Source organism: Lithobates pipiens, unplaced genomic scaffold, assembly GCF_037356315.1.
Source record: "Lithobates pipiens isolate NorthernLeopardFrog02 unplaced genomic scaffold, aLitPip1_a1.2 Scaffold_8, whole genome shotgun sequence".
In the NCBI taxonomy this organism is placed as follows: domain Eukaryota; kingdom Metazoa; phylum Chordata; class Amphibia; order Anura; family Ranidae; genus Lithobates; species Lithobates pipiens.
The window spans coordinates 125025942-125098030 of NW_027507903.1; the positions used below are offsets into that span (position 1 = coordinate 125025942).

General features: G+C 44.2%; 1 protein-coding gene across 1 annotated transcript; it reads left to right on the top strand.

Annotated features, from left to right (window-relative positions):
• The first annotated feature begins 5855 nt into the window (after positions 1 to 5855).
• On the top strand, positions 5856 to 55185 carry LOC143963861 (neuronal acetylcholine receptor subunit alpha-3-like). The gene is made up of 6 exons (XM_077473599.1): positions 5856 to 6047; positions 15202 to 15341; positions 18785 to 18829; positions 35591 to 35700; positions 46107 to 47112; positions 53385 to 55185. The coding sequence occupies exons 1-6, from the start codon at positions 5963 to 5965 to the stop codon at positions 53505 to 53507; spliced, it is 1509 nt and encodes a 502-aa protein (XP_077329725.1). The 5' UTR covers positions 5856 to 5962; the 3' UTR covers positions 53508 to 55185.
• Positions 55186 to 72089: the final 16904 nt, after the last annotated feature.

Consider the following 72089-nt stretch of genomic DNA (forward strand, 5'->3'; position numbering starts at 1 on the left):
TGTGTTGTCCTTGACTATTGTTTAAATTGGTTTGATGTTCCAAAACACTTAAGTGTGACAAACATGCAAAGGAACAGGAAATGAGGAAGGGGGCAAACACTTTTTCACACCACTGTATATATTACAAAATACAGTATATGCAGCGCCTATCAAATAAATAAATTTTGTAATACATAAATTTAATATAAAAGTCCTTAATAAAAATTAAAAAAACATGTGTTTTAAATATAAAAACATCCATGATAAATCAGTTCATTAAGGTGCAACAAATCATCCACAAATATATAAATAGTGAAAACAATGTGACATTCAAGTCCTGGATCTGCAAACAGTGGAAATTGGGCATTGCGGATCCAGGATTTGGATGTCATATTCAGTGGCGTATTCTGGGTATGGCACGTATGGCAAATGCCATGGGCGCCATATGAAGGAGGCGCTCATGAGTGGCTGGGCAGCAAGGCCATGACTTACCAGGGTCTCTTATTCCCAGGGCTGGATTAACAAAGGGGCTGTAGCTCCTGGCCCCTACCATATTATCAGGCAAATACAGAGATTCTACACACAATTACCGGCCGGTCGCCAGCCACTACATTGCCTTTCAGTCTCGCCAGACAGCCGAATTATAGGCCCAAGACAGTGAGCCAGCCCACCTCGGTGGCGGCTATATACATTGCCTTGCAGAGAACGCTGCGCTGCATAGCCTCTGTACTAGTGCACTGAGGCTGAGCGTGCTCCTCCCTTGACGTCCCAGGTGGCTTGATCTCATCCAGAGGCCGGCCCGAGAGACTGGTGGGAAAGGAGTGTGGGCAGCGCCGCTGCAAGCAAGGAGGAGGAAGCACCATAGAAGTACAAGAACAAGTAAGCTCTGCCTCTGCATGGAGCTAGGGAAGTCAGGTAGATAAGTGCAGCTCAGTGTACTGGCTGAAGTGGGTTAACTGTTTGGGAGGGAGGGTGGGCGGGGGCTGTCAGTGCCTCCTAGGCCTATGACTACCAGTGCTCATTAGTTAGTGCTCATTAGTTCAGCTCATCAGCACCAGTGTCACCTATCAGTGAAGCAATTCCTAATCTATAATACATGCTATACATATAAGCATAGATTAGAAATTCCTGAAAACATATGCTGCTTTTATAGCCATTCATTTGAGTTAGTGCCTAAGAGCATCCTGTGCTTTAGGCTTTTTATGTGTATGTGTTGTGTGTGTTTTTTTTTTTAAGCAGTTGAGAATTGGGAAATCAGTGCTGTGTGCATTATGCAGCTATACATACCTAATGTTTTGAAGGATTAACATTTTAATTATCAATTAATGGATGTCTCTAATAGGTTGTAAGAGCAGTATTCTCCACATACGGTACCAGGTGAGCCATGTGCACTCTTGTGGGCTCCATCTTGGGTGGTAGATCTGTCCTACAGGCATTTCCAGACCACTACTCATCACAATTCCCTAGGTTCCAGCATCAGTCCCTCAAGACAATCATAGGACACATTCATGGTCACACCCTGGAGACTGTCCTGCTGTGAATTCTGTGTCCTTGGATGCTGCTTTGTACGGGCCATGCATATGGTTTTTCGCAAACCACAGCTCCCGGAAAAGATGCCCCTTTCAAAGGGGGTTTCCAGCCATTTGTGTTGCACTTTCTATACACAGCGATTATATGTACACATGCTTGCTCCTGAAGAGTGGATAAAATTCCATGAAACGCGTCAAGATTTGTACCTATCAAGTTTAAACTTATCATGTGTTTTTATTATCTCTTAAATTATATATGAATTTTGTGCATATTTTGGTATTTATTCATAAAACGAATGGGAAGTTAGGAGGTGTTATACCCACAATCCTTCCCTATGGAAAAGTGTCATTCATGCTTTTATGTATGTATATAGATTAAATATTGTGATAATAGTCAGTACTATGTATTATTATTCAAATCTGACACATAACAATTTAAAGTCCCACTCTGCTCCTTTTCTCCTTTTTTATACAAATAGGGATGGAGGCATGACTAAGTCCCTGCCTCATTCAAAGTCCCAAAAATTTACTTTTTTCATGTTATATAAAGGGGAGTTTCCAGGAAGCAGATACAGAACTGAGCCACATAACCTTATATACACTGGAGCTGATGCTGATGTTGCTACTGTATTTTACCCAGACCAGAAGAAAAGACTATTAGGCAAGCATTATTATGTTTCTAATAGTTTAACTTCAGCTACCCACAGCTTCTTGAATGTGTATCTGACTCCTTGTGACAGACATTCTTGATGAGATTTACTAAAACTGGTGCACACAGAATCTGTTGCAGCTGTGCATAGTAACCAATCAGCTTCTAGTTTTTTTTTTTTTACAAAGCTTAATTGAACAAGTTGAAGTTGGAAGCTGATTGGTTACTAAGCACAGCTGCACCAGATTCTGTGTGCACGGGTTTTAGTAAATCTCCCCCACAGTATCTCACAGTGTCTCTGTCCTATTGTTATAATCTCAAATGCACAGTGCCACATAGCTAGGTCTGTGCTACTGTACGTGTATAGTGGTCACCTTTCAGTATATTAGTAGGTGAACCTGTTTATTGCAATATTATTATTTTTATAATATAGGATTTATATAGGATACATATATATATATATATATATATATATATACATTCCCACATGTTCCAGCTTTGACAGCTGGGAAAAAACAAAGAGAAGTGCAGGTGCTGCTTTAACAAATCGGCTACACCAAATGGCATGGTACTACGTATTGCGTTTCCTAAATGCATTGGGGTGGCATTAACAAATAATGGCACCTGTGCATCCAGCAATGGCAGCGCGTTCTCATGCAGTGTGGGAAATGTGTCTTTCCTGCACCTTGTGGTGTGAACGGGTCCTGAGATATTAATATTTATGTTTCTTCTAGCCAACAGTAGGAGGTTTATTGTCCCTTGTGCATGCTTGGGAGAGTGTAAATATTTGGAGATGGGCATTTCACCTCTCTCTACGGCCAGGTGGTAGCCTGAGGAAAGTGCATGTGATGTGAGCTGTTTTCAGGCCTGCCTCCCTGATGAGGCCTATATATGACTGTGTCTGGAACTGTCCTTGTTTGGATGCAGGATGGAGTCCCAGTTGGTGCTGGTTGACTCTACTGAAGAAGATCTGGGCAAAGGGTGGGGGTTTTAGTTGGCACTATGTATAATGACGCTCCTGAAGAGAAGACATGGTTTGTATTGGAGACTGATGATATTTCTAAGAAGGTACATGTTGTTGATTTCAGCTTAACCACTTCAGCTTCAGAAGATTTACTCTCCCTCCACGACCAGGTCTTTTTTTGCAATACTGCACAGAGTTACTTTGACTGAAAATTGTGCATTTGAACAATGCTGTACCCAAATAAAAAGTATGTCTTTTTTCCCCCAGATAGAGATTTTTTTGTGGTATTTGATCATTTCTGCGTTTTTTATTTTTTGCACTGTAAACAAAAAAACAACAATTTTGAAAAAAAACAAGGTTTTTTACTTTCTGCTATAAAACATACCCAATAAAATTTAAAAAAAAATCTAATCTGTTCATCAATTTAGGCCAATATGTATTCTGCCACATATTTTTGGTAAAAAAAAATCCCAATAAGCGTACTTTGATTGGTTTACACCAAGGTTATAGCATCTAGAAGATATGGGTTATATTTATGTAATTATTTTTTTTTTTTTACTAATAAGGGTGGCAATCAGCAACTGCAATATCGCGGTGGACAAATAGGACACTAACTGACACTTTTTTGGGAACCAGTGACACTAATACAGTGATCAGCGCTAAAAAATATGCACTGTCACTGTACTAATGACACTGGCTGGGAAGAGTTAACTGTGTGCCTAGCCTTTGTTCATGTACAGCGTGTGAGGTGCTTTTACTAGGGAAGACATGGATTCTTGTCCCTGCTTTGCAGGAATACAGGATCTACGCCTTCTCTACTGACAGAACGACAATCTGCCTGGTTTACATAGGCAGACTTCCATTCTGTCTCTGTCTTGGATGATCAGCTGGTGTCGGAGGACATCAAGTCTGCGGTACCCGCTGATCGGCTCCTGCGTTGTATTATTACAGTGGGAGTCCATTCGCATGTATACACAGTGGCAAATATAATTATTTGATCCCCTGCAGATTTTGTAAGTTTTTGCGAGAGACATAATTCAGGGTTAGTTATTTGAAACTGCCACATGTCAAAGGGAACTGATAAACATTTGCAGATATAAAGGGATACACATAATAATCATTAAGATTACAAAACAATATAATAAACAACAGAGACACCAAATGAAGCAAAGTTTTATACAAGGAGATATTGCACATATTTAACTTCATCTTGGAATCTACTTTACCTCTCAATATCACATTTAGTATACAGGTATGTAGCACTAACCCCCGAAGGAGCTGCTGAAATTTTCTGGGCTTACCGATTACCTCCTCCAGCTCGTACTCTTTGTCCTTGTCTAGGGGTTCCCAGGGTTGATAACCCAATAACTGTAGAGACCAACACTTGAATTCTTTGTCAGGATTTTTATTTTGCAATAAACGGTTGAACAAACTCAGTCTCTAAGTTGGGAATAGAGCGTATCAGGGTAAAGTTTAGCTCAGGTGCTTGGAACTGCTGACTTCAATAAAAGTCTCTCTCTATGAACACAGTCCAGGGAACAGACGCTTGCAACTGGACTCTTTAACTGTAGCTCTAGCTTTTCAAAGTCTCTCACGCAGACTTGGTTGGAAACTTGGAAACTTAGTTACAACTGGAAGGGTAGAAGTAGGAACTTTTATTACTGTAGCAGAATGTTTCAGCCAGACCGGCGATACTGTAAGATTTATGGATTCAAGCAATGTCCATGGCAGCTCAGCTTCCAGGCTCTTACCAAGCAGCCAGCCTTGTGTGTGGCTCTCCTACGGAAGAGTCCTCCCCTGGTCGTGCGTAGAGTTGCTGGGCCTCTCCAAAACCCGAGACGGGACCGGAACACCTTCGAATCCTCCTTCCAGTTACTGTGCCTCGAACTAGCCAGTTCTGAGGCTCGGAAATGGATGGATCTGCACCCCAAGCCATAAGGGCCCCTGGGGGCTGGTCAGGAGGACCAGGACCATGGAGTCAACAACAACTTCTGGCCCGGGACCCTGAACCATGTGACTTTGGCACCTTAAGTACCCCTTCCCAGATTACGCAGTGAGACAAACGTGCCCACTGATTGGTTCCGAGATAGAGATTGGTACCCAATGCGTCTGACCAGACTGCGTTCTATAGCCTCCCACAGGTGTACAACGCCACCCATGACCAGGCAGAACTTCTATAAAGCCCAGCCAAACTGATGCCAAAGTACAATTTAGCACAATTAGTCCCAAAACTCATTACAGTTTTGGGCAAAAACTAAATTTAAACATATAGCACGTACTCGTTAGGAGTACCGGCGCTACAGGTATAATAAGAATAAATAACACTGTATGTAAGGTGATTTTAATGTAATATAACACTTCCATCTGCCCAGACTGACAATGCTGCTGTCCAAAGGTGTCTGCGTTCCTTCTCCAGTGGAGTGGTGACACCCTAAGACAGGAAGCGCGTTACTTGCCGAATCACCAGATAAAAATAAAGAGAAAAAAAATCCTAAAAATAGAAATGCAGCCATCATATCTAAGCAGTGGTAAACTGCGAAATATTTATTTTTTTGGTTTAATACAATTTAAATTTTTACAAACATGACAATATCTTTTTAAAATAATATGACAAAGGCTGTTATAAATATTGTTTTTTAAAAATAATTCAAACCTAATTGCGTTACACATTGCATATTTGAAGCCGTTGTTTGCTGTTCATTTGTGGTTTGTTCATGCTTATACAAGGGAGAGGTTGTGCTGGGGGAGGAGGACAAAGCTGCTTTATTGCTCATAAGTTTATCAGATAGTGTAGTGCAGACCCTTGTTATACAGCATCTGCTAGTGTCTGACTACACCCCTATGGATCTGCATTTGTGTATTTTTCGTATGTTGGAGACAATGAAGTGGCTGTATGTATGCACAATAATTCTGGCATTAAGTAAGGGTGAGTAGTATCCATAATCACCATTTGTGTTCATTCTTTATAACAGGTTGTGACACACAGTGACCTGGGAAGGGGGTATTTATGCATGTATAAAAATGTGTTACATTGATTCAAGCATACATTAAAATCACCTTACATACAGTGTGATTTATTATTATTATACCTGTATACTAAATGTGATATTGAGAGGTAAAGTACATTCCAAGATGAAGTTAAATATGTGAAATATCTCCTTGTATAAAACTTTGCTTTATTTGGTGTCTCTGTTGTTTATTATATTTGTTTCGTAATCTTAATGATTATTATGTGTATCCCTTTATATCTCCAAATGTTTATCAGTACCCTTTGACATGTGACTTTTTCATATAACTAACCCTGAATTATATCTATATAATACCATTGACACTTTAGTGATAGCATGTATTTAATAATGTTATCTTTAATTACATCAAAATACTAATTTATTAATTAAACTGCATGGCGGGCACCTTTCTAAAAATTATAAACTGCTATCTTTAGGGTTTATTTTAAATATCAGAAATATGGCTATGTGTATGCATACCTGAGAAATGCAGTACTAGAAATTAGAGGGGTATTTGAATGGGCAGGTACAGTATATGCACTTATTCACTGAACGGGAAATTGTTGTGTCAGGATACCTAAATAAGCTAAAATATACCAAGAACTTTTTTTTTTAAACTGCACATTTACAATCTTCAGTATATGATATTTGCAAGTTGTGAGTTGTAATATTTACATGCATACCATTAATACTAACTACAGCTATCTGGTTTTCATAAACTGACCTGTTCTGTAATGTTCAATAAATTATGAGATGAAAACATAAATGAACATGTATTCAAGTCAATTTCATTATAGGAACAGTGTCCTTTATTCACTGGGTGTTGATCCTACATATTTTCGTGAAGTCTTTTTCAGTAGATAGAATGGAATTCAGTAATTTTAACACACTTTACAAAATGCAGTCCTTGTCTGATATGATTATGGATATTATTGAACATCTTTTTTCCAAGCAGTGATGTCTCTGCTGTGGTTTCCAAAAATAAATGCACCTTCATTAGGAATGGATAGAAAAGATTTTCAAGCGCATGTAAAATGCATCAAAATCTGCACCATCCCTAACTTATACTACCTCCTATACAGACAGGGTTAGTGAATATAAACTTGATAAATATCAAGGAGATAAAGGTTTTAGATGATCACACACCTCAGACAAGACGCAGCTCTTGCACTTTTTTCTATCTACATTTTTTTTACCCATTGAATAGTGCAATCAACCACTCCCGAAGGACCAGGAGGTAGGGCTTAAGTAAAAAAAGCTACATCTTTTCTGTATGTCCCTATAACAATGATTGGTATCCTGTTCAACGGAGTAAGGTTTAATATTTAGATTGAAAAAGGGGGCCTTATCCTTATATATTTAAATAATATTACATTGTGATGCTACATTGATTCTAACATTTACTTGGTTCTGCATCTTGCTTTTGTAAAGTTCTCTGCAAATCTTTGGCACTTAATGGGGTTGTAAAGTCAGATTTTTATCTTAATACATTCTATGCATTAAGATAAAAAACCTTCAGCCACCCTCAGCCCCCCCCCCCCCCCCCCCCAATATGTACTGGAGCGCCCTCTTTCTCCAACAATGTCCATGAGTGCTTCAGCCGGCTGGGACTCTCACTCCTGATTGGCTAGGACACAGCAGCAGTGCCATTGGCTCCTGCTGCTGGCAATCAAAGTCAGTTAGCCAATTAGAAGAGAGAGAGGGCATGGCCAAACTGGGACTCCATGTCTGAATGGCTACACAGAGCTGTGGCTTGGCTGGGGGTCCCCCATAGCAAGCTGCTTGTGATGGGGGCACTCAACAGGAGGGAGGGGCTAGGAGCACCGGAGAGGGACCTGAGAAGAGGAGGATCTGGGCTGTTCTGTGCAAAACCATTTCACAGAGCAGGTAAGTATAACATCTTTGTTATTTTTAGAGAAAAAAAAAAAGAGGCTTTACAATCAGTTTAAATAGAGGTAACAATATTATTATTATTATTATTAATAATAATATCAATATTAATAGGCAAATAAAGCTTGAAGCAGGCCTTGCATGAAGATCTTGATGACAAGGCCAGTGGACCTGCACTGTATGTGATGATATTGGCAAGAGATGGGTTGACAAGACTGGTTAGAGACCAGCTAAAAGAGTGACTTCATGGACGTTTCATCAATTGGGCTTGGCAGGGAGGAACCAAGTGGCCTTGGATTAAAGTAATATTAGTCTTGTTTTTTTAAAATAACAAACATGTTATACTTACCTGCTTTGTGCAGTGGTTTTGCACAGAGCAGCCCAGATCCTCCTCTTCTCGGGTCCCTCGCCAGCACTCCTGGCCCCTTCCTCCTGCCAAGTGCCCCCACAGCAAGCAGCTTGCTATGGGGGCACCCGAGCTGAGCTACTGCTCTGTGTGTTCATTCAGACATGGAGATGTGGCTCGGCCCCTCCACCCATTCTCCTCATTGGCTCACTGACTTTGATTGACAGCAGCAGGAGCCAATAGCACCAGCTGCTGCCCCAACCAATGAGGAGGGAGAGTTCCAGACAACCGAGCCTCTTATGCAACATCACTGGATTGAGATGGGGCTTAGGTAAGTATTCTGGAGGAAGGGCTGCTCCACACTGAATTTTTTTAAATCTTAATGCATAGAATGCCTTTGGAACCACTTCAATTATTTCAGTCATTTTTATTATTACTCTGTTATCTCACCCCTTTGAAAGAGTATTCGATTCTTTAACATCTGTGGAGGTACGGGGGCAACTTTATTGATTTTGTTACTGCCGAGACTTGGGCTTTAAAATAAGCCCTCACTGACCTCTGTAGCTGCATGAGTGGAACAATTCATCCTCAAAATTTACAGCAGAAGCAATGGTGAAAGAGACAGTGAAAACAGGTTGGAAACTGGCCAGAAGAGTGACTTCAGGGGACCAGTTACCCCAAATGGACTTGGCAAGGAGGAAGACCATGGGTCTGTGGATTAAGATAGTCCCTGGAAAGAGCATTAGAGCATTAGATTATTTTCTCGTCTGTGGGAAAGTGGGAGAATTTTAATGATTTTGTAACCAACCGGAGATAATGTAGGCTTTAAAATAACCCCTCATGTAGCTGCATGCACTGTGTATCAATTAATTCTCAAATGTTGATCTTTGGTCCTTCAGTCTTCTCTCCTTGTCGCATTGTCTTCTGGGTAATGGGGCACACGGTGTTCTGGGAACTGTGTGTTTCCTAACACAGCGCGTCCCATTCACAAAGCGATGCGCGACTCCCGCATGCACAGTAGGAAATGGGCAGTGAAGCCGCAAGTGAGGATAGCGGCGCTGGACCCTGAGAGCCAAGGGACGGGTCAGCCTCGGGCAGCCGACATTGTGGGCACCATGGAAAGGTGAGTGTTCCTATTAAAAGTCAGCAGCTACTTTTTTTTTAGCTGCTGACTTTAAAAAAAAAAATTCCCCACTGGAACACTCCTTTAAATCTCAGTTTTTGACCTACAGAGTTTTTCACTGCCTTGGGAGACTTTGTGGCAAAGTATCAGAGGGATACTCCAGTGTATGCTGAAAGTGGGTATCAGAAACTCAGGACCTTCTCTGGGAGACATCCTGTGCCTACAGAGGATGACAACTTTGAAGAGTGGCTGGATCAGGCCACGCAAGCCCTGGATGAATGGGAAATTTCTGAGATTCACAAGAAGCAGAGAATTATAGAGCACCTAAGAGGCCCTGCCTCAAAAGCTATCCGCAATCTGAAGCTCAGTAAGAAATATTGCATTGTGTTGAACTACCTGAACATTCTGCAGGATGTGTGCACTGAAAAAGCTTCCAACCTCATGTACCAGTTTGAGCATACTTACCAGAACTCAGGGGAAAAGTTATCCGACTATGTGAGGCATTTGGATAACATACTGCATCAAATCCTACTGAAGAAGGGTTTGGATCCCCAGAAAGTAGATGAGGTCTGTGCACAACAAGTCTTGTGGGGTGCTCAGACTTTGGACCCCATCACCATCCTGCTGAGAACCAGGCAAAATGGTTTCATCCTGCAGTATCCAGATCTGATCAGGAATGTGTGGGAAGAAGAGGCCATGACGCAGAACAAGAAGAAGAGTCAAAAGTCTGAATCGGTTGTTGAGGTCAGAGTGGCCAGTACAGCTGGTGACAACTCTGAGGTCGAACTTCTCAAGACTCAAGTGTCACAGCTGATAAAAGTGATGACCAAATCATTTTACCTCAAGTCTGAGATAGCCACAGAAGAAGAAGAATAACCTGAAGATGCAGGTATCCCAGATGATGGAAGTGATGAACCAATTGACAGCAAAATGTACTGAGTTGTCCAACAAGGGTGACTGTACCCCCAGACTTGCCTACTGCATCTAGCCAGAGGCCATGAATCAAGACGTCTGTCTAAACTGTGGAGGTGTAGGTCACTACTAGCAAATATGTCTTAGTCCACCAAGGAGGGCAGAAAACTGGTGTGGACCTCAACGAAGTGACCCAAGGATGGAGAGAAGATCTGGCCATTCAAGAAAAACTTTCCCTGAATCTGTAAGGGAACAATGGAGAACACCTGCAGTTTATGCCGTCTCAGTGAGCAATGCTTACCAGCCTCCAAGATGTCAATGGAAACACAATTCTTGATGCCGCCAGATGAAGGAAGCATGAGTCCATTCACACAAGCCTGCTATTCCAAATGCTTCCACCAGGCCTCCTGCCCAGTTAGTAAGCCCTTTGTCTGTAGTGCCTGTCTTGGTGGAAGGAATCTACACAAGAGCCCTTTTTGATTCAGATGCTCAGGTGACCTTTTTAACTAGAGGCTTTTACAACAGGTATATGTCATACATACCCCTGCGGAAGTTGGAAGATATAGAGATCCAGGGGATTCAAACAGAAGATTACCCCTATAATGGATATCTACGGATCAAGTTGTCGTGTGATCCATTGAGGACTGGGAAGCCTCAGGACTTTGACTCACTGGCTATTGTGTTTTCTCAGTTGCCAGGGTCCACAGGAAGTGCGCTAATCATAGGGACCAACACCAATCTGGTGGACCGACTGTTAACCCCTGCTGTCCCCAGATGTGATCCCTTACCCTCACTGCCAGAAGAAGGGTCAGAAGTATCTCCCTTTCCATAGCAGAAGTGGAAGAAACCAATCTGCAGGAGGCAGAAGTAGTTAAACAGAAAGAGGAGGCTAGTGAGCCTATCGTGCCTTAGCCAGTGGAACAAACAAAGCGAAGAATTAAGCATCCTCTCAAGAGACCAACTTGTGGGTGAGAGCACCGAAGAAGTTATTCCCCCCCCCCCCCCCCCCCCAGGGACTCTTGTATAGCCTGACCTTCTCACTGCATATTTGGTGAAAGGCAACCTTAACTCACCCCCTGGCACATCTACCTGGGCCATTCCAATTAAGGTGGCCTGTAGGCAGGACAACGTTCGTTTCTATGCTCATTGGTGGGAGATTCCTCTGCCAGGTTCTTATGCAACTGTTTGTTTTCCTGTGTACATTTACCTGTTTTTCTCTGCGTGTATTCTAAAAGCACGTACCAGGTCAAGGACTGTTACTTCCTTTGGGGAACAAAGGATCTTTGGGTAGTGAGTGTCTCACTTCATGACCCGCAATCCCACCAAGCTGGCTGGAACAATGTACACAGGCTTTCCATCTAGACTTAGGGAGAGCTGCCTGCTAGCAGCTTTAAGGGGGATTTTTCACCCCCCTACTTCTTCCTGTTTTTACTGACTGAGTAATGTAATGTGAGTTGACACACACAGAGCTGTGCATTCAGTAGCCCCTCTTGTGCCCTTATTGGTTGGAAGAGGAAAACCAATCAGGCACAGTTACAACAGCCAATAGGAGAGATTGTACTGAACTGCGGGGAGAGCAGCAATTGATTCTGGGACATGCAGTTCCCACACAAAACGGCCCCATAGACTAGTATACAGGGAGAAATACAAATCCTAGCAGGCTCTGCTGACAGGAAAGTAAAAGACTCCATCTTGTGTCCTGAGGTAAAGTTCAGTCAGCCATGAGGGAGTAAAGAGACCAGACCTGAGGGAGAGGTGCTGTCTCTCAAATCTCCCTGTGCGATTCAGGCCTCCACTGCGATTTGGGACATCCAGCCTGAGAGAGGGGGATCCCAGATGAATATCGAGGCACATCTCCACCAACAATGGACCCTTCCAGTGTGAGGGGACTGGTCGGTTTGCCATGAAAGCCTGCCTGTTCAAGGACATTCGCTTGGGCCCTGATTGCAGGATTTGGTGAGGGTATTTCTGCCCATCTGCTTTCTGCCCATCTGCAGGGAACAGAGACACTGCACTACAGAAGGTGTTACGTTAACACTGTATACAAACATCATTACTGGTACTCATCTTGCCGACACTTGTAGTACTGCAGGGATAAAGGTTAAGGCTATCCATTTCTGGGACATTGTATACAGACATCATTGCCCTCTCACCTTGTCTGTTTCACTTGATAATTTGGGCCAGTTATATTGTTTGCCCTGCTACCCAGCAGTTAAAGTGTACCAACAAAAGTGGCTAGCTGAAGGCGCCAAAGCATATCTTTTCTTCAAAAAGGACTGAAGCTGTTAGTGCCATACGGATTCACACATATTCAGGGTTCTGCGCATGCATTGGGTGTGTGGGACAGTTTATCTATTAAGTTAAATCATTGTTTGTTGACTTGAATAGGTGTGTAAAGTTGGGCCTGTGGAGTCAGGGGACAGTAGAAAGAGGCAGGACACAAAGAGTGTCATTCCTCTGCTCTCCTCCTGCCTGGACTTATAGACCCAATTTGAGTGAAGGAAACCAATCTAATTTGAAGTACCATATTGTGCTTTATTTACCATTAAAGTGTGCCTCTGCTCTTGGGGACATTCTCAGGTTTGGAATCCCCTGAATGCAGCTTCGATATAGGATTGAGAGCTATATTGCTCTTAAATCTCAGTTATTGATCTCTAGTTGATTACTTGACTATATACTGTTACTGTTTCTTATTCTTCCACAGAACAATTGCAGTAAAGACAATTTCTGTGTTTTATCATAACGTGTGTGTTTCTCATTGGCCATTGCACTTACACTATTGCCAGGTGTGCCAGAGGGGGCAAACTTAAGCAGCTTCTTCAAGGGTATCGTTACACTTGTACATTCACAGACAGGTCACAGTTATACTTTAAGATATGTAGCACCCTCCTAGTGTATGATGCTAGGCTAATTTAGTTTTTGTTTCCGTCAACAATCAAGGGAGCAGTGATTGTTTGCCCTGGTCTGTTCATGGTTTCACAGGCTGGGAGTTTGATTATGTTCCCCGTCTTTGAAAGAAGCTTCTAGAGCTGAAGGAGGAAGAATTCAAATATCCAACTCCTGGAGAGGAGTGTCAAGAATGGGGCTGGAAAGGGGATAAATAGTCTGAAGCACTGGAGATATGGGTCTCTTTCTCTCAAGAGAGTTCCAATCTTCAGGAGCTATTTCCTGAGGCAGTCTGTGGACTGTGTTGCTGTACTGTGAGTTCTCAGCTGTGGCAGAGCTGGAAGTGATCTGGAACTGACTGCAGCATTTCATCAAAGGGATCTGGGAACTGTCTTATTCACTGGATTGTGTCCAGAGGAAGTTGGAAGCTGTCCTGGGAATTTTTGAGTAATGACCCTGAAATGATTTTTAGATGACGGTGTGCTTTTGGGATATACTATAAGTGCCAGCAGTAACGTAGACTGAGCCTGCTCTCACAGGGTCTCAGATACTTCCCATTCCCTGTTCTTAGCAGTGTCCTGGACTGTGAGCTTTAAGAAGAGCGTTTTTTTTTGTACTGTGCGGTGTTCCTGACATTGCACTGGGTACCAATAACTGTGCAGTGGTGCAGGGTAACCAGATACCGAACAGACTTGCCTCATGATCCCCAGCTGTGAGGCCTCTGACTGTCCAATATTCACAGTTTCTTAAAGCGGAGGTCCAGCTGAAAAAAATGTAAAAGTCAGCAGCTACAAAAACTGTTTAATAAGCACACTTACCTGTCCAGGGTGCACGCGAGGTTGGCCACCCAAGGCCAATCTGTCCATCGGATCAGGTCCCGGCACCGCCAAATCGAACTAAGGGAAACAGTCAGTGAAGACACAAGGTTTCCCACTGCGCATGAGCGAGTCGCGTGGCGCTTTGTGAATGACCAGCTGTGTTCTGGGACACACACAGTTCCCATAACACAGCGCACCTTATTCCCCAGAAGAAAACACGAGGAAGAGAAGAATGAAGATCATCGTGGAGTAGGTAGTGGTAGATTAGGACAATCTGCCTAGCAACAGCCATTTCTGGTAAGTAAAAAAAATGTTTTTTCACATTTTTTTTTCACATTTTTAGGAGCATTTTTTGTAATTTTTTTTTAGGGTGGACCTCTGCTTTAAGGAGAAGTCTTTCCCCTAATTGCTAAGTACTAACCATTTTGGAGTATCCCATGCCTCAACCCCTCTCCTGTTACAAGCTTTACCAAAAATAAATAACAAAAAGACAACCCCTAGACCAGGGATCCTCAAACTACGGCCCTCCAGCTGTTGCGAAACTACACATCCCAGGAGGCATTGTAAAACTCTGACATTCACAGACATGACTAGGCATGATGGGAATTGTAGTTCCTGAACAACTGGAGGGCCGTAGTTTGAAGACCCCTGCCCTAGACTGTCTATCAGAGCTGAAGTGAATGGACTGTTGCTTGGGTGGCTGGTAGCCTCTATACTGTTTGGGGGAGAACCAGTTAAAACCAGTGGTGGAGATACTAACTAACCTATGTAAGGTGTCTATACTTACAGTAAATCTATACTTATTTTCAGGCTGCTCTGGTTCGGTCAGGGGAGATTACGTTACCAGACAAGAGCAGTCTGAAAATAGGTAAGTATATACATCTTTTTTATACAGCTTAGTTAGTATAGGTGTTGGGGGGGGATGAAGCGTTTTTAAGACTAGTTAAGTAATGCCTGGATTTCCTCTACTTTGTGATTTTAGCTAGTTGTAGGACAGGGCACAGTAAGGTGTTCCTACCTGCTTCCTAGCTTATTTCCTCCTATTTATATTCATTTACTGAACACTTTATAACTTTAACACTTTGTTTCATTTTCAGTGTGTGCTTGTTCTAAGGCTGAGCACGAGTTATATACAACCTTGTTTAAAAGATACAACCCATACATTCGACCAGTGGAGAACGTATCTGATCCTGTCATTGTGCAGTTTGAGGTGTCAATGTCCCAGCTTGTCAAAGTGGTGAGGATTTGATTTATGTTTTTTTTTTTATTGCTTTTGATTAAATGGGATTGAAATGTACCACCACACCTGCTGTCATGAACAGGTGTGACCAGATTGTATGGACTGCAAAGAGGAAACCAAAACGCATGTTAGTGAATAAGAATAACATTTATTTAAGATAAGTGATATAAATAAGTAAACACCCCAAATACAAATAGTGCTCAACCAAGCAACAGAAACCCACAGACAACAGATAATATATACAGCCAAAGGGAAGTACCGAAATCAAACACGTTAGCCAGGCCAGGGTCATACACAGGGGATCAGCAAATGAACAAGGGTAGGACAAGAGAGGGAGATAATGGACGGGATCAGGCTTACAAGGGGACAGGAACACAGGAGGGACAGGATCAGGATGGGATCGGATGCAGGCTCAGGGTACAGGCCAGGGCACAAGGTAGAAAGATACCAAAGCAAGCATGTGAGGGCTTGCCGGGTATTTATGGGACTGTCAGTGATTGTGCTCATGTAACACCTGAGCACGGGGAGTGTTGTCTGTTCCATACTGCCAGGATTCATCCGCTGGTGGACGTCAGTACTGCAGCCCAATGATGACATAACACCAGCAGGGAAAGACTCTCCTGGCAGTTTGGAACTGGACCTGCTGGTGGACCCCAATGCAAATTGCTCACTTGTGTTGACTGAGCATAAATTCGTCCTGAACATCGCCCGTTGGGTGAACACCTTAATTTGTGGGGCACTTAGTGGGATGTTCCCCTGTTGAGTGCCCCACAATGCACTGCGCGCAGCACAGTGCATTCTAAGCCCAGATTGGCTGAAGCAATGCACCTGACAGGCTTTGCCCAATCAGGGTACAGTGATTGGCTGGTTGTTAAAGCGGAGGTCCACCCTAAAGTGGACCTTCCGCTCATTGGAATCCTCCCCCCCTCCGGCGCCACAATTGGCACCTTTCAGGGGGGAGGGGGGTGTACAGGTATCTGCACCCACTTCCGGGATAGCTCTCTGTGGAAAGGGGCGTAGATTCTGCAGAATCTACGCCCCTTTCCGAAAGTCCCCCGCTGCCTGCTGGGAAACACACAGATCCCAGAGGCAGCGGGTCCATCCTTATTGCGTAGCGCGACTCGCGAATGCGCAGTAGGGAACCGGGAAATGAAGCCGAAAGGCTCCACTTCCTGATTCTCATAACCAAGATGGCGGCGGCAGCACCCGAGAGACGGTCGAGAGATCGGCTTCGGGTGCCGACATCGCGGCCGCGCTGGGCGGGTAAGTGTCCTTATTTTAAAAGTCAGCAGCTGCAGTATTTTTAGCTGCTGGCTTTTAAAAAAAAAAACGGCAGAACTCCCGGCGGACTCCCGCTTTAAGAAGCAAGCCGGGAAGCTGCCCGCCGCATCCTTAACAACGAATGAGTCATTAGCTGTCAACGTGCTTCAACACTGACAGCTGAATGAAAAAAGAACATTGCTGACAATAGAATTTTTTTTAAAAATGGCGTGGGGTCCCCCCCAATCCATACCAGGGCCTTTGGGTCTGGTATGGATTTTAATGGGAACTCCACACCATTTTTTTTTTTAAACAACATGGGGTCCCTCCCAAAATCTATACCAGAACCATAAAAAAAGGGGCCCTGCCCTACTCATTCACCAAAAAACGTGTCAAAAAGAAAAAAAAACACACACACACATTGTTTTTTTCAATTCGTCCCCTGATGTAGATCCATCTTCAATCACGATGGCCTCCGCACAGCTGGACCCGAAAAAAGAAAAAAAAAGGCTAACCACTGACTGCCTGCTCTGCCGTTTGACAGTTCTTAAATAGGTAAGGAGCGGGGCCACCTGGTGACGTCACCTGGTGGCACTGCCCCAATTGACATCACAGACACAGCATGCACCGATTAGTGACATCACACAGGGACGGTGCCAGGTGGCCATGCCCCTTACCTATTTAAGAACTGTTAGATGGTGGTACAAACAGATGGTGGTTAGCCTTCGTCACGGGCGGTCCTTTTTTTTTTTCCAGGTCTGGAAAAGGAATTAACAAAAAAAGTCAAAAACTGTGTGTGTTTTTATTTCTTTTTAACACATCTTTGGTGAATGGGTAGGAGTACTATGTACCCCATAGGGATGGGGGGCTGGGAACCCCACAACCACAGCCCAGGGTTGTCAGGAAAAGGCCCTTTTCCCCATCAACATGGGGACAAAGTGCTTTGGGGTGGGGAGGACAGAGCCCCCCCCACCCCAAAGCACAGGCTACATGCTCAGATAAGGATCTGTTACAGATTTTGGGGGGGAACCCACACATTTAAAAAAAATTATTTGGAGTACTGTCCCCCTTAAAATCCTTACCAGACCAAAAGGGCCAGAAATGGCTTGCAGCCGAAAAAAATCTATTTAAATGTAATTTATTTTTTTCTTTATATATGTCAGTTTTGCTGCAGCACGTTCTATACATAGTACAGATGTCCCACTTTACAGGCAGACTAAGGGGACCCCCCAGGCACTATCTTTAAAGGAATTTTTAATTTCTATGGCTAAGGGATAGGAAATCTGGGGAGGATTTTCAGAAATGCTCTGAATTATACAAGAATATTTTTAATGTTGACCATATTTGTGTGTGTCTTGGGATGGTTGTAACTATAAACTGAAAAATGAAAAACTGGAAATTGTTGTTTTCATTGACCTTGAAGACACAACAGAAATAGGAATACAATATTCACATTTAGGGACGGGAAATCCAACATTTGACACATGTCCCCATTGGAAATATTCCCTCACCTCCTGTTCCAGTTATGGCTGTAATATTTAGATTTCTTCTTACTTTCTATCCCGTTGATAGTTACAGAAAATGAAAATTATCCTCCCAATTGGGAACACAGGTAGAGAAAAAAAAACCTAGAGCAGTGACCATACTTCCCTACGCTACAAAAAACAGAAAAACCTTTTGCCTGTAGTTCTACTTTAAAGACGAATTCCAGGCATTGTATGTTTTTATATAGTTACATTGGTCCAGCTTGGTATGCTTGGCACAGGTACCATTTGCATTTTCTGAATGAATGCAAATCATTTTCTGATTGGACGAGGTGGAGAGCATGATGTCACTGTGCGCCTCTCCACCTTGCCATGTTTTACATTAATTCAGAAAATGCAAAGCATTCTGTGAATGGCATCAGACCAGCCGCTCAGAACAGGACCTGGAAGCAAGTGGAGGTCACTGGAGTAGTGTTTACTTTTAGTAGTGTTTATACCAGTGATTTCTACATTTCAGGGGCATCTGGCAGGTATGTATATATACATAGTTACACTAATCCAAGCTGCACCAATGTAACTACTGTATGTATAATATAGCCATGAATTCTTCTTTAACAATCTGTATTGTACATTAGAGCTATTGAAAACCATTGCAGTGGTATAATAGTGTAATTGTTTCTTTGTGCATGTCCACAGGATGAAGTTAATCAGATCATGGAAACGAACCTTTGGCTGAAACACGTAAGTTACAAGTAAATTTGTTTATTAAAAATACAATTTATGTCAATACAAATGTACACAACCAGTCAGAGGTGCAGACTATCATACTTGCTTCTGCCTAAGCTACAAAAAATAAATAAAAAAAGGGGGGGGGGGGGCAGGGTATCGCAATGACAGTCATTTGGAAAGAATAGCGGTTACTAATGGTAACAAAGGGAAGTTCCGGTGAATTGTCTAAACTAAACTAAAAACATATTTTATTGGCAAGCAGTAGAAAACATCAATATGCTACACTCTGCTTAGAGTACAGCTTCACGGTGTCACCCGTATTGTAACCACATCTAGATAAGGTGCTATATCAAGAGGCAGAAGACAAGGACATACATATAACAGTACATAAACTTTCAAAACAAGGGACGTCTGGACGCCTGATCATAATGCACCTTTGAGATGTCTGGAGATAATTATCGCATATACGGATCATTTGTTCAATCAGTGTGTATAATCATATAATCATATGGCATCTAGTCTGTGCATTACCCCAGGGTGGATGGAAGGATAATGGTACCTGCTCTGTCCCGGATGCTGGATGAAAATAAAAATAATGCCACAACATCCAAAAAAAGGTGAAAAAATATGTGAAAAATATAGAGGTATTGCTTTATCCATCAGGCAGAGTAACAGCTGCACTGAGGCCTCGTGGAAATATGGAAATATGCCTTTATAAATGGTTAATAAAAAGCATAATGAATGTCACTGGAATCGCATATGCCGCGTACACACGAGCGGACTGTATTGCCGCGTACACACGAGCGGACTGTATGGCATACTTAGTTCGTCATACAATCCGACGGACAGTCCGTCGTACTTTCCACTGAACGGACTTGACCACACACGGATGCACAAACAGACCGTCGAAAGCTTGTGCGATGACGTGTACAGCACGTACGACGGAACTAGAAATAGGAAGTCCAAGACACAGCAAAGCACCCTTCCGCCGTGTAAATCCTTTCTGAGCATGCGCCATTCTTAGTCCGTCGAACTAGCATACTGACGACCGTACTGTCCGCTGAAACCAAAGTACGACGGACAGAATTTCGAAAAAACCGAAATACTTAGTACGCCGGACTGCACGCTGAAAAAGTCAGCTGAAGCCCACACACGAGCGGATTGTCCGCTGAAATGTGTTTCGACAGACTAAGTACGCCATACAGTCCGCTCGTGTGTACGCGGCATTAGACATCCTGTTATTGTAATAAAGATCCCATTAAGGCAAATGGCAGAGAGTGAAAGAACTTCCTCTAACCAGAGGATCTTTAATTGATGCACTTCCAAACAAAAGAGATGTATGGCAATCAACTTATTTACTGGTTGTTAGTTCATCATTATCAGTGCAGAGTGTTTCACGTTAAAAGATGAAGTAGTATTCGCCATCTCAATGGAAGTAGTAAAAACAGTGTTTAGTCAGCTGGATACCAGCAACCAGAGACTATACAGGGAATACAGCGTGAAATGACATTGAGAGGAAGGCTGAGGCCATCAGCATGTAAGCAGTCTATTGCATGTTAATGCTGAGCATGGCTAGGGTACTTTCTCACTACAGGCGCTTCACTCCGGGTATCCTGATTCCCATATCTTCTCTGCGACTGACACTGCTTGTTATGTTGTCCCGGTATTTTGGCTTTCCAAGTCATTGATTTGGATGGCCGGCTCCCACTGAATCACTTGCAGTACGGCACTATGTGCACTTCCTTCAAAAAAGCCAACACAGACGGGGATACTGCAAGCGGCGCCATGGGTGTTGATGGCATCAACGCGTTTTGCTGTGGAAGTAGTGTAGCTTCATCTGGACATTGATTGGACGGTAACCAGCGGCCCTTATAAACAATGTTCTCTTTCCAATGGCACCGCCCATCTAAAAAACTAAAAAGGGGACATTGATGTTTGTTCATTGTCTACTGTATATTGCCTTCATTGTCCTTCCTGAGAATTTCTCATGTATTTACTTTGGTTTCTGATATCTGATGGAATGGATATGAGCAAGGGGGGTAAGGGGAAGGGATGGGGGGGGGGGGGGAGTAAAGACAAACTATATATTAATTATACAGTACAAGATAGATAAAGAAATCAATGTGGATCTACAGTAGTTAATGCATAGTGGGCATCTTCCAATGGAAGGATTGAGGCAGGAGGATAAAGTAGCACTGGAGGCAATTATGTCAATTTTCTAGGAATACCTGGAGATTCAGCTCAGTGCTGAGTCCGACTGGCATAATCGACCTCAACCTATATATCCACCATTTTTCTGCCTAAGCTAGACTACTCCCTTGATTCTTAGTACATAACTTGCTCACTTAGGTGCAAAACATTTATATCTTAGGCACATGCTATACATATTGTGTTCTGTTGGGGAGTTTTTCTTAGGTTTCATGCTCTCTAGTGAGTACAGTCCATACCAGATATGCTGCTTTAGTGCTTGTTGGGCCAATTTTATCTAAATGAAAAGAAAATTACAAGAAAACAAACAGTTGCTTTGGCAGGGGTTCAAAATATGGAAAACAAATGAAAATAAATGACTTTAGCCTCCTGAATTTGTTTTGCAGCACCACTTCACAGGCCCTTCTCTTTGGTCCCACAGACCAGCCCCCCGTACCGTTGTGCTCTTGTACGAACTCTGTACCTCTCCAAGCTTTCCCGATCTTACAGATTCATGCTGTTCTTGCCCTCAGGCTTACGGCCTCTGCCTGTTCTATCACATACTGCACCTGCACCATGCAGACATGCACACCTCTGGCTGCTTCATTGCACCCACGCAAACTACTAAGGCATTGCCCAAAAATAAATTTACAGATCTCAGTAGCTCAAGACACATGCAACCATCACCCTTTTTTTTATTCATACCCTTAATTGGTGGATTGCACAGTCCAGTAGTGTATCTGTATATAAAGCAGGCATCATAGTGCATTCAAAAAGCTTATTATCTTATTATATGTTATATTGATATGTTATAGTGATAATCATATAATTTCTGTGAAGTGTAGCCTTACAAAGGGCAATAGTGTTTATTTGTGTTGAGGGAAGTATAAGGTTTGTGTATACTTTCTTTATCTACAACTATGTTAAGAATAGTAAAAACACTGTTTCATTTTAATGTCAGGAAAATATGAAAAAAATGCAAATATTTCTTAAAGGAGAAGTACAGCCAAAACTCATTTGGCTTTACTTCTCCTGTGGATCACAGGAGTGTAGCTTGTTCTGCCCTCCTGTGACCCGTTTTCAACACGCAGACGGCTGAAGCTCGCTGTAAGCTGACGTCACAGAGTCGGTCCAGGCTCGGGCAAGATTGCGACAATGAAGTCAGGATCCACCCACATGCCTGCATCGGCACCCAGCTCAGCCTCTCAGAGAGCCGCTGAGAGCTGGAGCCGCCTGCTCCGCATATCCAATAAAATCACATTTCTTCATAAATTTAGGCCAAAATGTATTCTGCTGGTGCAGGGGGTGCTCCAGTGTGAATGTCCCAAGAGGCATACAGGTACACCGCCTGGTCTACACCCAGATAGCAAGCAATTGTGCTGCAAGTTTGAAAATTACTTGCTAAGCTATTGCTAGACTTGCCAGGCTTCACAAATTTGTTACACAATTGCAGGAAGTCTGCATTGCATGACTCCAGATCAACATTCTTTGCAAACATTCTGAAAGTCTGCTGCAAGTTCTGTCTCAGTTATGTTGTGCAATAGTCATGCCCCCACAGGGATCACTGTGGCTGAATTTTTCATCCTGTAGACTTGCAGAGTTCTTGCTGTAGACTCACCACTGCAACTTTTCTCTTTCTTGAGACTTGGCATGCAAATTTGCTACGAATTGGAAAAGTGTTAACTAGAACGTATGCTTCAAGTGCTCTGCAAGTATACAACATGCCAAGGTGTTAGGGTGATTGGAGAAGGGTAATATCCTGGTCTCCCAGCCATCATTTGTAAACTGCACTGGTAGACATGTTCCCATGCAGCAGTTTTTGGATTGTATTAAAACAGGAGGCATTCGGCATGGCACTGCACAGGTTAATGCATGATGTCTGTCTGTAGCCTGAGAACTGACACTTTCTTTCTCAGTCTAGTGCTGGTACAGGTAAGAGATACACAGTAATTAGATATGACAGATACAAGCAGAGAGAGCATTCAGTGAGATACTCCATGCAGCACATTTGAGTGAGAGGAATTAGTCCTGGCCCTAAAAATACGTTGAATACTGTCCCCTGTCGGATAGTGTCCGCCCTCTACTGTGCTTGCGCAGTATGGAGGACAATGGAGATGTCAAAAGTCTCCGAAGATGAACGGCGACTGCGCACTTAATAGTACCTTCTGCCCTGAGTCCAGGTTTAAGCCCCACCATCCACGTGGACATAGAATTAGAATAAAAATTTGCCGAGCATAGCGAGGCCGTGCCCGAAGCATGGCAAGCAAAGCGTGGCGATCGAAGCTAGCCTGCGAGAGGGGTCCTGTTACTAAGTGCTGTTTTACATCTTCTATGTCCACTTGGATGGTGGGGCTTGAACCTGGCCTCGGAGCAGAAGGTACTATTAAGTGCACAGGCGCCGTTCATCTTCTGAGGCTTTCGGCATCTCTTTGTCCTCCGTATTGCGCAAGAGCTGCGCCTGCGCAGTACAAGGCAGATACTATTCAATGGGGGGGCACTTTTCATCAGAACACCAGTGACCAGCTTCAAAGTGAAAGTGATGCGACAGTTCCATAGCTGCTGATCACTTTCACACAGCCGGCAGCCGGCAATGCAGCGCCCCCTCCCGCCCCCATCCTCCTGTGGTTCGCCAGCTGGGGGAGAGAGATTGCAGTGAAATCCATGCCTCGATCCCACTTGAAAACAGTGAAGCCGGAAGTGATGTCACTTCTGGTTTCAGATGCACCATTTCCTAGCCAGCACAGCAAGGGGACACACCTGAGCAATCCGGTCTGTGCTTGGTTAGATGACATGAAGGCCAGGGGAAACATTGGGGCCTATTAGACCCCAATGTCTCCATAAAGAGTATCTTTCGTCTGCCTAATGCTATCACATAGGGGTTTATTAACCCCTTGTGATAGCAATCAAGTAAAATAAATCTAAAAAATAAAAGATTTTTTTTTTAAAAATAATAGAATTATAGATAAATGTAGTAAAATCATTTAAAAACATTGCCGAAAACCCCCATAGCCTCACACACCTGCGCAAGTAAATGTGACCCCAGGGTGTTCACGTGCCTGTAAACAGCAGTCGTACCATACATGTGACATATGGCCGCGAATGTCAGAGTGATAACAATAATTCTACCATAAGAGCTACTAGCTAACTATAAACTTATGAGCTGTAAAGTCTTCCACTGCATCACCTATGGGGATTTATGGGCACCATTGTTTTTGGCGATATTGTGGGCGCACACCATTTTTTTTTTTTTTTTACTTTCAAAATATTTTATTTTCAGAATAAAACAAAAGGAAAATGACATAGGCCTGCATGGCCAACAGATGACTTGATACAGCACATATACAAAGCAGAGTAAAACAATTTCTCAATACAACCTTATTAACAATTGTGCTTAATCTACCCACCTATGGCTACAGGAGAACCACTAAAACTACCCTAGCTAGTACTCAGTCAAGGGAGCTTCTGCCGAGATACCAGGTCAAGGCTACTCCAAGGTAACAAAAAAAGGAAAAGAAAATTGGACAAAAAAAAGCAGATGAAACCCAACAAAGGGATTTCCGCGATACTATAAGAGCACTGTCTAAGGTAGGAGCGAGATACCGTGGTGCCTGCTGTAAATACCTGCCAGCGAGGCAGAGGAAGAACCTCAGCGGCCCCTGAGTCACTCGGCACCCCTCACGGGATCAAGCTGTGCCGAGTGAGGGACCCGACCAGGGAACCCCCTGCTCCCGAGAGACCACCCCTCCCGCCCCTATTATCGCCCGTAGAAACCCTCCTGTTATGTCTGCTTCAACTTATGTTTAACTTGAGGTCAACCGTCGGCCATCTGGGCCATGAATGAAAGGAAAGAAGAGATAGAAAAGAAGAAGGGGTAGAGAGAGTGAGAGAGGGAAGGGTGAGGGACCCAGTAGAGTAAAACCAAAAGTATATAGGACCATGTTATCTGCCCGATAACCATCGTTCTTGACCATACTGCAAGTGCTCATCACCCCAAAGGGGTGTGTGTCAGGGAGGTGCCCATATGAAGGGCCCAAGGTTCCCAAATCATATCAAATTTGGAGCGGGTATCGGAGAGTATACTAGACAGTTTTTCTTGGGCCATTATCCATGAGATCTTTCTCTGAGCGGACTTAACAGAGACGGAGGGTTGTTTCCAAGCTTTTGCGATGGTGAGTTTGGCCCCTATTAGGATAAAATGTATAAATTTCCTAGTATGCCTGAGGGTCTTGGGAATTGGTTCATTAAGGAGAGCAATGGTAGGGGACCTGGGGACACGGCACCCGGCGAACCCATCAATAATTTTGAAGATTTTACTCCAAAAGGGGCGTAACCTGGGGCCCTCCCACCAGATATGGATCAGAGGGCCTGTGAGGTGACAGCCTCTATAGCACAGCGGGTCTACCGAGGGGTATATGTTGGCCAACCTGACTGGAGTGTAGTACCATCGCAGGATGACTTTTAAACTAGTCTCTGCAAGAGACGTGTTTAGGATCCCTTTGTAAGATGTAAAGACCGCCGTGTGCCAGGACCCCAGGTCCCAATTAAACTGCAATTCTTCCTCCCATTTTTCCATAATCGAAAGATTTAGATTTTGGCTGCGTCAGTGAAGAATAAATGCTAGAGATACCTCCCGTCTGCTCCGGGCCTTGTCCACACCAAATCTCATAATCTGTGAAGCTAGGAGGGAGCGGTTTTTCGGTCCAAATGGAGTGTAGGAAGTGAGAAATTTGATGAAGTGTTTGAGTGGGAAGGGGCCTGTCCTAGAGAAGAAATGCCCAATCCGGTACAGCCCTTTGTCCAGCCACCATTTAAATGCTGATATATTTTTACCCGGAGGGAAGGCCGGGTTATTGAACAGGTGTGCTAGTGGGGTAACAGGAGATGAGATGGAGCACAAATTGCGTGTCCTGTCCCAGAGGGCTAGAGAGTGTGATAGGGTGGGCGCTAATATTTGGGGCCTCTCTTTTGGGGATGACCACATTAGAAATTCCAAAGTGCGGCGTGGAGTCGCTTGTCTCTCTATCCCTACCCAGTCCGGTTTTTCAAACTTTGAGTAAATTATCGAGATCTGAGATAACCTGGCCGCAACTAAATAGTGTTGGAGATTGGGAAGACCGAGTCCTCCTTTCTTCCTATGATGATATAAAATGCTTTGGGGTATCCTGTATCCCTTCTTGCCCCAGACGAACTGAAGTATCTTACTCTGAAACGACTTTATGTGTCTTCTGATGATTGAAATGGGCAGGGAACGAAATAAGTATAGAAGTCTGGGCAGGAGGGTCATTTTGAAAGAGTTAATCTTTCCTAACAATGAGAGATTGTGACTGGCCCATGTGTTGAGATCTGTGGATAGCTTTTTGAACATAGGGGGATAATTGGTTTTGTAAAGGGATTTAATTTTAGGCGTTAAGTATACCCCCAGATATTTGATGGCTGTGTCATTCCATTCGAAGGGAAAGGATTGGCGCAGCTGGGCAACCGTTTGCGGAGGGAGAGAAATGTTCATAGCAAGGGATTTGTTATAGTTCACTAGCAACCCAGAGATCTTAGAGAATTCTCCAAGGGTGTGAAGAAGATTCGGAAGGGAGGTGATGGGGGAGGTGAGGAATAAAAGGATATCATCCGCGTATAACCCACATTTATGTATTTGAGACCCACAGTTCACACCCTTTATATTTTGGTTTTCCCTCAGAGCGACAGCTAGTGTTTCGATTGCCAGGGCAAATATCAGCGGGGAGAGAGGGCAACCCTGTCTGGTCCCTCTTGCAATCTGTATAGGCTCTGAGTAATGGCCCTGACGCCTAATCCTGGCTTGGGGGGTGGAATAGAGGGATTTGATCAGCCCCTGGAATCTATCTCCGAATCCCCACCTTTCCAAGAGCGACAGGAGGTAGCTCCAAGAAACCGAGTCGAAGGCTTTTTTTAAGTCCAACGATAGGAACATGCCCTCTTGTTTAGGCCCACCGTCCCAATTAGATTGTAGGATAGAAATGATATCAATGGCCCTTTTGATTTGGTCTGGCCCTTGCCTACCAGGTATGAATCCCACTTGATTTTTATTGACATATAGGGATATGAAGGAAGCCAGTCTGTTCGCTAGCATTTTAGTTAGGATTTTAAGGTCACAATTAATAAGAGAAATCGGACGATAATTGTCCACTATTTCCGGGTTCTTGTCTGGTTTGGGGATCACGGAGATAAAAGCTGAGTTCAGGAGCGGGTCAAGCGGATCCCCCTTTGTCTTGGAGTTACAAAATTTGGCCAGGTGCGGGGCTAAAGTGTTTGAAAAAGTTTTATAGTAGGGGTTGGGTAACCCATCTAGACCAGGGGCTGAATTGCATTTTAATCCCTTTATAGTGTCAAGTACTTCCTCTTCCAAGAAGGGGGCTTCAATAATGTCCCTGTGTTCTTTGGAAATACGTGGGATGGGTAGTTTGTCTAGAAAGGAGTTGATGGCCTCCTTATGGTTAGACGAGGGCGCTGAATAGAGGTTCGAGTAAAAGGATTGGAAGGCCTCCAGAATTTTCACTGGATTGGATGATAGGCCTGACCCTGGGATTCTTATACGGGGCATATTGTGAGATCTTGGTCTGGGGGTCAGTTTGGAGGCGAGCATAGTGCCAATTTTATCTTTCTGAGTGTAGTATTTATTTCCACTCCATCTGATGCTTTTTTCTGCCCGGGTCGTGAGGGCCAGGTTAAGTTCCAATTTTATTTTATCTATTTGGGGGATGTTTTCTCTCAGGGGGTTTCTCTTATGTTTTGCTCTCAGAGCTGCATATTCCTTCTCTAGTCTATCGATGTCGGCGGATTTTTCTTTTTTCAATTGTGTGGCCAATCTTATGAATTCTCCCCTAATAAAAGCCTTGGGGCGCACACCATTTTAAGACATGCAGTATTTGGTATCTATTTACTGAAAGCAACCTCATCTTTTATATTTTATTATATTTTTTGCTAAAAATTTGCATTTAATAAACAGTTGTGCAAATATCATGTGAAACTAAAATTTGCAACTATCAACTTTGTATTCAACAGGACCTCTACTTTCATAAAATATATAATGTTCTTGAGGTTTAACCACTTACGGACCAACCGCCGCAGTTTTACGGTGGCTGTTTGAAGGAGGATATCATTGTTATGGCAGCAGCTAGCTGCCATAACCGCAGTATCCTCGTCTGCAGCGGGCGGTCCGCTACAAGATAAATGGGGTATCTGCGGCGGATTCGTCACAAGATCACTTTTATCGGTGGCAGGAGAGGGCACCCCCTCCCGCCGCAATCCGGTGCCCTCTGCCGGAGCCGTCGGCAGCAGCAGAGGCGATCGCGTCCTGTGTTCTGTCAGGTATGGAGACGAGTGAGGGGAAGATGGCCCCCGCCCGTCTCCATACAATTGCTAGGCAGAAGCGATGTCAAAATGTCACTTCGGCCCACAGCTCTTAAAGGGTCAATTTATCTAAATAATTTTTTTAAATTACAATTTTTTTTATTGCATTTTAGTCTAAATATGAGATCTGAGGAAATTTTGACCCCAGATCTCATATTTAAGAGGTTTTTAAAACAGTGTAAAAATAAAAAATAAAAGGTAAAATAAATAATAATAAAAAAATGTTTTAAACGCTCCCCGTCCCAACGAGCTCAAAAAAACATGCAACCTGTAGAATTTTTTTAATGTCGCCTATGGAGATTTTTAAGGGTAAAAGTTTGTCGCCATTCCACGAGTGGGCGCAATTTTGAAGCATGATATGTTGGGTATCAATTTACTCGGTGTAACATTGTCTTTCACAATATAAAAAAAAATTGGGCTAATTTTACTGTTGTCTTATTTTTTTTTTCAAAAAAGTGTTTTTTTTTCCCCAAAAAAGTATGCTTGTAAGACCGCTGCGCAAATATGGTGTGAAAAAAAGTATTGCAATGACCACCATTTTATTCTCTAGGGTGTTAGAAAAAAAACAATATATAATGTTTGGGGGTTCTAAGTACTTTTCCAGCAAAAAAAAATATAAATGTTTTAAACATGTAAACATCAAAATCTCAAAACGAGGCTGGTCCTTAAGTCAAAAATTACAATTTTCTACATGTATGTGAAAAATAAAAAACACTTCTTTTCCCAAGCCTCCACCACTGTCAGTCTCACAATAGAGTAGGAGGAAGTACAATTCTGGACTGATGAACTGAGGGCCGGAGCTGTTGGAGTTAACTTTTATTTTTAACCAGCAGGTGATTGGTTGCTAGGACCACCCTGCATCCTAGCAACCAATCACCTGCTGGTTAACTTACAATAATAACTCTGACAGCTCTCACTTCCGCTGTCCATCCAGTGCTGCTGTGCCTCCTGACATCTGTCCTTGATAACTGTGTAAGGTAGAAAAGTACATGGCTGTGGGTGGCGGGGGGGGGGGGGGGTGATGTAAAGGGGAGCAGAGGATCTGGCTAGAAGGGAAGGTGATGTGAAGGGGGGCAGAAGACATGACTGTGGGAGTGGTGATTTAAAGGGGGGCAGTGGACATGCCTGTATAGAGAGGTGACATGAAGTGGGGCTAGGACATGGCTGCAAATGGAAGGGTTCAGAACACTACTGGGAAGAGGATGGGGGTGATGTGAAGGGAAGCTGAGGACACTCCTGTGAAGAGGCTGGGGGGAATTTGAAGGGGGCTGAGGACACTCCTGTAAAGAGGTTGGGAGGGGGGGGGGGTTTGAAAGGGGCCGAGGTCACTCCTGTGAAAAGGGTTGTGGGGGATGTGAAGGGGGCCGAGGACACTCCTGTGAAGAGGTTGGGAGGGGATGTGAAGGGGCCATGGACACTCCTGTGAAGAGGTTGGGACGGGATGTGAAGGGGCCGAGCACACTCCTATGAAGAGTTTGGGGGATGTGAATGGTGCCGAAGACACTCCTGTGAAAAGGTTGGGGGGATGTGAATGGTGCCGAAGACACTCCTGTGAAAAGGTTGGGGGGATCTGAAGGGGGATGAGGACACTCCTGTGAAGAGGTTGTGGAGGGTTGTGAAGGGGACAAAGGACACTCCTGTGAAGAGCTTGGGGGATGTGAAGGAGGCCGTGGACACTCCTGTGAAGAGGTTGTGGGGGGGGGAAGTGAAGGGGGCCGAGGGCATTCCTCTGAAGAGTTTGGGGGAGGGGTGAGTGAAGGGGGCTGAGGACACTCCTGTGGAGAGGTTGGGGGGATGTGAAGGGGTCGAGGACACTCCTGTGAAGAGGTTGTGGGGGGGGGGGGAATTGAAGGGGGCCGAGGGCACTCCTGTGAAGAGGTTGGGGAAGGGGATGTGAAGGGGGCCGAGGACACTCCTGTGAAGGGGAACCTGAGATGTTAAGTGAGGGGCTGTGATGTAAAGAGGGGATTGTGATATGCATGGGGGACTGAGGACACTTATGTTAGAACAGTAATGTGATATAAGAGACGAGAGAGGTTGTGATTTGAAGGACCTCTGCTGGAAGAAAATTGTACTGATCGTGAATTTTAATTAAGTATCCCTGCTATAGACAGTGGTCATCTTACAATGATTACGGCTAATGGCAGGAATCAGAACAAGACAACGTCAGCAGATGTTAATTGATGTTTATTCACATCACCATATGATGTAAGAATGTATTCATCACAGCCTACAGGGTGTTTTTTATGGGCAGTATTCTGCCAATCACTTGTAAGGTGTGATCTATGCCATTCAGTTCAGTACACACTTTAGGCCCAGTGCTTGTAGGGTACTATGACAAACAGGGCTGAAAGGAGTCAGAACTACATACCAATGCGCATGAAATGACAGAACAAACATGAATGAGCCCAATGCAAAAAAGTGGAAAAATGTAAAGCATAATTAAAGGCAAACCTTTTTTTTTTGGATACAGTGGAGAGGAATTAGAACATCTCTCTGGTTTATATTGCTACCTCTACCTCCATTGGGGAGATTCACCCTCTCAATATGTCCTGTTCACCAATACTATCAAAAGTGAAATTGAAAGAAAATCACAAATTTTGGGTTGTCCCTATAATAATAATAGTGGGGAATCTTCCAATGGGGACATTAGTTCTGGTGACCTAGGTGGCCCCAATGAATTCCCTTAATTGGCAGGGATTTCATCTCACATCCTGCTTTGCCCATGGGACAGGAAGTAATGGTAAATCTCTCCAATGGGACACAGATGGCGAAAAAAACAAAAACTGACAGGGGTTATAATCCTCTCTTTCTCTATCCGAAAATAAAAAATAAATGCCTATAGTTCTACTATATGCGCATCTCTTGGAAATTAAGGGAAATTTCTCCAGCTATTCATGCTCTTTAAAAAATTGCTTTCACAATTGTTAAATGTTTTTCCATTTTGTTATTATCACATTATCAGCTCAATTTATGGGAAAGCTGATATTTTAGAAAGCTGTACAATAGTTATTCAGTACTAGAGCTCCCTCTACAGGAAGACAGCTGTCCAAAGAAATTTCCTTTCTGATAATACAATCTTCTTTTACAGCAGTACATTGCTGAGGCCTTAAAGGAAATGTCATAAGAGAAATATGAGAATTGTTATTAATAATTTCTCCTTGCAAAAATGTTAGCTACCTGATCACCATGCTGACTTTTCACTGACTATTATGAAGAGTGACGTCATCGCTGCAGCCATGCAGGAGCTGCCGGTAATGGCACAGCAGCTGAAGAGACGGCACAAGCCAGCCAGTTCTTCAGTGCGCATGTGCCGATGAGGTCGGCACATGCCGTTAAGTGAATATCTCCTAAACTGTGCAAGTTTAGGAGATATTCACGGTACCTACAGGTAAGCCTTGTTATAGGTTTACCTGTAGGTAAAAGTGATGTGTAATGCCGCATACACACGACCGGACTTTCTGACATACTTTTCGATGGAGTTCCGACGGAGTTCCGCTGAAACGGACTTGCCTACACACGATCACACCAAAGTTAGATCGTTTAACGCGATGGCATACAACGGGACTAGAAAAAGGAAGTTCAATAGCCAGTAGCCAATAGCTGCCCTTGTGTCGTTGTTGGTCCATTGGACCTTCATACAGACGAGCGGTTTTCTCGATAGGAACTGGTTCCGGCGGAAAGATTTGAAACCTTCTATTTCTAAAGTCCATCAGATTTTTCAACAGAAAAGGTAAGATGAAGCCCACACACGATCGAATTGTCTGACGGGTTTGTTCCATCTGAACTTTGCTGTCGTAAAGCCCGGTCGTGTGTACACTTTAAGTGGTTAAAATGCAAATCAATTTGTAACTTTTTTCAAATTTTTTTTTCCGGATTTTTTTTTGTTATTCTGTCTCTTACTGTTAAAATAAACCTACCATTAAAATTATAGACTCTGATCAATTCTTTGTTAGTTGGTAAACATACAAAATCAGCAGGGGATCAAATACTTTTTCCCTCACTGTTAGAGGTGGCTTCATGTGAAAAATAAGAGAAATGGTTAAAGCAAACAGAGCAACAAGAGCAATACCTACAAATCAAATCACAGTTTTAGCATTGAAACATAGCAAGCATAATTAAACAATTCACTTTACATCTTCTAGCTAAACTACCTGTAACAAGTCCCAGACTTGTCTGTCGGTGAGCTCACAAGTCTGAATTGAGGCTGCACAATATATAATAACAATATTCTTTCCAAAAAGTAACAAAATGGTAACCAATGTACTAGACCCTGAAATAGCAAGTGTCTTTTCTCATAATATTCACTTAATCAAGGAAATACTGCAAAGCCATTGCCTTTCTTTAACCTCTATATGTAGCTAACGCTCCATGATTATACAATACAAACTCACACTAGCTCTTGATGGGGTGAACAGATTGAGGAAGATATGTTATGCGCCGTACACACGATCGGAAATTCAGCCAGCAAAAGTCCGATGTGAGCTTTTGGTCCGAAATTCCGACCGTGTGTATGCCCTATCAGACTTTTGTTAGCGGAATTTCCACCAGCAAAAGATTGAGAGCAGGTTCTCTATTTTTCTGACTGAAAAAGTTCCGATTGGAAATACCGTTCGTCTGTAGCAATTCCGACACGCAAAATTCCTATGCATGCTTGGAAACAAATTGAAACATAATTTTATCGCCTTGTCGTAGTGTTGTAAGTCACTGCGTTCTTGACGGTCGAAAGTTCCGAGAACTTTTGTGTGACCGTGTGTGTGCAAGCCAAGCTTGAGCGGAATTCCGTCGGATAAACCATCCAAGATTTTTCCGACGGAAATTCCACTTGTGTGTACAGGGCATTAGTACTGTGTTGCAGCAGAGTGATGCAATGCTAGAAATCTCATGGACAGTCACTGTAGCACAAGGAACTTGCTTGTGAGACATACAATTCAGTTCTCTTAGGCAGACAAAAAAATAAAAATTGGATCTGTCCCAGGTTTTCTGCGCTGTCCTCTAGGCGTTGAACAACAGGAATCTGGCAAGGAAAGATTCTGCTGGGAGTCTCTCTGAAGTCTTTCTCAGCTGCCTTCTTCCAGAACATTCTCACTGACCTCTTTTTTTCCCCAAACTGTGTTGTAGAACATTGATGTAACATACTCTCATAGGTGTGCACAGCCTTTTGCATTGGGGTGTGCCTCCCAAAGCTCAAACTCCTATTCGTTTCAGTAGACCAGTGGACGGTGTCAGTAGGGTAAAGAATGGTGCAGGTAGGGCAGTGGACGGTGTCACAATTTTTTTTATAATTTATTTTATTTTATTATGTTTTACAATTTAAATTTTGTAATTATTTTATTTTTACAATTTTTTTCGGAGCGCCGTTAGGGAGCTTTGGTGAACTATCAGGAGTCCGCCCAACGGGGTGATTAGGGTGGGCCCAGGCACATCCTGTGTGCATGCTTATGCATACTCTCCAGGCTGATACCTCAATTCTGTAGCTATCTGATTTCATTTATGGCAGCTATTTTGGGATAGTCTGAAATATGTTGCTGGAAAGCAGTTAGCAATAAAGTGCCTTCAATCTAGTGGCACAAAACAGTCTATCTGGAATGATAAACAGTTTTGCTACACAACATGAGAATATGTCTGCATTGTAAAACCAAAAGGTCTGCAATACATGTACACAAAAAGCAGCATAACAATTGTCTGCAGGGAGACTACACTATCCTGCTAAAGTTTGTTGTATTTGGTGCAGTGGCTGCCCCGTCCATAGTGGGTCCATGCGTCCAGCCCGCTGATCTATATGCAGGGCGCTGGACTATGGATTCCAGTGGGGGGGGGGGGGGGGGTTTAAAGCACGTGATTAGAACCAGAGGCTCTAATAGGCTTCAAAAAAGGGTGTGCGCTCCGAGTTCTCCCAGTTGTGTGACAAAAGTGAATGAATATTCGCTATTGTAACACTGAATCTCCTCCTGGACAATCAGGAAGTGGAAATCATTCGAATGGCCCAAAGGAGAGCCGATCGGATTGGCCGCTAGGAGGGAGAGGAGGGAGCGAGCCCAGAGAGGAGCCGCTACTGCCCGGAGCGCTGCTCATGAGATGGGCTAAGTGTGGGGCCCAGACTATGGCCAGGAGTATTGGTGTCAGCAAACCCTGGAATTTAACTGCCGGGACAGTGTAAAAGACTTGTTAGGCTGAGCGGCCGCAGACTGGGGCCGGGACCCGCAGTGTATGGGCACACCAGACTGAGAAACCGCTCACAGAGGCCAGAACATACCAGATGGAGCAACTGCTCACTGGAGCCAGGACCCACTGTGAGGATGGACGAAAGGGCAGCGGCATCATAGGCACACATGCACCTGTCAGGCTACGGCAAGTTTTTACATACATTTTTTTAAATATAATGCTTACGGAACTTGCTGTGACCAGATGCATAGTGAAACTAAATGATAATAAAAAAAAAAGAGTTCATAAAGGACTATCTTCTTTTCCTCTGGCAGTCCACTGACTGCCTTCTTAGCAAGCCTGGTGCAAAGGAAGCACCAGTAAATGTGTGCTCTCGAGCTGGGCTGTGTGAGTCTTTAGACACACACAGCACCAGTAAGCCATTCCTGTGAGCAGTTTGACTGATAGCATCAGAAGCCCATGGCTTCCCATGCCCTCAGTGTCTGCTGTGAGACCAGGAACCAGGGGTAGTAGTGCTGTAGTCCACACAGTGCTGGAGTGATGACTTAGAGCCAGATAAGTCTTTAAGGATAGAGGGGTCTAGTAAAGATAGTGGGATGTTTTTACCTTACTGCAGAGAATGCATTAAAGAAGTTGTAAACCCTCAATGTTTTTCACCTTAATGCATTGTATGCATTAAGGTGAAAAATCTCCCATGCTGCAGCCCCCCAGAGCCCTCCCCCCCTTTTTTACCTGAGCCTGATCGTTCCAGCGACGGAGACGAGCACAGCAGTTCCACCTGCTGTCTCACTGGATAGATTAACAGCAGCGGGAGCCATTGGCTCCCGCTGCTGTCAATGAAATCCAATGATGCGGGAGCCGAGGGGGTGGGGCCGAGTCCTGCTGTCTGTGTCAATGGAGTATATATTGAAAATTTAAAGGTTTTTTAAAAACCTCATTAGCATATTAACAGGGAGCTAGTGGGAAAATATAAACAGAATGAATGTCAGCCTTTGGAGGTGTTTATAAAACACATTTTCATTTGTTTTTATTTTGCAGATATGGAATGACTACAAGCTGAAATGGGAGCCAAGTCGGTATGGAGGAATTGAGTTTATACGAATACCATCTTCAAAAATATGGAGGCCAGATATAGTTTTATATAACAAGTAATGACTTTCTGCATTCATGTTGTATATGTGCAAATTATTAACTCACATAATTATGTAAATATTTCATAGTTACATAGTAGGTGAGATTGAAAAAAGTCCATCAAGTCCATCAAGTTCAACCTATCTGTGTGATTATATGCCAGTATTACATTGTATATCCCTGTATGTTGTTCAGGTGCTTATCTAATAGTTATTTGAAAGTATCGATGCCCCCCGCTGAAACCACCGCCTGTGGGAGGGAATTCCACATCCTTACCGCTCTTACAGTAAAGAACCCTCTACGTAGTTTAAGGTTAAACCTCACTTTACTGCGTGGTCATATGTCTTATTACACTCCCTTCCGCAAAAACGTTTTATCCTTATTGTGAGGTCACCAGTATGATATTTATAAATTGAAATCATATCCCCTCTCAAGCGTCTCTTCTCCAGAGAGAATAAGTTCAGTGCTCACAACCTTTCCTCATAACTAATATCCTCCAGACCCTCTATTAGCTTTGTTGCCCTTCTTTGTACTCGCTCCATTTCCAGTACATGCTTCCTGAGGACTGGTGCCCAGAACTGGACAGCATACTCTAGGTGCGGCCGGACCAGAGTCTTGTAGACTGGGAGAGTTATCGCTTTATCTCTGGAGTTAATCCCCTTTTTAATGCATGCCAATATTCTGTTTGCTTTGTTAGCAGCAGCTTCATATATATGGTGAATGTCACATGATCCTTATATTTTTGCAGTGATCTTTTAAAATGAACTTATGCCCAGAGTATGCACAGTAAAGTCCAACTCCGGGCAAATAAAAAAATGATCCCTTTCAGTTGGGCTGTGCTCATGCTGCAAGTGTATATTGCTTGTTTATGTCTAGGGGAAAAATCCCCTACTCCTGCCTGCAGTTAGACCAGTCCCGATAGCTTCTTCCCCCTCATGCTCCTTTGGTCTAGGGTCCTGACGTCATCAAGTCCACAGTAGGATTCATAGCCCTGCTCTGGACGTGAGGACACATAGGAACAGTTCACCGCTGGATCATGGAGGAACGCCGCCTGGCGGTGGAGTGGAGGATCAGGTAAGTAAAACTGTTTCTTTTTTCCCGCAGACTAAACAAGCTATTAATCCCTGCTGTGTGGGTACAGACCTAGTGCAAGGTATAATTATTCACTTCTGTAGCTAGACATTGTGGAGTGCGTCTTTTTGTGGGTTTTGCAGTTTGCAGAGTCCATTTAACATGGCTTCCTATGGTACACATTCACATCTATGAGTATTTTTGTGTGTTTTTGGAAAGGGTCAGGGACTTTTTTCTCGCAGCAGATTGCATTTTGCGTGTAACAGATGGGCCGGGCTGCATGCTTGGATAAGGGTCTGGTATGGATTTTGGGGGGGACCCCATACCATTTTTTTTACATTCAGCTGTCAGTGGGGAACTTTGCTAACAGCTGATGACTTATCGGTTGTTAAGGACACAGCAGCCATCTTCCCGGCCTGCTCCTTAGCAACCAGCTATACACAGGGTGTTTAACCACTTAAGGACCGGGCCTATTCAAACTTGCTGTTTCAGCTGTCATTGGGGAAGCCCGCTAACAGCTGATGACTTATTGGTTATTAAGGACCCGGCGGCTATTTTTCAATCTTGTTGTTTACAAGTAAAAATATTTTTTTTTTGCTAGAAAATTACTTTGAACCCCCAAACATTATACATTTTTTTTCTAACACCCTAGAGCATAAAATGGCGGTTGTTTCAATACTTTATGTCACACCGTATTTGCACAGCGGACTTACAAGCACACTTTTTTTGGAAAAAATACACTTTTTTGAATGAAAAAATAAGACAAGAGAAAATTTAGCCCAATTTTTCTTTATATTGTGAAATACGATGTTAAGCCGAGTAAATTGATACCCAACATGTTACACTTAAAAATTGCGCCCGCCCGTGGAATGGCAACAAACTTTTACCCTTAAAAATAAATCTTTCTCCTATTTTGTAGACACTATAACTTTTGCGCAAACCCATCAATATGCGCTTATTGTGATTTTTATTAACAAAAATATGTAGAAGAATACATTTCCTGACAGACTCCATGGCAGCCTACGTATGGGTTAACCCCGCCTCTCCTACCTCATAGGACCCCACTCCCATAAATCTTTGCTTCTAGTCAGAGACCACGTTCCTTTTTTGTCCTCCTCCTAGGACCAAGGTTTTACCTTATGAAGTTTGGATCCAGGCCGGCTGGTTTGTGCACGAATTTCAGGATGGCGGTTCTTTCTGGAGCCCAATTTCCCAGCTATTAGCAGGGTGGGCACGGGCAATTTTGATGCAATGCCATGAAGAGCTTACTAACCAGCCATTGGCTGGTAAGCGGCAATTTGGCCAAACGTCCTTGCTATTAGCGGGAGGCCCCCCCATTTATGATGCCCTGGGTGCACTATGAGTACTTCAAGCTCCCAGTACCAGGTCGGATCAGGTGTTGTGCGGGACTGGTAATGTATACACATTTTATCTCTATGGCAGCAGTTTTTGTGTGTTTGTACTGTTTTTTTTCTGTCTGGTGGTCTTCCTGGTCATGGCGCTGGGACGCTTCTGCGTTCCAACTCGCTGCTTCCTGCTTCATTCTGCGCAGCTGCCGAGTCTCGATTGAGATCAAGGCTTGGTTTGCACAGGCGCGGTCGGGGCAAGGTGGCGGCGGCCGCGCATGCGGCGTCAGTCTCGGCGCAAGTACGCTGTGGGCGCGATGACGTCATCACTCGGCGGCAGATTCAAATAGCTGTCAGAGACAGTTATTTGATTGGGATGCTTTTGAGCTCAGGCTGTGATCCCGGTGTCTGCTCTCTGTTTTCTCAAGGTATGTCTCCCTTTTTTCTCATGGTCAGTTGGGTCTACCCTGTTTTATTATACCCTGCAAGCACTGTATTTGTTTTTTTTTACTACCTAGCTGTTTGAGTCTGCTGCTATGGACGTATCGCCGCCCCCCAGTGGCCAACCCTTATGCCGCAGGTAGAAATGAATCTTTTTCTTTTCATTCTGCCTGTATTGCTTGGGTTAGGATCAGGATGACTTTGTTTTGTTTTGCATGTTTTTTCTTTCCAGCCCTTCCAGGTCTGAACCTCAGTTATCAGCACATAAAGATTCGGACCAGTCTAGGTCGCAACATCACCTTTCCACGTCAAGTTCTAGACATATTAGGTCACCATCCAGACACCGTAAAGAAAGGTCTAAGTCTGAGTCTGGTCGCCATTCTCACCGCTAAGCCAGCCGCTCAGAGAGAAGAGCCTGCTGGGGATGTAATGCTCAGGTCCCAGAGGGTAAATCCCTCTGCGAGCTATGTTATGGAAGAGCCATGAAGGAAAGAGGAGCTGGGGACCAGCAAGTTGAAGCTCTGGTCAGGAGAGTAGTTCAGGAATCACTGAATAAAGCAGATTCTGATCAACCGTTTATCTCTCCCTCCGGTATGGCTCTAGCCACTGATATTTCGGATACAGAGGTTCCTGGTCCCTCTCGTCATAGTCCCTCATTTTCCGGTTATCCGACAATGAGACTGAAGGTTTGGAACCTGGTGCCGGTTTTGACTTTTCCTTAGTTCCGCAGTTGGTCAGAGCGGTCAAGGAGACATTGAGATGGGAAGATCCTGTAGAAGCTCCTTCTAAACAGAGGAAATACTTTAAACATCTCAAAAGGAGCGCCCAAACTTCCCCTTCTTGGGTGAACTTGGCGAAATTATCATGGACGAGTGGAGTAAAGTTGAGAGGAAAAACTCCTTGATTTCAAAAATTTCAAAAATGTACCCCTTTAAGAGCAATGAGGTGAAACATCTAGAGTCGGCCCCTCTCATTGATGCAGCCTTGATGAGGCTAGTGAGACATGTTACACTTCCTCTGGAAGATACTGTGTCCTTCAGGGATGGCCTAGAAAGAAACATTGATACGGACTTGAAACATATTTATATAACAGCAGGTATGGCTTGTAAACCAGCCTTAGCCCTGGCAGCGTTATCAAAAGCTATGGAGGCCTGGACGGATGAGATTGGTGCAATCCTGGGCAGTATGTCCAAAGATTTGGTCAGGAGATCACCAATACATGAGCTGAGACTCGCTTCGGTTTTCCTGGGGGAGGCGTCCCTTGATATTATTCGCCTTGTAGCGCGTGTTATGCTTTCCTCTGTTACGGCCAAGCGTGCCTTGTGGCTTCGCCCCTGGGTTGCTGATCCTGCCTCCAAACAGGCATGGTGCAGAATTCCCTTTGAGGGATCTTCCTTTTTTGGGAACAAATTGGATTCTGCCATTACACGCGCTACAGGTGGTAAGTAGGGGTTCTTACCCCAGGATCGCCGTCTCCTGGGCCAGAGAAGATCTCAATATAGGTCAGATCCAGAACGTGCTAAAGATGCCCGTCGCTACAGGCCTGGTCGCGAATTTAGAAAAAATTGGAGGAGAAATCAGCCCTCTGGCCAGAAGTCCTCAAAGTCAGCTACATCTGGGGGACGGGAGCCTTCCAAGTCTTTTTGATATAGAGTCTGTCCAGGCGGAGCGGGTTGGGGCCCGGTTACTCCTTTTCCAGCACATCTGGGCAGCCTCGGTAAAAGACTATTGGACAATCAAAACAGTGTACGTGGGCCATTCCTGGGTCTTCAGAAGCCCGCCCATACACCGGTTTGTTCCGACAGTTCTGACACACTCAGAAGAAAAGAGACAGATTCTCTTGTCTTATACAGAATCCCTGTTGGCCCAAGGAGCCGCCATTTGGGTTCCAACTGAGGAAAGGTTCAAAGGGATTTACTCCCCCCTTTTCATGGTCCTCAAAAAGAGTGGTTCCTGGAGGCCGGTCATCGATCTGACACACCTGAACACATTTATAAAGAAAGAAAGGTTCAAGATGGAGACATTGCTAACAATACGCCAGATGATCCAACCAGGCGACTGGCTTATTTCCATAGACCTGAAAGACGCTTACTTTCATGTTCCTATCGCAAGGGAGTTTCAGAAGTATCTCCGTTTTGCAGTGGGTCAAACACACCTTCAGTTTACATGTCTCCCATTCGGGCTTACAACATCGCCTCGAGTGTTTTCCAAACTCTTACTGGCTATCGTGGCTCTAATCTGGGTCAAAGGGATTCGATTGCACCATTACTTGGACGATCTGCTCTTACTCTCTAAAAACAGAGACCATCTCTTGTCACATCGAGATCAGGTCATTTCTACCCTGACGGAATTCGGGTGGCTATTGAGCAGGGAGAAAAGTCATCTAATCCCAACTCAGTCCTTAACGTTTCTTGGAGCCCGATTCAGCACAGTAAAGAGTACAATCTCCTTACCTCTAGAGAAGATTCCGGTGATTCGTGACAGAATCTATCTCGCAATGTCATCTCCCCTTCTCAGGGCCTCACAGTGTCTGATGATAAAAGGTACCATGGTGGCTACGGCTCCAATGGTGAAATGGGCGCAATGGAAAATGCGACCCTTTCAGAAGGGTTTTCTCCAACAGTGGGATCCGAACTCCCGAGATCATCTGGTTTAGATAACCCCTTCAATGAGGGAGAGTCTTCCTCGGTGGTTACAGCAGAAAAATCTTCTGAATTGCCATTCAATAGCCCTGGTTTCCTGGGTAACAGTGACAACGGACGCCAGCAGCAGAGGTTGGGGTGCTCTATGCTTGTCGGAAGTAGCCCAAGGCATGTGGGATTTCCCAACCCAGAAGGTAGTCTCAAATGTGCTGGAACTCCGGGCCGCCTTCCGTGCTTTACAGGCTTTTCTCCACCTGACATCAGGATCCTCAGTCCTTCTAAGGATGGACAATACGACGGCTGTTTCTTACATCAAAAGACAAGGGGGCACCTGCAGTCTTTCCTTGTTGAGGGAAGTAAGGCCAATCATGTCTTGGGCCCAGTCAAATCTGTTGAATCTAACGGCAGTCTATCTTCCGGGAATTCAAAATGTCCAGGCGGACTTTCTATCAAGGTTTTCCCTGGACAACAACGAATGGTCTCTCCACATCGAGGTGTTCAACTGGGTTCTGTCTCTGGGAGTTCTACCAGAGGTGGACCTGTTTGCCTCCCCGTGCAACTTCAAGCTGGAGAAGTATTACACGAGGTGTCATTGTCCCCAGACCTTCGGAGTGGATGCACTGACGGACCAGTGGAGGTTCCACAAGGCTTATGCCTTTCCCCCGGTTCCAGTCATTCTCCGATTTCTGTCCAGGCTCAGATGGGAAGAAGTCGAAGTAGTAGCGGTTGTTCCATACTGGCCCAACAGACCATGGTTCCCTCTCTTACTACAACTCAGCTACCAGGATCCAGTTCCGCTCCCTCTCAGACCGGACCTCTTGTCACAGGGAACAACCTATCACCCTTGCCCATCTCAGCTCCATCTGATGGCCTGGTTTTTGAAAGGGAAAGGCTGGAAGCATTAGGCTGTCCTGACACAGCCATTTCTACTCTACTAAATGCCAGAAGACCAGGTACCAACAAAGTTTATCAGAGGATTTGGGCAAAATTTGCGGACTATGTGTCTACATCCAACGGCTCATGTAGAGATCCGAAGATACGGGATGTTATTGGTTTTCTACAAAAGGGTCTAGACTTGTCCCTATCTGTAAGTTCCTTGGCGGTTCAGGTCTCTGCGATCTCTGCATTTTCAGGTGTCTCATGGGCCAAGCATCCTCTCACTAGGCATTTCTTCAAAGGGGCAAGAAGACTCAGACCTCAGAGAAAGCCGAGGTTTCCAAAATGGGATCTTCCTTTTGTTTGGATTTTTTCTCAGAAATGCATATGGGACAAGCATCTATTAAGGACCTCTCTCCTAAGACTGCTTTTCTAGTGGCCATAACATCGGCCAAAAGGGTCTCTGAGATTAGTTCCCTAGGCTGCAAGGAGCCTTTTCTCACTCATGTTAGGATCAAATCCGAAAGTAACAACATTTTTTCACGAGAATCAGGAAATTATCCTTCCAATTTTCCAGGCAGATGAAGACTCCAATATTCATCCTCTAGATGTTGGGGAAGTCTTAAAGCAATACCTAGAAGCCACAGCTCCTTTCCGGAATTCTGACCACTTATTCATCTACTTTTATGGGAAGAATAGAGGTTTACGTGCTTCTTCAAGAACTATAGCATCTTGGATTGTCCAAGCCATCCAAAGGGCGTATAAGGCTAAGGGTCTGGCTCCCCCAGAAGCAGTTACTGCTCATTCTACCAGGAGCGTTTCTACATCGTGGGCAGCTTCCCGTCATGTTTCCCCCGGAAGTAATCTGTAAAGCGGCCTCATGGTCGTCGATTAATACCTTTATGACACACTATTGTGTAGAACCGGCTTCCTTGTCTTCGGTTAATTTTGGTTTGAATGTCTTATCTGTTGACGGTGCCAATTAAACCTTCTTTTCTTTAACCAGCAATTGCCCACCCGGGTGTGTATGGCTAGTCATTTCCCATATGTAGGCTGCCATGGAGTCTATCAGGAAAACTGAAAATGTATATCAAATACTTACCGTAATTTTCCTTTCCTGAGGGACTCCATGGCAGCAGGAGTTCCCTCCCATTTGCTGGAGTAGGCTAAGTTACGGAACATGGTCTCTGACTAGAAGCAAAGATTTATGGGAGTGGGGTCCTATGAGGTAGGAGAGGCGGGGTTAACCCATGCGTAGGCTGCCATGGAGTCTGTCAGGAAATGTATTCTTCTACATATTTTTGTTAATAAATATCACAATAAGCGCATATTGATGGGTTTGCGCAAAAGTTTGAAAAATAGCCGCCGGGTCCTTAACAACCAATAAGTCATCAGCTGTTAGCGGGGTTCCCCAATGACAGCTGAAACAGCAAGTTTGAATAGGCCCGGTCCTTAAGTGGTTAAACACCCTGTGTATAGCTGGTTGCTAAGGAGCAGGCCGGGAAGATGGCCGCTGTGTCCTTAACAACCGATAAGTCATCAGCTGTTAGCAACGTTCCCCACTGACAGCTGAATGTAAAAAAAATGGTATGGGGTCGTCCCCCTCAAAATCCATACCAGACCCTTATCCAAGCATGCAGCCCGGCCCATCTGTTACACGCAAAATCTGCTGCGAGAAAAAAGTCCCTGACCCTTTCCAAAAAACACACAAAAAAACGCATAGATGTGAATGTGTACCATAGGAAGCCGTGTTAAATGGACTCTGCAAACTGCAAAACCCACAAAAAGACGCACTCCACAATGTCTAGCTACATCAGAGTTCCTAGCATTCCCTCTTATATCAGGGTTCCCAGAGTACCCACATACATTAAAGTCCCCTTTATACAGCTGTGCTCATAAGTTTACATACCCTGGCAGAATTTATGATTTATTGTCCATTTTTCAAAGAATATGAATATGAAACTTTTCTTTCACTCATGGTTAGTATTAGTGTAAATCATAATGACAACACAAACTACCCAAATGACCCTGATCAAAAGTTTACATACCCCAGTTCTTAATACCGTGTATTGCCCCCTTTAAAATCAATGACAGCTTGAAGTCTTTTGTGGTATTTGTGGATGAGGCTCTTTATCTTCCTGTAAATTCTTGGGCTGTCTTGCATAAACTGCAAGATTGAGATCTCCTCAGAGTGGCTCAATGATTATTGAGGTCAGGAGATGGCCACTCCAGAACCTTCACTTTATTCTGCCACTCCAGAACCTTCACTCTATTCTGTCCAATGACAGGTCAACTTAGCCTTGTGTTTGAGTATACACTGTAAGGGGGGACTCTGACACAAAGGGGATCTCTGCGGACTGTGATGTAATGAGGGCCTCTGATGTGAGGGGGTCTCTGGTTACCACAGACTAAACAGAGATCCCACTTACATCAGGGTTCCCCTTTATCCCAGAGTCTGCAGAGTTCCCCTTTAAGCCAGTGTGCCAGACTACAGTGGCGGCTGGTGCTCAAAATATTTGGTGGGGCGCAAATAAACTGAAAATTACTGAACATCCCATCAGTTGCAGCCTCACTGTGTCCATCATATGCAGCCACTTGTGCCCATCATATGCAGCCACGTGTGCCCATCATATGCAGCCACATGTGCCCATCATATGCAGCCACCTGTGCCCATCATATGCAGCCACTAATCCCATAAAATTCAGCCACTGTGCCCACCGACCTGGTGCCCTATGCCCTGAGCCCACCCAATTTTGAAGCCTATTAGAGCCTCTGTCTCTAATCAGGTGCTTCAAATAGTACCACCCCCATAGGAATCCATGCGTCCACCATCCTGAAAGGGGCCCGGGCGCATGGATGGGGGGCAGTGCCCTTGTGCCCACAGTCAGTGACAATAAGTATTTCTAAAAGGGGGTCAGGCAGCCCCCTCAAAGCACAGAGCCTTTGACTTTATATGACCACTCCCTTCCCCAGTATATGTGAGAATTGTCCTCCCCTCCATGGGACTAATAATCCCATAGCAGGCTGGGCTCCTATTTCTCAGCTGCTCCCCAGTGCCCCACACAAGTGCCCCACACACAGTGTGAATGAGAAGGACTGCACTACACACTCTTTCCCTGCCTGCTGCAGTTCTGCACAAACACTGCCAGAGTCTGTGCCCCAACCCCCCCCTTACCAGTGACATCTCCTGAGTCTAAAGTCCCGGCGGGTCCCCCTCACATCAGTTGGTTCCTTTGTCTGCAGGGCGGAAGCCAGGAGCACTTGGAGGTGGGGCAAGGAGGAGAAAGTTTCATCCTCCTCCTCTGCCGGGAGCGGTCCTGGCAACCAATCATTTTCTCAGCGGTGGACACAGGGCAGTGATGGGCTGCAGCGGCCCTGTGGTGTCAAGGGGCAGGACTTCTTCAGATATTAAAAACAGTGGAGTTAATCTTGCCCTGATTCTACCTCTATTGTTCTGGCTACAGCATCCCTGACAGCAGATGGTAGAGTGATATTCAGCTGTCAGGGATGCTGTAGCCAAAGCTATTGAGGTAGCATCGGAAAATGCGACTGTCTGCCTGCCTACTCCATGGCCAGTGGCTTGCACTCACAGGAGTTACATAGCTAAATGAAAAATAGTCTCACTCACAGCGCTGCCATTGTCAATCAGTAGAGGTGCCGAAATAGAGATCCTGCACATTCTGCCAGCGCAAAAGCCCTGGGGTGTACTGGATGTGCCTGAGCATCAGGGTGTGCCCAGGCACACCTGGCACACACTGTGCACACGCCTATGCATGGAAGAAATGGCTCTGCACACTAGCATGGTTTGTGTGGTTCTCCATAGTACCTAGGTGAAATGGTTAACTTAAGTACGGGGAAATAGCCTCCAAATCTTGAGAGAAATAAGTAGTGGATGACTGAAAACACCAGCATCCACCAAAACTGATTTATTAGTTGAGTCCTTTTAGGACAAATAAAATCTAATAATAATGAATAACGTGGTCAGTTTAAATGAATTTTCACTTCACTTGCAAGCATACTTATTTTCATTAATGTTTGTGTTTATAGTGCGGTTGGAATCTTTCAAGTCGATGACAAAGCCAAGGCCATATTAAAGTATACAGGAGATATAACATGGATCCCTCCATCTATATTCAAGAGCTCTTGCTGGATAGATGTGACATACTTCCCCTTTGACTACCAGAACTGCACCATGAAGTTTGGTTCCTGGACATATGATAAAGCCAAAATTGATCTAGTTATGATTGGCTCTGAAATGAACCTAAAAGACACTTGGGAGAGTGGAGAATGGGTAATTATCAGTGCCCCAGGATACAAGCATGAAATCAAATACAACTGTTGTATAGAAATTTACCAGGATATCACATACTACTTATATATCAGACGTCTCCCATTGTTCTACACTATTTACATTATTATCCCTTGCCTTCTCATCTCTTGTTTGACCATCCTAGTTTTCTACTTACCCTCAGACTGCGGAGAGAAAGTCACACTGTGTATGTCTGTTCTTTTATCACTGACTGTATTTCTCTTAGTAATTACTGAAATCATCCCTTCAACATCCCTGGTGATCCCTCTGATTGGAGAATATCTACTTTTCACAATGATATTTGTAACGCTCTCTATTGTTATAACTGTGTTTGTGTTAAATGTTCACTACAGAACTCCCAAAACACATACAATGCCTAGCTGGGTCAAGAAAATATTCTTGGAACAACTCCCCAAAATAATGTTCATGACAAGACCATCTAAAGAAGACAGAAGTGCGCTAAAGTCACTAATGAATGTGGACATCTTCAACGTGACCAGCATCTGTAGCTCTGAGAATAGAAGCTGCAATGATCAAGTGTTTTGTCAGGACAGTTCGTGTCCATGTGGACAGATGAAGCGATTGTATACCTCAGACACTGGATGTAACCTTACTCGAGGATCTAGCCTAGAGTCTGTCGACAATCTGCTGACAAAATCCCTGTTATCCCTAGAAATAAGAGAAGCATTTGAAAATGTACATTTTATTGCGGAGAACATGAGGATGCAAAACGAAGCTAAAGAGGTAAGGTCATTTCTGTATGTGGCCAAATGTCATATGTTTAAATTCAGATACAGAATGTCTGCCAGTTAATTATTCTCACTCTTCTGGAAAGGTTTCCCTTCTATTTCTGTCAATCTGACACTAGGACTAGAAATTAGGGACACCGGTAACTCAACAACAGAAAGTCACAGTTCAATCCTTCCCGTTCCACTAATGAACCATTTTGGTAGAGCGTATCTTCTTGTCTGTGTTGACTAGAGTTTGCCGCTGCTATAATCTGACTCCATTCCATTGCTTCTTTTACTGTGTCCCAAATTGATTAAAAAGTTTTTAATAGGCACCAATAATGTCAATCTGTTATGATAAGTCTTAAAGCTGAGCTCCATAAATTCAGCCACTTTCCAAAATGCACCAGATTACTATGGGTTAAGTCCAATGAAGTCCATACTACCTCAAGAACTTATCTCTTTAATTTACAATTTACATTTTTACTGAAAGCTGAGAGTACAGCTATTGCTATATTTCTGGTACTTTGACGCTGGACCTTCTTGTTTCAGCTCCAGTAGCTCCAGAGTTGCCTGTAGCCACTCTGCCTAGCCCTCATCGCCTCCTGCCCAATCACAGAGTGCTTTGTATTACATCAATCTATTTACAAAATACAAACAGCTATATTAACACATAAACAGTAAGGTCCAACTGGGCTATACAACTCCACATCAGAGGATTGTGACCAAAAAAATACAAGAAGAAGGTGTGGGATTTTAGTTGAGCTGAAACCTCCCCACAGATAAGACTTTAGACAAGCATATTTATAAAAAAAAAAAACATGAATTTTCTTACAGCAAATTCATTAAGAAATAACACTGGGGAATAATAGCCCAGCTCAGTCACCCTCAACATTTACCTCCCTTATATGTTGATCAAGAAATGTGTATACAAAGTACTGTACATGAAATACACAAACTAGGAGGGAAGGGGATGATATAATCCCGACGCGTTTTACAGTTATGGCTTACTCAGGGGTGGAGGGTGTTGTTGCATATAGTAACTGAGAAGAGAGAGAAAATAATAAGACATGCATATAACTCTCATAAATTCAAAAGTGTACATGGGTCACTTACAATGAATTGAATGAAAAATGTATTCTGAGCTGCTTAAGACCTCAAGATCCTGGTTGTGGGGTGGATGGCAAACTGTAAGAGGAGGAGTTGGTATCAAAGATGCCAATCCTGGAAGCACAAGAAGCTATGGGGTAATGATCATAGTTCAAACCTAAAATTACCTAAAAGGAAAGAATATAATATGCTAATACCTGCCAGAATAATAAAATAGAATCCATATACGGTATATACTTTAACCAATCCAGTTGGTAAAAAAGTAAGACAGCAATCACTATCTTTCAAAGGAAGATATCAATTTGAGAAAGAGGGGGTGAACCGTGACAAAACTCCAGCCACATCCACAGTGAGGGAGAAGGGAAATGACGAGAGGACACACAAAGTCCACCTTATAAAAAAAAGTATGGTATGATAAAAATTCTAGAAGGAAGGGAGGGAGGACCCTCACACAGATCTTTGGACAGAGACCAAAAACTAGTAACAGCTATGGATTGGTTGCTACATACCTTTGAACCCTCCAGTATGGTTGTATGCAGGCCAGCACCTCCTCTTGCAGTTTTCCATCCACCCCACAGCCAGGATTTTGAAGGCTTTACCAGCTCAGAATGCATATTTCATTTATTGTAAGTGATCCATGTACACTTTTGTATTAATGAGACTTATATGCATTTTTGTAAATCTTTTATGTGGAAGATTATTGTTATATTTTATTATTTTCTCTCACCGTTACGATATGCAACAACACCCTCCACCCCTGAGAAAGCTATAACTGTGAAACACGTCAGTATTATGTCATCACCTTCCCTCCTTGTTTGTGTATTTCATGTACAGTACTTTGTATACACTGTTCTTGATCAACATGTAAGGGAGATAGATGTTGAGGGTGACTAAGCTGTATATCTATTATGTTTATGCTATATGCATTTTTAGGGCTATGATTCCCCAGTATTATTTTTTTAATGAATTTGCTGTAATAAAATGAATGTTTTTATAAATATGATTGTATAAACTCTTATCTGTGGAGAGGTTTCTGCTCCATTAAAATCCCACACATTCTTCTTCTTGTAGTTTTTTACAAAGAGTGCCAGGAGTTTAGTATTAGCTGTGCTCCTGGTACTCAGTAAAACTGTCAGTGATAAATAAAAGAGATGAGTCCATGACATGGCATGCAGTGGAGTAACATGAGGGGTGCAGAGGGGGCCGTGGCCCCAGGCACAACATTTATGGGGGGTGGGCGAAATTCTGGCTGCCTCCTCCTAAATTTACTTTCCTGTGTCCCCACACTCTGGCTGCCATGTTCAGTCTCTGGCGCCTTGTGATTGGGCGTATGGGATCATGTGCGGTGGCGGGGCTGGCCTGTCCACGATTGCGGTAGATCCTGGAGTCCCGTCTCTGCACATGTTCAGTCTCTGGCACCCTGTGATTGAGCGAATTGGGTCATGTGCAGAGTCATGCAGAGTAGTGGTCAGTATAGGAATACTATAGGTAGGATAGTGTAGGGTTCAGTATAGTGGTCAATGTAGTGGACAGTGTAGTGGTCAGTATAGTGAACAGTATAGTGGTCAGTGTAGTGTAGTGGACAGTATAGTGGTCAGTGTAGTGTTGTGGACAGTATAGTGGTCACTGTAATGTAGTGGTCAGTATAGTGGACAGTATAGTGTAGTGGACAGTATAGTGGCCAGTGTAGTGTAGTGGACAGTATAGTGGCCAGTGTAGTGTAGTGGACAGTATAATGGTCAGTGTAGTGTTGTGGACAGTATAGTGGTCACTGTAATGTAGTGGTCAGTATAGTGGACAGTATAGTGTAGTGGACAGTATAGTGGTCAGTGTAGTGATCAGTATAGTGGACAGTATAGTGGTCAGTGTAGTGTAGTGGACAGTATAGTGTAGTGGTCAGTATAGTGGACAGTATAGTGTAGTGGATAGTATAGTGGCCAGTGTAGTGATCAGTATAGTGGACAGTATAGTGGTCAGTGTAGTGTAGTGGGCAGTATAGTGTAGTGGTCAGTATAGTGGACAGTATAGTGTAGTGGATAGTATAGTAGTCAGTGTATTGCATTGGACAGTGTATTGTAGTGGTCACTGGTCAGTATAGTGGTCAGTGTAGTGTAGTGGACAGTGTAGTGGACAGTATAGTGGTCAGTGTAGTGTTGTGGACAGTATAGGAATACTATAGGTAGGATAGTGTAGGGTTCAGTATAGTGGTCAATGTAGTGGACAGTGTAGTGGTCAGTATAGTGAACAGTATAGTGGTCAATGTAGTGTAGTGGACAGTATAGTGGTCAGTGTAGTGTTGTGGACAGTATAGTGGTCACTGTAATGTAGTGGTCAGTATAGTGGACAGTATAGTGTAGTGGACAGTATAGGGGCCAGTGTAGTGTAGTGGACAGTATAGTGGCCAGTGTAGTGTAGTGGACAGTATAATGGTCAGTGTAGTGTTGTGGACAGTATAGTGGTCACTGTAATGTAGTGGTCAGTATAGTGGACAGTATAGTGTAGTGGACAGTATAGTGGTCAGTGTAGTGATCAGTATAGTGGACAGTATAGTGGTCAGTGTAGTGTAGTGGACAGTATAGTGTAGTGGTCAGTATAGTGGACAGTATAGTGTAGTGGATAGTATAGTGGCCAGTGTAGTGATCAGTATAGTGGACAGTATAGTGGTCAGTGTAGTGTAGTGGACAGTATAGTGTAGTGGTCAGTATAGTGGACAGTATAGTGTAGTGGATAGTATAGTAGTCAGTGTATTGCATTGGACAGTGTATTGTAGTGGTCACTGGTCAGTATAGTGGTCAGTGTAGTGTAGTGGACAGTGTAGTGGACAGTATAGTGGTCAGTGTAGTGTTGTGGACAGTATAGTGGTCACTGTAATGTAGTGGTCAGTATAGTGGACAGTATAGTGTAGTGGACAGTATAGTGGTCAGTGTAGTGTAGTGGACAGTATAGTGGCCAGTGTAGTGATCAGTATAGTGGACAGTATAGTGGTCAGTGTAGTGTAGTGGACAGTATAGTGTAGTGGTCAGTATAGTGGACAGTATAGTGTAGTGGACAGTATAGTAGTCAGTGTCTTGCATTGGACAGTGTATTGTTGGAGTCAGTATAGTGGACAGTATAGTGTAGTGGATAGTATAGTGGTCAGTGTAGTGTAGTGGACAGTATAGTGGTCAATGTAGTGTAGTGGACAGTATAGTGTAGTGGTCAGTATACTTGTCAGTGTAGTGTAGTGGACAATATAGTGGACAGTATAGTGCAGTGGACAGTATAGTGGTCAGTGTAGTGTAGTGGACAGTATAGTAGTCAGTGTATTGTATTGGACAGTGTAGTGTAGTGGTCAGTATAGTGGACAGTATAGTGTAGTGGATAGTGTAGTGTAGTGGACAGTATAGTGGTCAGTGTAGTGTAGTGGACAGAATAGTGTAGTGGTCAGTATAGTTGTCAGTGTAGTGGACAATATAGTGGACAGTATATTGCAGTGGACAGTATAGTGGTCAGTGTAGTGCCTGGACAGTATAGTGGTCAGTGTAGTGGACAGTATAGTGGTCAGTGTAGTGTCTGGACAGTATAGTGGCCGGTGTAGTGCCTGTACAGTATAGTGGCCGGTGTAGTGCCTGGACAGTATAGTGGTCAGTGTAGTGCCTGGACAGTATAATGGTCATTGTAGTGGACAGTATAGTGGTCAGTGTAGTGTTTGGACAGTATAGTGGTCATTATAGTGGTCAGTGTAGTGTCTGGACAGTATAGTGGTCAGTGTAGTGTCTGGACAGTATAGTGGTCAGTGTAGTGCCTGGACAGTATAGTGGTCATTGTAGTGGACAGTATAGTGGTCAGTGTAGTGTCTGGACAGTATAGGAATCAGGTTGGTTAGTACTATTGTAGGAAGGTAAGGGACAGGACTCGGGGAGTGCTAAAAGTCCGCAAGTTAGGGGGCGCAAATTACTTGCCTTGCCCTGGGTGCTGACAACGCACACTACACCACTGATGGCATGCAACTAGTTTAACTTAACCCATAGTAAGCCAGCACATTTTAGAAATTGGCTGAGATCCCAGAGTTCAGCTTAAAGCGTGTGTGTCTTGACAGCAAAACTATTATGTACTTGAAATGACTTACAATAACTTTTTTATCTGAAAACATTTTGACATGATTGCCAGGTTTTCTATGCTTTGCTATTACCTTATTGTATTTTTAATTCAACATACAGTGTAGCCAGTATCATGGAAGAACAACTGCGATTATTTTAGGATAAGCCACAAAGAGACCTATGGTACTTAGTTTAAGTAGACTTTAGTAAATTTGCATTGAACTAAAGGATCAGTAAAGTACAAGCACTGTTTAGCACCCCAACAGATTGAGAAAGCTTGGGCATGGGCCATGGGATATCTTCCATGAATAAGCAGGGCCTATAAACATATGAACATTCCTTGGTCTGGCCCAAAAGGTTAGACCAGGTAAATGTCTCATGTACTGTATGTTAGAATCTCCTAGCATATGAGAACTCTGAGGTCCTAAACCGCAAAGCCTTTTGAAAGCCTATATATGGCTAAAGCCAACATTCTTAATATAATATATACTATAATTTATTAAATATATAATTTGTTAAATTTATGAGCGGGAGCCCTCAGAATGCTTATCTGCTAGTGTTGGGGGTCTGTGCAGGGGCGGACTGACAACTCATGGGGCCCCCGGGCAATAGGAGATTATGAGGCCCCCAGGCAATAGGAGATTATGGGCCCCCCAGGCAATCAGAGATTATGGGGCCACACAGTATATACACACAGTATGCAATCACACAGTATATACATACATGTACACACAGTATACACAGACATGTTTCTATCGGCTGAGAAGGTACTGGAGAGTTGGGGCAGCTACAATCTCTGGATTTTTAGACCAAAAGGATGTCAGTAAGGGACATTTCAGAGACAGATGTAAAAAAACAAACAAATTTTTACATACTGTCCCTGGTTTTACTGAGGCTGGCAACCCTGATGGGGCCCCCTAGTGGCCCGGGGCCCTCGGGCAGTGCCCGAGTAGCCAAATTGTCAGTCCGCCCCTGGGTCTGTGACAGACATTTGACAGAATGCAGACCTGCTGTGCTGTAAGTGGATTTTTTTCTTCAGTGCATCAATATAATGTTAAAAATATAATATTTATGTATATATTTATTCTCATCTCTCCAGATTCAGAATGACTGGAAATATGTCGCTATGGTCATTGATCGTATCTTCCTCTGGGTTTTTGTACTGGTCTGCATCCTGGGCACAGCTGGACTTTTCTTGCAGCCGCTGATATTTGGAGACTAAAGAAGAGCTGTTATTCCATGTATATATTGAAAAGGATGTTCATGTATGGTTATGTAAAGGAAGGGAGTTTAAAAAGACACGTGGTCACTCATTAAAATTAGAAGAAAAGAGGTTTAACCTTAAACTGTGTAGAGGGTTCTTTACTGTAAGAGCAGCAAGGATGTGGAATTCCCTTCCACAGGTGGTGGTTTAGCGATGGTTTAAAAAAACTATTAGATAATCAGCTGAACGACCACAACATACAGGGATATACAATGTAATACTGACATAAAATCACACACTTAGGTTGAACTTGATGGACTTGTGTCTTTTTTCAACCTCACCTACTGTGTAACTATGTAACAGGCTGTCATGTGAGAAAGAATGAGTGTAAACTAAAAATTGGTTCATACATTTTTACATACACCCTGCATGGCACACATACACACATGCACACCTGCAATTAGCACAGTTACATTAGAAATGACCTACGTTACTGTTTACATGGCATGCTTTGGGTGATAAAATTGATATTTTAACAGATATAGTTTTACAGGGTGAGTAGATAATAGAATTCTGGCATAAAATAAATCAATAAAAGTCCAACTTTGGGCAAGGACAAAAATGATACATTGATCATTTTTTTCTGTTCAACCAATGGCTGAATTCCAATCCATGTATGGTTGGCATAATGCAGCATTGCTCTTTTTTTTTTTCTGGTCAACCAGCAGGAATACAAAACCACATCCAATCAAAACATCGCATGTGTGGATGGGGAAATCTTTCTCGCATTCCAACTCTGGGCAAAGACAAAAATTATACTTTGTCAATTTTTTTGTTCAACCAGCGTTTTGAACGAAAAAAAAAATGATCTGATTCCCACATCAACACATTTGAAGTGGATGGGGGAATCTTTCTTGATGTGGTACTGTATTCTGACAGCGAGGAGCCCTCCCATGATCAGTGTCGCTGGCTAAAGCTGGCGGCACTGATAGTTCGGGAAAAACCCAACAGGCTGGTTGTACACAAGTCAAATGATAGGACAACTTGCCAATACGTGGATCTAAATTTGTCCGGTCCCAGCTGAACCTACTGAATTGTGATCCATATATGGTGGGCCTAGGGATATCCTGTGAGTGCAGCATGTCATAGACCTGCCCCGGAAGTCACCACATCACACTACACATTTTATATGGTACAGTCCAGGATATTCTCAATTATCTTCAAATATCCAGCTATGTACAAAGAAAAATGTAAGATTTCTAAATTTCTCGTACACTTGACTGGCAATTCAAGATGAAAATAGCTTCACGTTTTCTTCTAATCCTACTCCTTTATTAAATCCATTCAACACACCAAGTAAAAATGAAGCAATCTTACTTTGACTAGTAAATATGCCGACATACATTTATAAAATAAATCATTTCTACATCTAACTATTCTGTGACTAGTTTCATTATCAAACAGTTCCATCTTTGCCAACTCACGCTGCATTTTGAAACGTCCATGAACTCTGGCTGAACTAAGAGCTGGCTATCCCAACATAATCTTTGTGATTGAAACATGAAATGAATATAAAAGTTAGCACAATCCCACATCATGATGGACTGGCCAATCTGTCTGGGTTCAATTCGAATTTGTGGAATTCTGTTTGAAAGCTGTACAACCCAAATTCACATTAAAAGGGCACTCTCTCAAACTTTGCTGCAGATTCCTACCTGTTTCTGTTCAGAAGAAATAACTGTTTGCTTGACAATATCCTGTGCAAACTGATTTTGAATAGGAATGACTGGTTCATTATAATCACCTGGTGCACTCTCTGTGTTCTGATGAGAAATGTTGCATGAGCTGCATCCCCTTGGAAGTAATTACACTTAAAAACACTTACACAGTATCTCACCAAAAATAAAACTTCAGTTGGCGGAGGATGCCTAAAATCTGAGTTGTATCTTAGCGCATCTTCTTCTCTTCAAATCAGTAAGCCAATCACACAAGCAGAAAATTACAGTTTTGGAGGTGTTTTGCACACCAGCAGGGTACAGAATGCCTCCACAATGCCATATTACATTGAATATTACAGAAAATTACAGTGTTGCAGACTAAAATGGTAAGGTCTTTTAACTATTTGTTGTTATACGACGGCAGGTTAACTACCCTGCGCAAATCGCTGTAGCTGTACAGCGGCTGCTTTAAAGGCTCTAAGCGGCGCGTAGCGACCCGTGATCGCTCCTAAGAGAGGCAGAATGGGGATCTGTCAACGTAAACAGACAGATCCCCGTTCTGTCAGGGAAGTTGAGAGAGCTGTTGCTAGTGATCAGGGACAGCGATTTTTCTGTACTCCCTGTCAGTACACTCCCCCCACAGTTAGAAACACTTCCCTAGGAAACATTTAACCCCTTGATCGCCCCCTAGTGTTAACCCCCTCCCTGTCAGTGACATTTATACAGTAATCAGTGGCTATTCTTAGCTCTGATCACTGTATAAATGTCAATGGTCCCAAAATAAGTGTCAAAAGTGTCCGATCTGTCCGCCGCAAAACCAATCAATATATGCATATTGCTTATTTTTTACTAAAAATATGTAGAAGAATACATATTGTCCTAAACTGAAGACATTTTTTTGGGATATTTACAGTATCTCACAGAAGTGCACCCCTCACATTTTTGTAAATATTTTATTCTTTCTTTTCATGGGACAACACTGAAGAAATGACACTTTGCTCCAATGTACAGTAGTGAGTGTACAGCTTGTATAACAGTGTAAATTTGCTGTCCCCTCAAAATAACTCAACACACAGCCATTAATGTCTAAACTGCTGCCAACAAAAGTGAGTACACCCCTAAGTGGGGATGCCCCACAGATACTCAATAGGGTTTAGGTCTGGAGACATGCTTAGCCATTCCATCATTTTTAACCTCAGCTTCTTTAGCAGTGGTCATATTGAAGGTGTGTTTTGGGTCATTATCATGTTGCAATACTGCCCTGCGGCCCAGTCTCTGGAGGGAGGGGGTCATGTTCTGCTTCAGTATGTCACAGTACATGTTGGCATTCATGGTTCCCTCAATGAACTGTAGCTCTCCAGTGCCTGGCAGCACTCATGCAGCCCCAGACCATGACACTCCCACCACCATGCTTGACTTTAGGCAAGACACACTTGTCTTTGTACTCTTCACCTGGATGCCGCCACACACACTTGACACCATCTGAACCAAATATGTTTATATTGGTCTCATCAGACCACAGGATATGGTTCTAGTAATCCATGCCCTTAGTCTGCTTGTCTTCAGGAAACTGTTTGCAGGCTTTCTTGTGCATCGTCTTTAGAAGAGACTTCCTTCTGGGATGACAGCCATGCAGACCAATTTGATGTAGTGTGCGAAATATGGTCTGAGTACTGACAGGCTGACCCCCCACCCCTTCAATCTCTGCAGAAATGCAGGAAGCACTCATACGTCTATTTCCCAAAGATAACCTCTGGATGGGATGCTGAGCACGTACACTCAACTTCATTGGTCAACCATGGCGAGGCCTGTTATAAGTGGAACCTGTCCTGTTAAACCACTGTATGGTCTTGGCCACCATGCTGCAGCTCAGTTTCGGGGTCTTGGCAATCTTCTTATAGCCTATGCCATCTTTATGTAGAGCAAAAATATTTTTTTTCAGATCCTCAGAGTTCTTTGCCATGAGGTGCCATGTTGAACTTCCAGTGACCAGTATGAGAGAGTGAGAGTGATAACACCCAATTTAACACACCTGAGACCTTGTAAAACTAACGAGTCACATGACATCGGGGAGGGAAAATTACTAATTGGGCCCAATTTGGACATTTTCATTTAGGGGTGTACTCACTTTTGCCAGCGGTTTACACATTAATGGCTGTGTATTGAGTTATTTTGAGGGGACAGCAAATTTACACTGTTATACAAGCTGTACACTCACTACTTTACATTGTAGCAAAGTGTAATTTCTTCGGTGTTGTCACATGAAAAGATAGAAGAAAATATTTATGAAAATGTGAGGGGTGCACTCACTTTTGTGAGATACTGTATAATAGCAAAAAGTTAAAAATATTTTTTTTTCAAAACTGACGCTTATTTTTGTTTATAGCGCAAAAAATAAAAACCACATAGGTGATCAAATATCACCAAAAGAAAGTTGTATTTGTGTTAAAAAAAAGACGTCAATTTTGTTTGGGTAGTTAAAGCGACACAGTGCCGTATCGCCAAAAATGACCTGGTCATTAAAGGGGCAAATCTTCTGGTCTTTAAGTATAGCAGCAGCACACCGATCTGATTCAATTTAACTTGAAAAAAATATATATATTATAGGTGGTTTTGGTGGCAACACCTGCATTTATTTAGCAAGCAGTACAAGACATGAATTGACCAGCAAATACAGAAGCCTTAAAGCGGAGGTCCACCCTAAAGTGAATCTTCCGCTCATTGGAATCCTCCCCCCCTCCGGCACCACAATTGGCCCCTTTCAGGGGGGAGGGGGGTGCAGGTACCTGTACAGTACAGGTATCTGCATCCACTTCCGGCGTAGATTCTGCAGAAGGTACGGCCCTTTCCGCAGAATCTACGCCCCTTTCCGAAAGTCCTCCGCTGCCTGCTGGGAAACACACGGATCCCAGAGACAGCGGGGACCATCCTTATTGTGCAGCGCAACTCGCGCATGCGCAGTAGGGAACCAGGAAATGAAGTGGAAAGGCTCCACTTCCTGATTCCCATACCCAAGATGGTGACGGCAGCACCCGAGAGACGATCGAGAGATCGGCTTCGGGTGCCGACATCGCGGGCACGCTGGGCGGGTAAGTGTCACTATTTTAAAAGTCAGCAGCTGCAGTATTTGTAGCTGCTGGCTTTTAAAAAAAAAAAAAACGGCGGACTCCCGGCGGACTCTCCTTTAACAGATGTAAAAGCTATAAGAAAGTATACTCTTAAAAAAATAAAGAGTCCTCAACTTTGTACAAACTGGCTAATAGCACAACAGCAACTTGGACGTGACTTGGACGTGACTTGGATGTGACTTGGACGCGACTTGGACGTGACTTGGACACGACTTACAACACTTATTTAAGTCGCCCCAGGCCAGGCAACTTGCCGTGGCCAATCAGAGAATGAGCTCTCAGGGGGAACTCCTTTTGAGAGCTGATAATTCTCTGAGAGTCGCCTCCGTATAGACGGAGATCCGACTTGGAGGCGATCTCCAGCTTCTGCTACATTGTTTTGCCTTAATATTGTCAAAACAGAGTTCAAAAAACTATTTCAAAATGAAAACCTCAAATTTCCCAAACCCTCTCCAATCTCTGTATCCAAAATTTTTCCCAAAAATTCAAAATGAAGACTTCAGTTATGTGCTTGATAGAATGTGGTTAGTGCCTGGACAGCATAAAAATCCTTGAAGTGGCAGCAAATAGAAAAAGCCAAGGCAGGTTCTATCTATCTTGTGATATAAAATAGAGTATAATATCTGAGAGAAAATAGACACAATTATTGTTGTTCAGCAGCTGTACATTGTGTAAGCAGCTTGGTTAGTCTGCAAACTAAGATGGAGAGATAGACAGGTTGAGGTTTCATTTTGAAATAAGAAGAAACAATAGCCACAAATATTGCACAGTAGCTGGATAGCATGCAAGCAGCTTAGTAAGGCTGCAGTATAAGAGGGTTGAGATGAGACAGTTTTTTTTATAGCAATACAAATTAGAGTGTATTATCTGAGAGACAGTAACATTTTGTTCAATTGCTGTACAATATATAAGCAATTTGTTTAGATTTCAATATAACAGGGAAAGAATAGCAGGTTTTAACCTAAAATAGAAATTAGTGTTTAACAGGCTGAAAACTCTGAGGCACAATGCAGGATTTACTCCGCAGCAAACATTAGACATATTGCAGCTGCTTTCTAATTGAAGAAAATAGGCTGCAAACTTTGAGGCACAATGTAGGATTTGTGCTGGAGAAAATGTTAGAAATATGGCAGCTCAGGTCCAGCTGTGGAAACATTGTATGGCATCTTTACATTGGCGGAGCATCAGAATTGGCCAGGAGAGGTTGCAGAAGCCAACTGTTGCTGACACACATAAAAGATAATCCTAAAAAAGACTGTTGGGTCTCTATTTGGTCTGCAAAATTTCCACATTCATAGGCAAGGACCAAAAACCTTAAACACAGAATTTGCCTCAAACCTATGGAAGTGGTGAACCTGAACCTCAACCCTAATCATGACATAGGTGATTTGGTATAATAGTTGTTTGCAGGCAGTTCTTCTTATGCAGATACTGATGAATTTTGTTTCTGTATGCCTATAAATGTAAGAAAAATATACGTTTTATTATTTAACAAAAATTGAAATCTACTGAACTGTGTTCATATGAATTACAATTACTTGTTCATAATACTACTGAATTATCTGCCTACCACATCACCCAGAATTATTCACATCTGCTGTGTATAAATGCAACATTATCAGATTACTACAAATGATCAGATATTATGTCAACGGTTACCAGTTTAACTAACGAACACAAACCACAAGACATTTCTTGAATTATTCCCTTATCCTGTTGACTCAGGAACAGCTGTTACTTTATACATGTGTCTATGAGCATGTATGAGTAAAAAATGTGTGGCTAAAACTATATGAGTGAAAAATGCTTATGGAGAAAATATTTATGCTGAATGTTTGAAGACACAAGACAAGAGGGTAAATACCTATGCAGAGGTCACCTATATAATGCATAGGTATTTACCCCAAGTTTCCTAGTTTTTTTTTAAAATGCTCATTCCATTTTCTAATTGTTAACTGGGTCAAATCTCCGCGCGTTTTTGACCACAGGGACGAGCACATTCGAAGGAGTGGAATGGAAAATGAGGTTCACATTCAGGAAAGTACATTCACTCCAAAATCAAAAGCAAACATTTATTGAAGCACAATTCGTTTTGTCATCAATTGTACTAATGAGAATTTTCATACCAATGTCTCTACGAATATTTATCTGAACGTTTGTTTGAAAATCTACTATTGTATGGGCAGATTAAGAAGCAATGACCCAAACCCATTCATGAACTGAAAACTGGAACCGAAAAGGTGAGACAGCCTCTCCCAGTGCTTCATACTAGGGATGAGCCGAACACCCCCCTGGTTCGGTTCACAGCAGAACATGCGAACAGGCAAAAAATGTATTTGAACACGCAATCACCATTAAAGTCTATGGAACACCAACGTGGAAAATCAAAAGTGCTAATTTTAAAGGCTTATATGCAAGTTATTGCCATAAAAAGTGTTTGAGGACCCGGGTCCTGCCCCAGGGGACATGTATCAATGCAAAAAAAAAGTTTTAATAACTGTGTTTTTTTGGGAGAAGTGATTTTAATAATGCTTAAAGTGAAACAATAAAAATGAAATATTCCTTTAAATATCATGCCTGGGGGGGTGTTTATAGTATGCCTGTAAAATGGTGCAGTTTTGCCATGTTTAGAACAATACCACAGCAAAATGACAATTTTTAAGGAAAAAAAGTAATTTAAAACTGCTTGGGGCTGTAATGTATTGTTGGGTCCTGGCAATATAGATGAAAATCATTGAAAAAAACGGCATGGGTTCCCCCCCCCCCCGCTCCCCAGTCCATTACCAGGCCCCACTATATACTCTGAACAGCAGTAGATATACTATACGGCCTGCCCCTATATACTCTGCAGAAAATTGGGCCTTAGGTGTTAGTGGTACCAGAATACTGTAAGCCCTCACAGTTACTCTTGGTGAGTGCAGGAATGAGCCCTGCTGTGAAATACTATATCAAAAATTGTAATTACATGCCCCCATTAAACAGTGGCAGAAAAAGTGGGCCTTTGGTGGTGGTGGTATCTGAACACTGTAAGCCCTCACAGTTAATCTTGTTGGACACAGGAACGGGGCCTTCTGTGAAATATTATATCAAGATTTGGAATTACATGCCCCTGTTAAACAAGGGCAGAAAAATTGGGCCTTTGGTGGTGTTGGTGGTGGTGGTACCAGAACACTGTAAGCCCTCCCAGTTAATCTTGTTGGGCGCAGGAACAGGGCCTGCTATGAAATATTATATCAAGATTTGGAATTACATGCCCCTGTTAAACAAGGACAGAAAAATTGGGCCTTTGGTTGTGGTGGTGGTACCAGAACACTGTAAGCCCTCCCAGTTAATCTTGTTGGGCGTGGGAACGGGCCCTGCTGTGAAATATTATATCAAGATTTGGAATTAAATGCTCCTGTTAAACAGGGGCAGAAAAATTGGGCCTTTGGTGGAGGTGGCGCAACAAAACTGTAAGCCCTCACAGTTACGCTTGTTGGGAGCAGGAACGGGCCTTTGGTGGTGTTGGTGCCACAACACTGTAACCCCTCACACATACTCTTTTGGGTGCAGGAATGGACTCTGCATTGAAATATTATATCAAGATTTGTAATTACATGCCCCTGTTAAACAGTGGCAGAAAAATTGGGCCTTTGGCGGTGGTGGTACCAAAACACTGTAAGCCATCACAGTTAATCTTGTTGGGCACAGGAACGGGCCTTGCTGTGAAATATTATATCAAGATTTGGAAACATTAGGCTTTTGGTGGTGGAAGTGGTGGTGCCACAACACTGTACGCCCTCACAGTTACATTCGGGCGCAAGAACAAGCCCTGCTATGAAATATTATATAGCAAGAATTGTAATTACATGCCCCTGTTAAACAGGGGCAGAAAAATTGGGCCTTGGGTGGTGGTGGTGGCGTCACAAAACTGTAACCCCTCACAGATACTCTTGTTGGGCGCAGGAGCGGGCCCTGCTGTAAAATATCAGATCAAAAATTGTAATTACATGCCCCTGTTAAACAGGGGCAGAAAAATTGGGCCTTGGGTGGTGGTGCCCTAAACCAAAAATATTATTGGAAGCTAGCATCATCAAGATTGAGGATTAATAGGATAGTCCCTCAGCATAGGCAGTCTTCAAGGGATCCCACATCCATAGAAAATACAATCAGTTACATCAGCATCAGGTGCTTGATAGCTGCTAATCCAAGACTGATTCATTTTTATGAATGTGAGTCTATCATCAGAGTCTGGGGACAAGCACATGCTATGATCCGTTACAAACCTTCCAGCAGCACTCAATGTGCATGCAGAAAGAATGCTGGATGCAGCACAGGCCAGTAGCTCAATCGCATATAGAACAAGTTCTGGTCAGTGGTCCATCCTCAAGACCCAGTAACCCAGTAGATGCTCTGTTTGAAAAGTCTCCAAGCCTGCTATTGCCCCTAGATATCCCTGCACCATGTAATGCAGACACTGGCGATGGTTGCTTGAATGGTTCAGACCTTGGCGCTGAGGACTGAAAAATAGTATAAAGGCAACGGTCAGCTGGCCACCTTCTCCACCTCTCTTCCTCTGACTGAACGAAGCCTCAGCAACACGTTGTCCAGCATCAGGAAATTGTAGCCTCCCAGGGTCTGAAAATGCATTGACCAAACCTTTCTTCAAAGCCTCCTGAAGATGTTTCATCCTCTGCTCCCTCTGCGATGGGGGATGAGTTCTGCAACCTTAACCTTGTAAAGTGGATCAAGAAGAGTTGCCAGCCAGCCATGGTATCAAGGAGTAAGTCTCCTTGATACCATGAATCCTAGGGTCCTTTTGCAGGATTTGCAGAATCAGGGAAGCCATGCAGCGTAAGTTTGCAGAGGTATTCTAGTCATCTGGGTCACTAAGTAACAACCTCCTCCCAGCCACGTACGACTCCTTAGGTTTCTGGGAACTGAAAACCATCCCTTGATGACTCCTGCTGAGTGTTTTCCTCCACGTCCATGCTGACAGAGGGACAGTGTAACTGATGCATGCATTATCGCTGCTCCCCATCCTTGTGGCCTCCTCAAATGGTGACAGGACAGTGCATGCATCCTTGATCAGTAGCCACTGGCATGGCGAACAGAAGCCAAGCTCCCCTGACTCTGTCCTGGTGCCATACTCACCCAGGAACTCATTGATGGCCCTCTTCTGCATGTGCAGCCGCTGCAGCATTACCAACATTGAGTTCCACCTGGTGGGCATGTCACAGTTGAGGCGGTTGGATGGGCAGGTTGCATTCCCTTTGTATGACCAGTGTAAATGACCACAGACTTTTCTGGCCTGCCTCAGGAGATCCTGTAAGCCTGGGTAGCTGCTCAAGAATCGCTGCACCACCAAATTCAGGATGTGTGGCAAACATGGAACATGGGTCAAGTGTCCCTGTTGGAGGGCATAGAGAAGGTTGGTGCCATTGTTGCATACAACCATTCCTGGCGGAAGCTGGCATAGCGTCATTCACTTTTGAGCCTGCCCCTGCAGAGCTGACAGAATCTCTGTCGCAGTGTGACTGCTGTCCCCTAAGCAGAACAACTCAAGCACCGCATGGCATCTCTTTGACTGACTGCTGGCGTAGGCCCTTGAAAGCTTACGGAGCACCACTGGTTCAGAGGACAAATCTGCAGAAGTCCATTCCACAGAAGTCCATTCCAGCTCTCTACCGGCAGGTGGAAGGCAGAAAAAGAGGAGGAGAGAGCTGTGACAGAATCACCAAAAGCATTTTGGAGACGTGGTGGTGGAACAAGCTCCAACAATAGTGAACCCTGTCCTGCATTCTTCCCAGCTGCCAGCAGAGTTACCCAGTGCACCATGAAGGAAAGGTAACGTCCCTGCCCATGCCTGCTGAACCATGAGTCAGCAGTAATATGCACCTTACTGTTGACTGCCCTGTCCAACAAGGCCAAAACATTGCCTTCCACCTGCCGGTAGAGAGCTGGAATGGACTTCTGTGAAAAGAAATTATGTTTTTGCCACTGAGGTACAGCACATTCCACAAATTCACAAAAGGGGTCAGAGTCTACCAGCTGAAAAGGCAGCAGCTGCAATGCTAGCAATTTGGCCAAGCTAGCATTCAGATGCTGAGCATGTGGATGGTTGGGACTCTATTTCTTTTTATGGTTCAGCAACTGGGGTAGGGAAATTTGCCTGCTAAAATTAGATGGTGGTGTACTGATAGCATATTGGCTGCAAGTACTTGGGACACCTATTGCTATATCTTCATTCCTCTCAGTGCAGGTTTTTGAGAGGACTGGACATATAGCGGGGTTGGAGATCCCAGATGAGTAGCAAGGAGAAGTCCGCCTTTTTCTTTGATGTGGGTCTTTCAAGTGCTGTTGCCAAAGGACTGCATGGCAGGTTGTCATATGTCTGGTCAAGCATGTGGTACCCAAGCGGCTGCTGTTCTGGCCACACTTGATCCGCTTCAGACATAGATTGCAAACAGCAATGGTGCGATCTGCTACACACAGTCAGCAGCGCCCAGCACCCGCGGAGCTCTGTGGTGTGATGCAATTGGGTGTCTGCCTTTAAGCTGCCCCCTAGAGGACATTTTGCCTTGTTGGAGTTGTACCTCCTTCTCCTCCTCCTCCTCTCTTCTCTCAGGCACCCAAGTAGAGTCAGTGACCTCATCATTCCCTCCCTCCTCGTCACTGAAGTAAACTTGGCAGTATGCTAGAGCTGGAGGAACATGACTGACAGTTTCTTGTCTTTCTTGGGCACTCCCTCTCTCTAGGTTCACGTTACACCCTTCCTCAACCTGGGACCCAACATCGGAGCCTTCAAATCGCTGCAAATCCTCCAGTAGCGTGTAGCCAACATTGGTTGAATCGTTCTGGGGCCTCCTCCGTGCATGATGTTGGGGATACGGAAGGAGTGACTGTGGACAAGGAGCAGGTGGAATAGGCTGCTTTGGCAGATGCATTGGAAGGCAAACTACTCTGAGCCTGAGTGACAGGGGATGAGGAGGATGAGGACAGCTTTGTTATCCACTCCACCAACTCTTCTGCATGTTCTGGCTCAATAATATGGCCAGCAGCAGAAAAAAGGGACAAGTGTGCCCCAAGGCCACCTGCAGAGGATGCACCGTGACCATCACTGTTGACTGTAGACACAGAGGCTGCTTGCCCTCTTTTAGTTGCCTTTGAGAGTCTGCCTCTCCTTGGTGGCCTTCTGGACATGATGTATATTTTGTTTTGAAACACCACACTACACTGTATTAGATACTGTGTACACCACCAGAAGTGTAGTAGAAACTCTATACAGTATTAGATACTGTGTATACCGCCTGCACTGTATTAATAACTGTACTACAGCGGCACTGTATTTTATACTGTGTACACCACCATAAGTGTAGTAGAAACTCTATACAGTATTGGATACTGTGCACTAGGGATGAGCTTCGTGTTCGAGTCGAACGTACGTTCGACTCGAACATTGGCCGTTCGTGCGTTCGGCGAATTCCGAACGTTTTGGCCGTTCGCGTCAAAATTCGAGTGACGCGCGCGCGGACCACAATGCACTGCGTTGGCGCAGTGCATTGCTGTCCGATGATTGGCCAAGCATGCACTGTGACCCCGCATGCTTGGCCAATCGCAGCGCCGGCAGCGAGGAGAGCCATGATTGGCCACAGGCATCCTGCCTGTGGCCAATCATAGCTCAGACTGTGTAGTGCACGCCCCACACTATATAAGGCCGCCTTTAAGGCGGCCTCCTGTAGTGTGTTACTTTGCATCTGAAGCAGTGGGTGTTCTGTGTACCTTCAACACAGTACACACCAATCGTTTTTGGCTGATTTCCTATCTTGCTGCTGTGTAGTGGTTGTTGTCTGTGCCCTGACTGCAGTATACACCACTATATTCACCTCACCTATATAGCTAGTGATCTAGCTTTAACCACTTAACAACTGCCCATTGCCGATTAACGGCTTCAGGGCGGTTGTTTAACTCAGAGAGGCCGTTAATTAACGGCCTCCCAGAATTCTGCTCTCGCGTGCCCCGAGGTGGGCGCACTCGAGAGCATCCGTGACCGCCGGGTCAAATGACGGAGTGATCACTTGGAAACAAACCGGCGTCATGTTATGACGCCTGTTCCTCCCTCCCCTTTCTGTACCGATCGGTACAGCGGAGGGGAAAGAGATCGGTGTCAGCAGCGATGTGGGCTGCATCTGCAGTGCCCACATCGCTCCTCACCGAATTTAACCCCTCAATTCCCTGCCAATACTCTGCAATACCAGTGCATACTCTGCAGTACCCTGCCATTACTCTGCAGTACCCCGCCATTACTCTGCAGTACCCCGCCATTACTCTGCAGTGCAGTACCCCGCCATTACTCTGCAGTACCCCGCCATTACTCTGCAGTACCCCGCCATTACTCTGCAGTGCAGTACCCCGCCATTACTCTGCAGTACCCCGCCATTACTCTGCAGTGCAGTACCCCGCCATTACTCTGCAGTGCAGTACCCTGCCATTACTCTGCAGTACCCCGCCATTACTCTGCAGTACCCCGCCATTACTCTGCAGTGCAGTACCCCGCCATTACTCTGCAGTGCAGTACCCTGCCATTACTCTGCAGTACCCCGCCATTACTCTGCAGTACCCCGCCATTACTCTGCAGTGCAGTACCCCGCCATTACTCTGCAGTACCCCGCCATTACTCTGCAGTGCAGTACCCTGCCATTACTCTGCAGTGCAGTACCCTGCCATTACTCTGCAGTACCCTGCCATTACTCTTCAGTACCCCCCATTACTCTGCAGTAACCCCCATTACTCTGCAGTACCCCCCAATACTCTGCAGTACCCTGCCATTACTCTGCAGTACCCCGCCATTACTCTGCAGTACCCCCCATTACTCTGCAGTAACCCCCATTACTCTGCAGTACCCCCCAATACTCTGCAGTACCCCCCATTACTCTGCAGTACCCCCCAATACTCTGCAGTACCCTGCCATTACTCTGCAGTACCCCGCCATTACTCTGCAGTACCCCCCAATACTCTGCAGTACCCACCATTACTCTGCAGTACCCCCAATACTCTGCAGTACCCTGCTATTACTCTGTAGTACCCCGCCAATACCCCGCCAATACTCTGTAATACCCTGCCATAAATTGCCATACCCAGCCATACTCAGAGATACCCAGCCATACTCGGTGATACCCTGAAGTACCCAGCCATAGACGCCCCCCACCCCTCACCGCCCTCTGGTGCTTCTACCAACTCGCCAGTACGATCAAAGCCAGAATCTTTTTTTTTATTTTTTATTTCAGGCTTCCCAGCCTAGAGGTGAGATGTGGGGTCATATTGACCCCCCAGATTTCACTGTAAAGAGGACCTGTCATCCCATATTCCTATTACAAGGGATGTTTACATTTCTTGTAATAGGAATAAAAGTGATCAAAAATATATTTTTGGGAAAAAAAATGTCAAACTAAAATAAAGTAAAATGAACAATAAAAAAATAAAATAAAAATTAAAGCGCCCATGTCCCCATGTGCTCGCATGTGCCACACATGTGAGGTATCGCCGAGAATGTTAGAGCGAGAGCAATAATTCTAGTCCTAGACCTCCTCTGCAACTCAAAACATGTAACCAGTAAAAAAATATTTAAAGCGTCGCCTATGGGGATTTTTTAAGTAGCGACGTTTGGCGCCATTCCACGGGCATGTGCAATTTTGAAGAGTGACATGTTTGATATCTATTTACTCAGCATAACTTCATCTTTCACTTTATGCAAACATTGGGCTAACAAGTGGTTAATAATAGAGCTAGTCTGCGTGCTCTGTACCCAGTACATACCGCTATAATATAGGGCAGGCCCCTACTTTCAAACATCCAACTTACAAACATCTCCTACTTGCAAACGCAAGGAGACAGCAGCAAGTGAGATGAAAAAAGATGGACGACAAAACAAAATTATACAGGGGTGATAACCCTTCCCTATGTTTTCCAAAAAGCTTAAAGATATTTTTTTTGACTGGAGCTACACTTTAAAAATGTACCGGTTGAAAATGACAAACAGATTCAACTTAACACAACAAACCTACACAGTCCCTGTCTTGTTTGCACCGCCTGTATACTGCTGTTCTGAGTATATAGGGCCTGGGGGCCACACGCATTTCCTTTTTTTAATATGGGTACGGGGTTCCCCTTAATATGTGTACAAGACCCAAATAGGCTGGTAATGGGCAGGGAGGGCTACCCATGCCATTTTTATGAATGATTTTCAACCATATTGCAGGAACCAGATATAACATTAAAACCGCAAGCAGTTTTAAATGGTGTTATTTCCGTTTAATGTCATTTTGTGCAGGGACTGTTCTAAACACGGGAAACACGTGGCACTTCACAGGCATACTATAGACACCCCCCAGGCACCATATTTAAAGGAATATTTCACTTTTTTTTTTTCACTTTAATCGTCATTAAAATCACTGCTCCCGCCAAAACGGTAGTTTTTAAAACTTTTTTTTTGCAGTGACCCATGTCCCCTGAGGCAGGAAGCAGGTCGCCAAACCCTTTTTAGCACACTATCTTGCATATTAGCCGTTAAAATTAGCACTTTCCGATTCGAACGTTCGAGTCCCATAGACTTCAATGGGGTTCTAACGTTCGTACCGAACGCGGGGGTCGTTCGCAAGTTCTGGTGCGAACCGAACCGGGGGGTGTTCGGCTCATCCCTACTGTGCACACCGCTTGCACTGTATTAATAACTGTACTGCAGCGGCACTGTCTTTTATACTGTGTACACCACCAGAAGTGTAGTAGAAACTGTACACACTGTATTAGATACTGTGTACACCACCAGAAAAGCAGTAGAAACTGTACCATGGCTGCATTGTGTTGTGTACTGTGTACACCACCAGAAGTGTAGTAGAAACTGTACACACTGTATTAGATACTGGGTATACCACCAGAAAATAGTAGAAACTGTACTATGGCTGCACCTTATTGTGTACTGTGTACACCCCCAGAAGTATATTAGAAACTTTACACACTGTATTAGATACTGTGTACACCACCTGCACTGTATAAGCAACTGTACTATGGCTGCACTGTATTTTATACTGTGTACACCACCAGAATTGTGGTAGACACTGTACACACTGTATTAGATACTGTGTACACTGCCTGCACTGTATTAACAACTGCACTACGGCTGCACTGTATGGTGTACTGTGTACACCACCAAAAGTGTAGTAGAAACTGTACACACTGTGTTAGATACTGTGTACACCGCCTGCACTGTATTAGCAACTGTACTAGGGCTGCACTGTATTTTATACTGTGTACACCACCAGAAGTGTAGTAGACACTGTACACACTGTAATAGATACTGTGTACACTGCCTGCACTGTATTAACAACTGTACTACCGCTGCACTGTATTGTGTACTGTGTACACCACCAGAAGTGTTGTAGAAACTATACACACTGTATTAGATACCGTGTACACTGCCTGCACTGTATTATGTACTGTGTACAGTGGCGGCTGGTGAAGTCTTAGGATAGGGGGTCGCCAGACCCCGCCCTTCCCTTTTGACCCCTCCCACTTGGTGAAAATGGGCATGGTTTCATCGAAATTGTGGACTCTAAGGTGGTGTGGTTAGAGTCTGAGATGAACGAGGAGTGGAGGGAGACGGATGGAGGGACAGCAGGCCCAGATCCTACACAACAATAGAAATATGTTTATTGTAGAAAGTTTAACAATCAGCAGATAAAGATATTCCAAATACTTGGTGTTAGCACTTCAAACATCCCGACACCATGGTTGTTATGGTGTCGGGATGATTGAAGCATATTATTTCTATTATTCCATTGTAATATAAAATGAAATCATTCAACTCCCCATAATGCAGAATCAGTGGGAGCCCTGCCACCAGATGCCATCAGCCACGTCGCCTGCCACCAGATGCAATCAGGTGTCCCCAGCGGAGTCCGTCCTTACATCAGGTGCCCCCAGCAGAGTCCCTCCTTACATGCAGCTTGTGTCACATAAAATGCAGCCTGTGTCCCACCAAATGCAGCAGCCTGTGTCACCACCAATTGCAGCAGCCTGTGTCACCACCAATGGCAGCAGCCTGTGTCACCACTAAATTGCAGCAGCATGTGTCACCACCAAATTCCAGCATCATGTGGCACCATCAAATGCAGCAGGCTGTGCCACCACCAAATTGCAGCAGCCTGTGTCGCCATCAAATGCAGCAGCATGTGTCACCTTCAAATGCATCAGCCTGTGTCACCACCAAATGCAGCAGCATGTGTCACCACCAAATTCCAGCATCATGTGTCACCACCAAATGCAGCAGCCTGTGTCATCACCAAATTGTAGCAGCATGTGTCACCACCAAATTGCAGCAGCATGTGTCACCACCAAATTGCGTCAGCATGTGTCACCACCAAATGCAGCAGTATGTGTCACCACCAAAATGCAGCAGCATGTGTCATCACCAATTGCAGCAGCATGTGTCACCACCGATTGCAGCCACATGTGTCACCACCAAATTGCAGCAGCATGTGTCACCACCAAATGCAGCAGCATGTGTCACCATCAAATGCAGCAGCCTGCCTGTGTCACATCAAACCCCCCATCACCCAGTTACTTACCTTGCTGTGTGTTGTCCTTTCCAGTGGTGTCTCCTTCCACAGCCGCAATTGAGAGGTCTATCTTCTCATACTTCCTGTTTACTCGCTCCTGGGTGCAATTGGAGAGAGAAAACAGGAAGTAACATCTAACTCAGATATCAATCAAACCGCCCAGCCGTAGTAATATATACTACGAGCGGCGGGTGGAAGCTACTCAGCGCTTAAGAAAGCGCTGCAAGGAGGGCTAAAACGCCCGCAAATGAAGCGTCAGGTCTGCAATCTCGTGATTGCATAGATGTGGTGCTTCCCATAGGTGCCAGCATCCAAACACAGTGCACTTAAGGACCTTTTTTTGACATTTTTATTTTTTGTGACTGCCTGGAGGGGAGCGGCGCTCCGGGCGCCCTCTATGGACGAGCCACCACTGACTGTGTACACCGCCAACAACACTAGACAGGGCCGCTGTGTAGGCAGTCTTATATAGTGTGGGACGTGGACTTAGTCCCTCTGAGCCATGGTTGGCCAAAGGCTTGAATTTGACACAAATGCCCCATAAGGTTCGCTCTTCGGTGAGTCAAACGTATGTTCAACCCGAACATCAAGCTCATCCCTACTTCATACATTTATTTAACCACTTGGGATCCGCGCTATTGCCGAATGACGGCATTAGCGCGGACCTAGATTGCCGGGACTACGTCTATTGACGTCGTCCCGGTTACGAGCGGCCTGCGCGCCCCCTGAGGGGCGCGCTCTGTGATCGGCGAGTCCGTGAGACTCGCCTGATCACCGATCCGTGTAAGGGGTCGATCCGACCCCTTATCACGTGATCAGCTGTCAGCCAATGACAGCTGATCATGTGATAAAACGGAGCCGGTAATCGGCTAGTATTCCTCCTCGCGCTGACAGCGCGAGGAGAAAAAAAAAAAGCCGATCGCCGGCGGCCGTGTTCGGGACATCAGTCCCGATCACGGCCAGCAATTCAAGCGGACACCTGCCCCCTGCCAGTGCCCACCTGCCACCCGCAGTGCCATCCTGAAATAAAGTAAGTGCCCCCCTGTCAGTGCCACCCAGCAGTGCCCATAGTGCCCACAGTGCCACCCAGCAGTGCCCACAGTGCCACCCACAGTGCCACCCAGCAGTGCCACCCACAGTGCCACCCAGCAGTGCCACCCA

Coding starts and splice junctions, on each gene's coding strand:
- LOC143963861 (XM_077473599.1), top strand. CDS start 5,963: ATGGATCTGCATTTGTGTATTTTTCGTATGTTGGAGACAATGAAGTGG. Junction 18,830..35,590: donor CGAACCTTTGGCTGAAACAC/GTAAGTTACAAG, acceptor TTTATTTTGCAG/ATATGGAATGACTACAAGCT. Junction 35,701..46,106: donor GATATAGTTTTATATAACAA/GTAATGACTTTC, acceptor TTGTGTTTATAG/TGCGGTTGGAATCTTTCAAG.